At 37.1% G+C, this 72,089-nt stretch overlaps 1 protein-coding gene and 1 long non-coding RNA gene across 2 annotated transcripts; both read left to right on the forward strand.

Moving 5' to 3' along the window:
* Positions 1 to 9,367: 9,367 nt before the first annotated feature.
* LOC127137287 (uncharacterized) lies at positions 9,368 to 10,397 on the forward strand. The gene is made up of 2 exons (XM_051063756.1): positions 9,368 to 9,810; positions 9,881 to 10,397. Exons 1-2 carry the CDS (start codon positions 9,368 to 9,370, stop codon positions 10,395 to 10,397), a joined length of 960 nt encoding a protein of 319 aa, XP_050919713.1.
* Positions 10,398 to 44,616: 34,219 nt separating this feature from the next.
* LOC127075322 (uncharacterized) lies at positions 44,617 to 45,834 on the forward strand. Its single transcript, XR_007786377.1, has 2 exons — positions 44,617 to 45,140; positions 45,230 to 45,834. It is a non-coding gene; the product is annotated as an uncharacterized LOC127075322 (long non-coding RNA).
* The last annotated feature ends 26,255 nt before the right edge of the window (positions 45,835 to 72,089 follow it).

Here is a 72,089-nt window from a genome sequence, read left to right on the forward strand (position 1 = left end):
TCTTCCTAAATGACAAATGTACTCTCATTCTGTTGATTGTAATTTTTATTTACTTGTTTGTTATTATTTTATTGTCCTTAATTAGATTAAATGAGCTAATTAAATAATAGACTAAAAATAAATAAAATCAATCTTTCAAACAAGAACAAACACTTACAGCAAATCAGTCTTCATAATCTCACCAATTTAAACTATTTGCAAATCATATTCAAGCTTACACAAATTAAACCTCGATCAATATCGAGTGATTTTTCTAAGAATCAAACGCAATGTTAAAACCATTTTTTAAAAATAACTCGAAAGAAGAGGACCATTGGAATCTAGCATTCCCTTAGGAATCCTCAAATGATCGGTCCCGATTCTCGCATTTTCAGTTAGCCGTCCATTTTTTCTTTCGTCCCTAGAACACTTTAACTAACTTGGACAAAATAAGGGTCATTGGAATCAAGCATTCTGGTGCAACTCTTTGAGCAATTGATTCTTACTAGGCGTTCGTTGTCCATCAAATGATTTTCTCAATTAACCTTGAATGAAAAAGGACCATTGAAATCTAGTATTCTGGTGGAACCCCGAATGTTTGATCCCGAGGCTTAGGTCTTGTTCTCATCAAATGTTCGTCATTCACCTAAAATACATCAACATTCATCATTCACCTAAAATACATCCAACACGTCAAACTTCTTTTTCTCACCGTTGTGCGATTAATCTTCAAAACTTTTTCATAAATGAAAGAGATATTATCTTAATATGATGCAAAGCAATTCTTCATCCATAATTGTTGAGTTGAGGTAAGTGACGTTTTTCCGAATGTTGATTTGTAAATCCATTTGATGTGATGTATATGTCAGCTCCTCATCTATTTTGGGTAAAACAACATTTCTCATCGTAATACAAGATAACTTTCGTTAAAATCGACCAACAAACAAACATTTTCTACTCAGAACTACGTAAGCCTTGAATTCCCTATTGCACCCGGAGATACGTATGAGCAGGATTGCGAAATCTTGTCAGGCCAATTAATAAAATAATTAGCTTTAGTTTCTTTCAAGTCCCCTAATAATAAAACCTTAAGTCCTATCTCATTAATAAAATTCAAAAACAATACTTTTCTCTCTCTTTTTCTATCACAAAATAAGTAGAAGATTAGAAACTAACATCCCGCTAATATTCAAATTGAAAGTAACTAAACGGTTCTCGTTGAGTACAACGGACGTGAGGGGTGCTAATACGTTTCCCTTGCTTAATCGACTCTCGAACCCTGAAATTGGTTACGATGACCATATGTTATAATTTCTTTAAGGGGTTTTATTGATATTATCCCTTTCCCTCTTTGGGAATAAATAAAGTTCGGTGGTGACTCTATGAAGTCCATCCCGCGAGCGTGAAATTGCGCTTCGCGAGCGTCGTATTCTTATTTTTTTGAGGTATGACAATGACCAAAGATGAGGTACTTTAGATGACGGTAGAGTATCTGGGGGCTGATCCAAAGGAGGTGATGGATGGGTTGGATAAAGTCAGGGGTGCTCATGCTAGATTTTTATACCTGAAGAAGGTATATGAGGATGCGTTCCTGAATACACGTTAGGCTGATGGTGATGATGAGCAAGTGACGCTCCATATATCGCATGCATTGAGAGCATACCTGCTTTATTTGGTTGACACTGCGATTTTTATGGACAAGAGTTCCACCTATACAGACGTCATCTATCTATGTTACTTTGTGGATTTCGAGCATATCCATGAGTACAACTGGAGAGATTGCGCAGCCAGGCATTGACAGATGCAATTGATTGCCTAATAAAATTTGGAATTTGGTCTCCAAACTCTAGATGTTCTCCACTTTCAGCACCAATTTTTGCTAACGTGTATGCTCATCTGTTTTCTCCTCTATAAGAATCAGTTACATTTACTTCGTGCAGACTAAAACATTGTGGTTGTTTTTAGTTTATTCTCCGTAAATAAATATTTGGTTAAACTTATCTGTCATACCCTAATTTTGTCCGGGTAAGGAAAAATCTTCAACCAGCATTCACTACCCAATGTTATAAGACTTGAATTTTATCTTAAGACATAGGTTCCATTTTAGGGTTTCTCAGCCCTTGGTGACATCAAGTCTTCAATGACATTTTCATCTGTCGAGATCCTTAAGAGGACACTTGTTGCATTTGTCTATTATGGCTATTAACTGAAGCATGGGATAGTATGTGCACTTTGAGACTTTTTGGTTAACAAGTCCCATTTTGGTTTATCCATGAGAACTCTTGGTTTTAAAAAAGGTCCATTCACATAAACATGTCCATGATTAATATTGCAAAGTGTGGTTTGAATCTTTTTATATTACTAATCCAAAATCTATTTGATTATTAGTAAGTATTAAGAGTCATGGTTATTTTCTATGATCACTTGTTGTTAAGTTCATTTCCACATCCCAAATGTTTATGCTAAAGTCTTGATCCTTCATAAATATCTAGATTCAAATTACATTTTTTAAACAGGCATTTGTTTTAAGGTGGATTGTTGGAAAAGATTATGGTGATGGACAAGGTTTTAAAGCTCATTTTGGAATTGTTTTTTATTGCTTATGGTGGACATTTCATGTTGCTCATTTAAGCTAATAATAATTGGTATTCTATCATGGCACAATCCATTTTAATATGAGTAAGAGTTTAAGCATTTTAAATAACCAACACAAATGAGATATTGAGATAAAGCTTAGAATGTTTTAAAAAAAGATTAATTGCATGATTAATTTTTTTAATCCAAGTGTTACCAATAATTCCAAAAAGGCCAATGCATAATCAAAAAAAGATGTTATAAATAATCCAAAGGCTTACACGATTAATCCAAAATTCACATGGTAATCCAAAGTTCACATAAAAATCCAAAAGTTTACATGTTAATTTACACGTTACAAACAACTAATACATGATCCAAATATTACACTATCCAAAAAAGTTCTATTACATCAGAAATAACTTTAAAAAAAATCTTGAATAAGTTGTAAATACAGCAATTTGAAGCAGCAAAACTTTTAAGGACATTTCCAAAACCAACAGTTTCAAGTTGCAGCGCCCCCAATTCCAATCCCTAAAGCAAGCGCAGACCCCCTTTTCAAATCAACATCACTTCACTTAACCTGCAAAACCAACTCAAGAATTAAAAAAGAGCTTATCAAATAAGCACTTATAAAAAACTGAAAAATAATTGATAGAATAAACAGATTAATATTTTGCACGATGAATCAAGATGAACGCCCAAGAACACGTTTCATTATCCAAATCAAACAACCTTAAATCCATAGAATAATCATTCCATAAATTCTGGAAAAGAGATAATCCAACAAGTTATCTCAAAACCAACATTCACATATATAACAACAACAAATTAACAGTATGTTAGCTGGAGATTTCGACAATTAGGTAAAGTTCTTTGAAAGTGTTATGTTTTGGAGAACAAATAAAAATGGATGTGTCGAAGCTATTTATTAAATCCTTTTTTTGGGAGAAAAGACCTTTCTTGTCGAAGCTTGAGACTTAGAAGATTTTTCGGTCTCCACAAGTTCTCTTCGACGTAGGTGTTTGATAGATTCGAAGCTTCAAGCGGGAAAGATTTGAAATTCAAACGAAGCAATTTCGTCAGGCCAACGCGTGGAAGCATCTGAGACACGCAACACTTGAAAATGTCGAACGTGGCAGTCATCCGTGTAGAGACCATTAGGGTCGAATTGTTATAAATAGGAGTCTTAGTTTTTAGATTTCGTGTGTTCAAACTGATATACAAAATTCACTAAAATACTCAAAATACCGGAGCGAGAGAAACGAGTCTTTGCTGAAAATGTATGTATGAAGAACACCATGATTACGTTTCATGTTATTTATTTTATGCAAGTCATTTAAACTAAAACCATTTACAATCTTTTCTTCTGTCGAATTGCCCTTATTTTCAGTATTTCATCATTACTTTTCCCTTCACATTTACATTTCGCCAAACATTCATTTCCAGCACTTTTCAAACTTAAAGCCTTTTACTTCAAGTTATTTATTTTCACTTTCGCCGATTACTTTTGTTATCTTAAAAAACCCTTTTTACAAGAATTACTGCCATTTACTCTTTATCTATAAAGTCATAAATTTCGTTTAGAATTATTGTCGAAACACCTTTCACCATTCATAAACCAGAAACAAACTTAATCATGAGTCAAACCACCATAACAATAGTTCTTAAGACACATGTCCTAGGATCAATCTAGTTGATCCTGTAAGTTACCAAGATTTATAATATTGGAGGACTAGCGGTTGTTTGTCAGAAATTACTGGTAAACAAATTGGCACGCCCAGTGGGACAATGTCAAAAGAACTGTTAATTATAATAATTTGCTTTACTTTTACAATACAAAATCGTTGTTATTCTTTTGGGTTAAAAAAGCATAGTGTTGTATGAACCTTATAAGTGGTAAGATAGCCAACAATTCGCAACGTATAACCAAAAGAAAAAACACAAAAAAGATGGTTTATACAACCAGTCAAGGGGAACAATTTCCTCTCCAGGGAACAGGCACAATCGGAGCAAATTCGATTGATGCATCCATTGAGATCCCTAGTGCATAGGCCATACCAACATCTGGATCCATGGCCTTGCATAATTCGACAACAATGCCTGTTATGTCAAGCGTAGCAGACATTTCTGCAATTTCAACCCCTAGGCCACTAGGATCTGAGAATTTTAGGCCTTTGAGAGAATACCCATATGGAATGTCATATACTGCCATGGCAGGACTTCAAAACAATACTTCTATATACACTCAACCCCATAATACGGTTATTTCACCCAATCACAAGGAGTGTCCACCCTATTACCCACCCTTACAACGAATAACCAGGCAACCTTTAGACAACAAACGGATGCTAGTAACCATGATATGGTAGGATTCCTGGCCAGAGAAATGAATACCATTTTTTCTCCCCTAATACAAAATGTAAATAGGACTAACAATGATAATGCCCAAACATACCAACAACTGTCAGCGCAGATGGGACGCATAGCAGATTTCCTAGGCGCCCCACAGTCCTCTGTTCGACGCAAACCAAACCAGGTTATAATCCAAGAAGAAGAACCAACTATAAATCAGGTTCGACCACCTAGACAAGCGCCTGACGAAAGGGTCATGGGGGCAAGATTAGAACAACAACCAGTTCGACGGGAAGTCCCTGAAGAACAATCTAGGAGAGTAATAATGGTTAATAGAGACCAGGATGCAGACAAAGTAATTCATAGGGTTAGGCGAGAAAACATGATGGAAAATGACTTAACTACTATGATAGAGAGAATCATGGCCCAGAATGGTCTGAATACAGGACTTCGACGGCCAAACTATTCCTCTCCTTTATCAGAATACGTCCTACAAACTGAATTACCAAGGGATTGTAAAATCCCTAACTTCACCAAATTCTCAGGGGACACTAGTGAATCCACTATAGAACACATAGACAGATACATGACTGAGGCAGGGGATTTGGCGAACAGTGAGAAACTAAGAATGAAATATTTCCCCAGTTCTTTAACGAAAAATGCCTTCACGTGGTTTACAACTTTGCCACCAAATTCCATAGACACTTGGCCTCATTTGGAAAGATTGTTTCATGAACAATTCTACATGGGCCAAACTAAGATAAGTCTTAAGGAATTAGCCAGTATCAAAAGAAGATTCACTGAACCTATAGATGATTATCTGAATAGGTTCCGTTTGTTGAAATCTAGATGCTTTACAATAGTGCCTGAACATGAGTTGGTCGAAATGGCCGCTGGAGGTTTAGACTATTCCATCAGGAAAAAGTTAGATACCCAGTATCTAAGAGATATGGCCCAATTAGCAGACAGGGTTTGACAGGTCGAACGTTTAAAATCTGAAAAGGTCAGAGCGAATAAGAACTATAAGAAAGAAAGGGTTGCTTATGTCGAATTCGAAGATGGGGAGGCTGAAATCTCTAATGACCCTTATGGTCTCGAGGAATTCGAAGTAGATTTGGCTGAATTAAAAGAAGCGCCACCTTATGCCTGTAAATTACTTACACCTTCGAACGACAGGAACCCTGTCGAAACTGAAAAGAATGATAGATTTCCTAAAAAGACTTACACATTTGATGTGACAAAATGTGATAAAATCTTCGATTTATTAGTAAAGATGGCCAAATGATAGTGCCTCCTAATACCAAAATTCCTCCGTTAGAACAACGGAAGAAAAGAGGCTTCTGTAAATATCATAATTTTTTAGGCCATAAAACTTCACAATGCTTTCTTTTCAGGGATCTTATTCAGAATGCAATTAAGGATGGCCGCCTCAAGTTCGCTGACAAGGGGAAAAACCAGATGAAGGTTGACGCTGACCCCCTCAACATTGTTGACATGAATTATGTTGAACCTGTCGAAATCAACATGATTGACATAGGGGAAATGGGGCTGTGAAGGAAACAGGAACTAAAGGCTATGCGCTAGATGGAAAGCAGGCTACTAATGGCCTAAATAATGATGTTCCCTTTGGAATTTCTGTCAAAGGTGAACAGGTTGCTAATGTCGAACCAAGGGTCACTGAAGGTCTTAATGGGAAAGAAACTAAGGCTACTGAGGGCCTAAGGAAGAAATTTGAGGAAATTTCAATCACTGATGGCGCCAATCTAGGTGTCAACATGGTGGATCTGAACCACCACCCCCCCCAGAAATAGAGGAAGTGGAGAGATGTCTGAAGATGGAGTAAGAGGGGATGCAGTTTGGCTATCCCAAATCCAATGAAAGCCTACGTGAATACCTTTGGAGATGTCACAAAAGAAATTCTGACATGTTGTTGTGCCCAAGGTGTAGCATCAGGATATGTCGAAGGGTGGCTGAGGACTATGAAAGATGGCAACGAACAAAGACTGAGAGAAACTGGAGGAAGGAAAGCCAACTACAGAAGGTGTATCCCAAGCCTGGAGAAAGCCTTCTTGGTTTTATTGTGCGTTGCTACAAGTACGAAACAGAATGCTTGATGTGTCCCAGATGTGGGGCAGTGTACAACAGAGAATTAGCTGAAGCATTCAAGAGAATCCCATCTAACCAAGGTTGGGACGGACATGGAGGTAACCCGAATATGTACCTCTTCGACAAGAGGGGAGTTCCTAGGAGGCCAGACAACCCTCACCCAAGGACGAAAAGAGTTATGTTTAAACTTCCAGCAGAAGTACCTGAGGACAGATGTGGAACTAACAGAACAGAGGTTAGATGCCATCTATGACGAAGAGCCTCTGGGATTCTAAAAAGATCCAGTGACGTCAAGTGCGAAGATGTTAGCGCAAGATCCTCTTGAAGAAATTGATCTTGGAGATGGGAGTACAAAAAGAATCACCTACATCCGCACTAAACTGGACCCCAGGTTGAAAGTAAGAGTAATTGAACTGCTAAGAGAAAACAAAAATTGCTTTGCTTGGGACTACGACGAGATGCCTGGTTTGAAGAGGGACCTGGTCGAATTGAAGCTGCCTATCAAGGATGGCAAGAAGCCCATCAAGCAGACTCCAAGGAGATTCGCCCTAGAGGTCCTTTCAAAGATCAAAAAAGAGTTTGAAAGACTTCTTCGATGCAATTTCATTAGGACCACAAGGTATGTCGAATGGATTGCAAACATAGTTCCTGTTATCAAGAAAAATGGCTCTTTAAGAGTATGTATAGATTTTTCGTGATCTAAATGCAGCAACTCCTAAATATGAGTATCCAATGCTTGTGGCAGAGATGCTGGTTGACTCAACTGCAGGCTATGAATATCTTAGCATGCTTGATGGATATTCTGGCTATAACCAGATTTTTATTGCAGAAGAGGATGTTTCCAAAACAACCTTTCGATGTCCAGGGGCAATAGACACTTATGATTGGATAGTTATGCCCTTTGGTCTAAAAAATGCTAGGGCAACATACCAGCGAGCAATGAATTCTATATTCCATGATTATATAGAGACATTTATGCAAGTTTACATAGATGATATTGTGATAAAATCTATATCAGACGAAGATCATCTAACCCATCTCAGCCAATCATTCGAAAGAATGAGAAAACATGGCTTAAAGATGAATCATCTTAAATGTGAATTCTTTGTGCAGGCTGGAGATTTTCTGGGCTTTGTGGTCCATAAAAAGGGGATAGAAATCAATCATAATAAGACGAAGGCTATTATGGAGACCAAAGCACCATCAACTAAGAAAGAATTGCAATCATTATTAGGAAAGATAAACTTCCTGAGAAGATTCATCTCAAACTTAAGTGGTCGAACTCAAGCCTTCTCTCCCCTCTTAGGCCTGAAACAAGGGAAGTTCGAATGGAATGATGAACATCAAAAGGCATTCGACAAGATCAAGCATTATCTAACGAATCCTCCTATCTTGGCATCACCATGTGGAAAGAAGCCTATGAGACTGTATATATTAGCTTCCGACACTACTATAGGTAGCATGTTGGCACAAGAGAATGAAGATGGCGTCGAAAGAGCCATTTATTATCTTAGTAGGGTTTTAAATGATGCAGAAACTAGATACACTTCAATAGAAAAGTTGTGTCTTTGTTCGCATTTCTCTTGTACTAAACTCAAGTATTATATAAAACCTATTGATTTATATGTCTCTTCACATTTTGATGTCATTAAGTATATGTTATCAAAGCCAATAATGCACAGTCGAATTGGCAAATGGCCATTAGCGCTCACTGAATACTCTTTAGCCTTTATGCCTTTAAGGGCAATGAAGGGACAAATAGTATCAGACTTTATTGTAGACCATGCAGTGGTCGAAAGTCCTCAACTTCAAGTTGAGTTGAAACCTTGGAGATTATTCTTCGACGGTTCCACTCATAAGGATGGAAGTGGAGTTGGGATCATGATAATTTCTCCTGATGGAATTCTAACAAAACTCAAATATAGAATTGAAGGTCCCCTTTATTCTAACAACGAAGCAAAACATGAAGCCCTTATTGTAGGACTTAAGGCTTTGTTGGAATTGGGGGCAACTAGGGTTGAAATTAAAGGAGACTCAGAATTAGTAATCAAGCAACTAATGAAGGAGTACAAATGTATAAAAGAAAATTTGATTATGTACTTCGTCATTGCAAATAGGTTTCTCAAAAAATTTGAATATATAGACATAAAACATGTCCCTAGAATAAAAAACCAAGAAGCTAATGACTTATCACAAATAGCTTCAGGGTATAAAATTTCAAAAGAGAAGCTAGAGGAACTTGTCGAAGTAAGAGGAAAAGCAATGGCTGCCATTGTCTCCGATAGACTTGGAAAGCACTCAGTTAGGATATGCTAACAAAGAAGAGTTTGAAGTACTGACCATTGATACCTTAATGGATACAGATTGGAGGAATCCAATTATTAATTATCTCAAGGACCCTTCGATAGATACAGAAAGAAAACCCAAGTACATGGCTTTATCTTATGTTTTGATGGGGAATGAATTATTCAAGAAAACCCCTGAAGGGATCCTCTTGAAATGTTTAGGAGAAAACGAGGAATACTTGGCATTATCTAGTGTACATAGTGGAGCCTGTGGAGCACACCAGGCAGGCCATAAGATGAAATGGTTGCTTTTCAGATATGGAATGTATTGGCCCACCATGTTAAAAGATTGTATAGAGTTTGCTAAGGGTTTCCAAGAATGTCAAATACATGCAGGAATTCAACATGCTCCTGCAAGTGAGCTTCATGCAATTATCAAGCCTTGGCCTTTCAGAGGTTGGGCATTAGATTTAATTGGGGAAATTCGACCTAATTCATCCAAGGGTCAAAGGTACATACTTGTAGGAATATGTGGATCAAAAAACTGTCATTGAATTCATTCAAAGGTAAATATTATATAGATTTGGGATCCCAGAAAGTATAACAACAGATCAAGGATCAGTGTTTACTGGTCGAAAGATTCAAGAGTTTGCAAAGGAAATATGTTTCAAATTATTAACATCCACACCCTATTATGCTCAAGCCAATAGGCAAGTCGAAGCAGCCAATAAAGTAATAATTGGTTTAATCAAAAAGCATGTAGGGAAGAAGCCAAAAAATTGGCACAAAACTTTAGATCAAGCACTTTGGGCTTGTCGAACCTCCCCTAAAGAAGCTACTAACACTACACCTTTCCAACTTACATTTGGACATGATGCAGTATTACCTGTCGAAATCTACTTGCAATCAGTGAGAATCCAAAGACAAGGAGAAATTCCATCTGACCTATACTGGGAAATGATGATGAATGAACTGGTTGAATTGGACGAAGAAAGGTTGCATACGTTAGAAGTATTAAGAAGACAGGAGGAGATGGTAGCAAGGGCATACAATAAGAGGGTCAAAGGTAAAACTTTCACTATGAATGATTTAGTTTAGAAAGTTATATTACATATGGATCGAAAGAATAAAACATTAGGAAAATGGTCTCCACATTGGGAAGGACCTTTTCGAATTTTAAAAGCATTTTCAAATAATGCATACGAAATAGAAGAACTAACAGAGGATCGAAGAATCCTAAAAGTAAATGGGAAATACTTAAAGAAGTATAAACCATTTGTGCATGAAGTTAAAATCATAACAACATAGTAAGCAAAGAACTATCATAGCCAAAATGGTGAAGATATTTAAACTCCAAATTTTTCCAAAATGGCTTTCGTCTTAATCAAATTACAAATGAACAAGAGTCGAATAGAACAAATACAAGTGGAAATCAGAAAGGAATAGTGGCCCTCATTCGATCATACTTTATCTTCGCCAAGGCAATCTTGTACTGAACAGCAGCTTGAACCCCTTTGAGGCGTGCAATATCTTCATTCATAGCAGTAGCCTTTTCGACGTGATCTACACTCTGCTTCACCAGATTATCAGCTTCAGTACTATCAAAGCCTTGGATAGCAGCCTGCTTCGCCTTAGCATCAAAAATCTTCTTCTGTAATTCTGCAATGTGAGATTCCTAGAGTCGTATCGAAGCAGTATAAGTGTCGAATTCTGCTTAGGCTGATTTTCTGGAAGCGGCTAACTCCTCAGAGGCTTTTGAAGTTCGAAGGGCATTATCCAACTCAGTGGCTTGAGCTTGTTCATTTGATTGAAGCTTTGCTTTGGCATCCACCTCCCTACGGTATTAAGCACAGACTTGGTCAATGGGGTTCTGGATGTCGATAAGGGCTTCACCTATATCAGTGGGGCAAGCAGTGATGTTGATCTTGCTTATCAGCTTCTTTATGCCAAAGCTTTCTCCCACATCCTTCTTTAATTATTCAAAGAGATCTACATCAAAAACTGCCTTCTTTACCTGCTTAAGGAGTTCGTCATGTGATGCTTCGTTTGCACAAGCACTAGAATGGGTCGAAGCTCCAGAAATGCTTTGCTCTGAAGAAGATTCTCTTTGAGCCATCATCAACCTTACATACTTGAGGGGATCATTTTGTTTCAAAGCTTTTTTCTCCTCCTCAGTAAGTGATATAGGCAAAGTCTGGATGATGGATGGTCGAACATTAGTTGGATTTGGGACCGTTTCGACATTAGCATCACCAGTTCCAGTCTGATTTCCTTCAGGATCAGCTTCTCCGTCACTCATGTCTTCATCTTCCTGAAAGTACCCCTCATTTTCATCATAATCCTGATCATCCTTGTCAGCATAATCTGAAGGGAACGCAACTCTTGTAGGAGATTTACTGGGAGTATCCTCAAAATCTTCTTTCTCTTCTGATTCCTTCTCTTCAGCTTGCTTCAAAACTCTTTTACCATCTTCACCAGGAGAAGAGGTTTCTTGTTCGTTTTGGGCATTATCTGCTTCGAGATTTTGGGCTCCAGTCGAAGATCCTTTGTTTTGGACAGCACCGCTGATTGTCGGAGGAGGAGATGGATTCATGCCGCTCGAAGGATCACTCTGATTTCCAGTAGAAATGAGGGGAGTGGTAGGTTTTTCCTGAAAATAAAGTGTTAGAATAAAATAGGAGTTTATCGAAAGATAAAACACTCAAGATAGAAGTTTGCCTGTTGAGCCTCAGGGTCAGAAGCATTGCTCCCAATGTGCTCCAATGCTGCGCCACCAGAGGGCTGGGATTGAGTTTCCTTTGAAGGAGGAGGGAGAATGTTGATTTCGACACCTTGTTGTTTGTTTATTTGGTAAGGGGAAACTGTTGCCTTATTCTTTTTCTGTTTTTTCTTAAGTGGAGTTGGAGGAGTTTCTTCTTCATCATCTTCGACAAGAATTACATTTTCAGTGGGGACTTTTCTTTTCTTGGGCGTCAAAGGAGGCTTGCCACTACCCTGAAAAAGGAAAATTATAAACAGTTAGAAAAATACGAAAGAGACAAAGAAGTTATTTGATGTAATACCTTTGAACTCTTCTTCATTTTTTCTGGAGCAGTATCCTTGGCAGAAGGAGCTCCCTGGCTTGAAGAGGTAGTTGGCTTAGAAGCAGTATTCGAACTAGATTTCGCCATAGGCTTCTCTTTCTTCACCACCTTCCTTTCGACAGCTAAAGAAGAATGTGAGTTAGTCGAAACGTGCAAATATTTAAAAGATTGGCAAAATACGAAAGGGAGTTATAAAACCAAGAAATCCAAACATTCCACACCTTCACATCTCGGAGAGGTAATTCTCATTGCATCCAAGTCAAAGTGAAGAAAGCCTTTGAAACTGTCTAAGGTATATTTGGTTGCAACTACTCTTTTAGCAGGTCTTTGTTGGTCATTTTTCAGTATGTTAAAAATGTTCCCACATGTGAACCAATTTGGGTAAGGGGAAAAAATGACAAAGCAAAATCTGCACTGGGTAAATTTGGAAATTTGGATGGTTCGTACTCAAAGGCCAAATCATATTTAAATTCAAGTTTTACAGCTTTGGGAAATTTCTTTTTGGCAATTTGTTTTTCAAATTTCTCTTTTAAAATTGGCGCTGCGTAACAGACGGTTTGAACAAGTTTCATTGGGTTATAGACAGTTTCAAAGTACTTTTGGAATGCTTGGATTTCTTCAGAATGAGTAAGCTTACCCTTGTAGACATTTTCCTGCAAAGATGAGAAGGCCTTCGTTAGACATTCCTTGATTTCAGCAGTAGTAAACATATTCTTGGAATAGAAATCTGTCCACCAAGTGGCTAACCCATTGGTGGAATATAATGACGGTTGGTATGCTATTAATTGGAATTCAACAAAGTTTGTATGTAATTATTTGTGGGTTGCAATGTCTCGAGCGCTCCAGTCAGTCCCTAAACAACATACCTCTCGCGCTTTCGATTGAATAAAGAGACAGGAATAAGTTAACACAAACCAAATTATCGAGAGACAAAATTAGGTTGATAAGCCAACAAGAAAACATGGCTCTTTACTGGCAAGATCCTTGAAACAAGCAGCCTTGGGAAGAGAAAGGCACGCCATATATCTTTGATCTCTGTGCTGGCATCCTTAACAGCATCTTCGAGCGAAGCAGTGAACCAGGAATGACCATGGGTTCGACTAGCAAAAGGAGCCATCGAAGGAGAGAAATGGTGACGCTTCGAGAACATCAGGGTGTATTTGGCGAGGGAAGTTTGAAGATTGTCAACATCATCAACTGGAGTCAACTGAAGGAGTTTGGTGCCTTCAATGCTTCGATTTACTATCTCTGGGGCATTTTCATCAACATTTCCATGTGTTGGCAAAAAGGATTCGAAGGTGGCATTGAGCCACAATTGAAGAAGCCAATAAGGCTCATATAGTAATAAGTTGGTACCAGCTTTATACTCCTTTAACTAGGCACTAGCAGATCCTAGACTTTCATACAAACTAGCCAATAAGAGTTCACTTAAACACACTCTTCGACCAACATGCAATTGGTTAGCAAGTGTGAGAAACCTCTTTGCAACTTGCAGAGATTTACAGCAGAAGAAGAACTTGGATAACCATAGACCCAGGAATGCTATATGTTCTATGTCGGAAACTTCTTCCCCATCAGCATGATACAAATTAATATAAGTACTGAACGAAGCATTCTTGACATTAAAGTCAATTAAGTTTTCGCAGTCTTGATAGGGGTCGAAGGTTTCTCCTGTTGGAGGAAGTCCAGAAATGGCAGCTATGTCGAAGAGCGTAGGAGTCATCATTCCACAAGGGAGATGAAAGGTGTTATATGTACTATCCCAGAAATACAGGTTGAATAATAATAAAGGTTGGCAATAGCTAAACCCTAGCTTCGACATTTGAATCAGGTCGAAAATGCCCAATTCTTTCCAAAATGAAGCTTTCTTTTTCTCAACTTTCGTCAACCAAGCTAAATAGGATTTGTCTAGAGTTGGACAAGAACGAAAGGGTCTGAAACTATCAGTAATAAAATCCAGTTGAAAAGCCTCTCTTTGGACTGAATCTTCAGCATTTCTGGAGGAAACAATTTTGTTGGCTATGGGTTTTGTAGTGTGATAACAAGGAAAAAACTTTACACATTTCTCTAAATGACCTTTAGGAACTAATGGGCCTAAAAACCCTAAAGTATTTCCAGAAAGTAAGGAAGGAATCATTACCTGGGAAGCAAATATTGCTTTCTGTTCTTTGATGAGTTTGGGAGAAGTAATGTACTCCCGATCCCCAACAGTTATGATTTTTCTAGTTGGAATGTTTTGAGAAGCGGAACTTTTTGAGGATCCAGCGCCTTTAATGTTCTTTGATTGCTTTTTCTGTTTATCATAAGACATTGTTATGGGTTTTTTTGGAGGTTTTGAAGGATTAGGGTTTTAAGGAAGAAGAAACGTTTTCAGAGAAGTTTTAGAGATGAACTCAGGTTGAAGATGAAGATTTTCATAAAAAGGGAAGAAAGAAGTGACAATGAGCTTTTATAGTATTAACCTACGAACCTGATTGGTTACACCTTGCAAAGGTAGTGGGCCACGTGGTAGTTTTTTTGTGAAAAGGGTACAGGGATTACTGTTCATTATTCTTGGAAGTTGAAATTCATGATGATAATAAATGCGTACACGTCTTGATGAGACGTTTTGAAAAAGTAAATCATGATTAACTGACAGATATGGACTTTTAGGTCTATGAAAGGTCTCTGGTCGAAATCTGGTGATTACAAAAAATGCCCATTTCTACATTGATTCGAAATAGACATTTATTGGGGGCAATTTATTAGCTGGAGATTTCGACAATTAGGTGAAGTTCTTTGAAAGTGTTATGTTTTGGAGAACAAATAAAAATGGTTGTGTCGAAGCTATTTATTAAATCCTTTTTTTGGGAGAAAGGACCTTTCTTGTTGAAGCTTGAGACTTAGAAGATTTTTGGGTCTCCACAAGTTCTCTTCGATGTAGGCGTTTGACAGATTCGAAGCTTCAAGCGGGAAATATTTGAAATTCAAACGAAGCAGTTTCGTCAGGCCAACGCGTGGAAGCATCTGAGACACGCAATGCTTGAAAATGTCGAACGTGGTAGTCATCTGTGTAAAGACCGTTAGGGTCGAATTGTTATAAATAGGAGTCTTAGTTTTTAGATTTCGTGTGTTCAAACTGATATACAAAATTCACTAAAATACTCAAAGTACAGGAGCGAGAGAAATGAGTCTTTGCTGAAAATGTATGTATGAAGAACACCATGATTACGTTTCATGTTATTTATTTTATGCAAGTCATTTAAACTAAAACCATTTACTGTCTTTTCTTCTGTCGAATTGCCCTTATTTTCAGTATTTCATCATTACTTTTCCCTTCACATTTACATTTCGCCAAACATTCATTTCCAGCACTTTTCAAACTTAAAGCCTTTTACTTCAAGTTATTTATTTTCACTTTCGCCAATTACTTTTTTATCTTAAAAAAACCTTTTTACAAGAATTACTGCCATTTACTCTTTGTCTATAAAGTCATAAATTTCGGCTAGAATTATTGTCGAAACACCTTTCACCATTCATAAACCAGAAACAAACTTAATCATGAGTCAAACCACCATAATAATAGTTCTTGAGACACATGTACTAGGATCAATCTAGTCGATTCTGTAAGTTACCAAGATTAATAATATTGGAGGACTAGCGGTTGTTTGTCAAAAATTACTAGTAAACACAGTAATAGGGACGTTTTGAAAAAATCCAAGAGAAAACAATCAAATTATTTTTCTCTGTTAACCTCAAACCAAACAAAGAACACGTTCTGGAAAATAAAAAGAGAAGTTATCAAAAATATTTTTTAACATCAAACCCTAACATTCAAACCAAACAACAAACAACATTCAAAAATCCAAAAAGAAGAAGGAAGAACAGAGGGAGGCGAAGAGCATAAAGAATGGGAGAGAAACTTATTTGAAGCACGGTGGAGGAGCTCGTCATCACCGGCGATGCAGGCCAAGTAATCTTTTTCTTTCCTTTCCTTGCTCGAATCCATATGCTTGTGGTTCGTCACTACAAAACAGACAAAACCCCTATGTTAATTTCTCATAATTACGATTATTGAAGGGTAGATCATAAATTTAGGTTTAGGGTTTTCTTATTTTCTTACCGCCGATCCAGTTGATTAAAGAGGTTTTTGGAAGAACCAATGTTGGATTTGAAATCACCGACCAAAATAAGGTGGGGTATGTGTTTGGATATTTAGGGTTAGGGTTAAGGGTCGCCGAAGAAGAGGGCGGCGCCGCCGCGGTTGGCCGGTCGCCGCCGTCTTCTCTGGTAGGTTTGGCCGTGAGGGGTGGTAACGGAGGAGAAGAGGAAGCTCTTTCTCAAGAGTGAAGAGAGAGAACGAGAGGAGCAAATGGCTCTCTCTCTCTCTCTCTCTCTCTCTCTCTCTCTCAATTTTTTTGTTTTTATATACAGATGGGAGTGGCTGCATGGGCGCCACATGGCCCCTTCTGCTAGCGCCACATGGTTGGTTGACTCCTAAGTCAACCAGGGGATCCTGTATGGATCCCCCACCATATGGTGGTGCACCCTCATGCGCATCCATTTGATCTATTGACCAGGTCAAGGTCTTCCAATCCAACGGTCCAGACACCTCCATAGGAGGTCAATGTTTGACCAAGCTATTTAGGGCTTTGGTGATTCCGTTTTGGGCCAACCCAGGTTGGGCCCAAAGACCATTTTTGCTAACAAACCCTCTTTTTATTATTCAGTAGCGCCCAGAATTGGGCCTTCCTCTTGATGTAGCCCATTTTCCTCATTTTTTTATTTGTTCTTTCTTTTCTTATTTTATTTTTCATAACCACTTATAAAATATATACTAGATAATTATTAATCCCTAAATGATAATTATTTAATTACTTTAAAATATTTAAATATTTTATTTACTTTCATTTCATTTATTTCATTTACTTTTCTTTCAAAATTATGTATAAATATTGTTAATATTATTATTAATACCTAATAAACTATTTGTCTATATTATTATTATTACTATTATTATTTAATTGCTTATTATTTAATAAAATAATCTATTAAATATTTAATTAATTAATTATATTATTATTAGTATCACTTATAATTTAGATAATTGTTTATTTTGTGGGGTGTATGTGCATGATTATTTTATATTTATTTATACCGAGCCTTGAGTGCATATGGATGACATGTTATAATTGTGAGAAGATTATGTCGATTTCACCAATTTAAAATCATTCAAACCAATTTCAAAAATAAATCACATATTTCTCGATTCAAAGTCGAGCCCATTTTCAAAACACTTTTGTAAGTCGATTACTTGTAAAAGTATCGCCATCAACCTCATATGGCTTACTCTTGAGCCTTCTTACAATGAGACCTATTCGGTTTTTATTAATCGATTAGATGAATTATTCACTAAGTAAATCCAATTCATTCACAAAATACAAATTTAAAACCTAGATCCGACATCGAGTATTCTTTATTAAGAATTAAAAATACCTAATCACAATCAAATGCTATTTCACTTAAGAATAAAAGAGGAAATGGTTTTGAGTTTTCAACTCCTCTCCTCGATTATTTAAACACTAACTTTTGTACTCAAATTAATCGAACAATCTTCATTTCTAATCCACCTAAGCACAGATAAATCAAATTCTTTCACAATAAGGAATAAAAGGGGAGATGACTTTGAGTCTTCAATTTTTCTCCTTGACTATTTGAATACAAGTTCTCTTACTTGGTTAGTCAAATAATTGTCGTTCCTCTACAAATCTCCAAACCCCGATTAAATCAAAATATTTTCACAATAAACTGAATGAAAAGGGAGTTGACTTTGAGTTTTCAACTTCACTTCTCAATTGGTCGAATACGAGTTCTCATACTCGGTCAGTCAAACAATTGTCATTCTTCCGCAAACATACATCTTAACCAAATCATTTTCTTGACAAACTATACGAAAAAGGAGATGATTTTGAGCTTTCGACTCCTCTTCTCAAATGCTTGGATATGAGTTGTTTTACTCAGTCATTCAAGTACTTGCCGTTCATTATAAAATACGTCAACCATATACATCCTTATTTTCATAAATATTCAGATGAAACAGAAAGCGGTCTAGAGTCTTCTATTCCTTTTCTGATTATTAGGATGCGAGTTGTCTTACTCGATTATCCGAGTATTCGTCATCCGTTCAAAACATCTTAACTATTATCAAATCTTTCCTATAATTAAGGATGAAAAAGAAAATGGTCTAGAGTCTTCTACTCCCTTTCCTGACTGTTAGGATACGAGTTGTCTTACTCGACTATCCAAATGATCGTCATCTAACTAGAAAACATCTCAACCAATCAAAACATCCAACATATTAATCCAACTTGCCACCTCTGTGTGACCTAAAATCTTTTCAAAAAGAACACCATTTAATCCTTTCTAACGCGCACAACAAACCAATGCTTAAGCCTCCGCCGAGAGTAGATAAGCCAACGTTTAACCTTTAGGATGTGATCTAAATAGTTGTTCATTAAAAAACACTAACTAACCGTAGTCCCCCGAACTACGAATGCTCTGACTTCCTTATTACACCATAAGGATACGTAGGCAAGAGATTGTTGTATCTTCGCGAGCACACTAATAAAAAACCTCCCCTTTCCCTTTCTGAGATTCTCATCTATTTCTATTTTTAATAATTTTATAATCCAAAGATAACAAACAAACAAACATAAATTAACACTCGAAACGCACATTAGAACTAAAAGGTTCTCGTTGAGTACAACAGACGTAAGGGGTGCTAATACCTTCCCCTTACGTAATCCACTCCCGAACGCGAATATGGTTGCGACGACCATTATTCCATTTCCTAAAGGTTTTATCGATATTTTCCTATCCCTTTATTGGGATAAATAAAGTTCGGTGGCGACTCTGTTCGAACACTAAATTTTTCCGCGACCATCGCGAGGAATCGTATTTTTCGAGATGCGAAATTATCTTTGTTTAGTGAATGCATTTGCTAAATAGATTTTGAAAATGAAAAAAAAAAGACAATTAAACAACAAAAGCAAAATTAATCCAAAAATGAAACATTACCAATATATGTTTAGTAATGTGGTGGTACAAAAATAATTATAATTAAAATTAAATTAAAAATAAAATAATTTATATTTAGAACAAAAGTCAATTCGTTCAAAATTTTAAAAGTACTTTTAAATAGTTCTCGTGTGTCATTACTAAAATAGATTTAAATGAAAGATTTATATTTTATCTATTGATTTTATATATGATATGCATTTTCTTTTGTACAAAGAGGTATGTGCTTAAAAATATGCCTTATTGTAAGACCCCAATTTTGACCCTAAGATCCCTCATGGCATCATAATATTGCATTTGCATAGCCTCAAGGATCATGAGCATCTTGGTTCCCTTTGCCTTTGGGTGGGACTCCTTGTGATTGGTTTGAGATCACCAAGCATGCTTGAATTATACATCATTGTTTCTCTTACTTTTGTTTACTAAATAAATAAATAAATAAATAAATAAATAAATAAAATATAACAAATTTTTTTTGGACTTGGGCCTCTCTCATTTGAGCCCACAGGTCCACAAAAACCAGGTTATAAATTCAGAGTTTTAGTGAAACAAAAGGACATGCCATTCCTATTACCCTGGCAGGAAAAAGAAAGTGAGAGAAAAGCTAACAGAGTTCAGAGCAACCTCCAGAGGCTGAAGGGAACTCATCGGTAAAGAACCAATTCCCTCTCATATAAACCCTCAGATTGCTCTGCAAACCTCACGGGTGCAACTCAATTTCAATCGATCCTCCCCAATCAGGTATGCCCTATTTCCACTACTTTATATTTTCAACCTGAAATTTTTTGATACCCTTTTAATGTATGTGTTTGACAAGAGGTTTAGGCCTCATACCCTTGGTTGCTTTTTGTGAGCTTTTTTGTGAATTTTAATGGCATGATTCATGTGATTACATTTTGATTTGGGGGCAACTCTTGATTATCCTATCTTGTTTCTCTAACCTGTTTGTTGAGTTTTTTTTGTGAGGGCTCACATGACTCTTGCAGAGATGGCCTGGTGTTCCACTTTATTTGTGGGATACCCCCTTTATTCCGATTACATGTGCCTAATGGCTTGAGATATTTGTTTGTGACTGCTTATTCCAAAGGATGGGAGCTACTTGGATCATCAATATGATCTCAAGAGGGGAACTCCTAATGTGGTTTTATTTTCTTTTCCCTTATCTCTTGTATGTTTAGGAATTTAACCCTTCTTTTTTTTCCCCATTCTAACCCAAGCCAAAACTTTTTGTGTAAACAATAACTTTTGTTTTCAACATTAGAAACCTAAGCCTTATGCTTTTGATTTTCAAACTTATTTTTCATAACACTTATTCTGAATTGAACCTTTTAATCCACTTTAACCATATTTTTGTAAATACTTTTAATTGGTAAATATAACTCATTCAAATACTTTTTGTGGTTTCAATGGCCACCTTCTTAATCAAAACTTTTTTTATAACCATTAGCTATTAGGTTTGAGTTATCCTTGAGGTAGATATTGTAGGAGAATTGCCATCCAAGGCGCAGCGGAATATAAAAAATTCTCTATTTAGTGATCCTTACGATGGGTATGATCAGTGATAGAATCGTTACCTCTTGTGGAGATTCAAACCTTTGGTGCAGATCTCTGATAATGATCAAAACCTTTGATACAGATCCACGGGGCGATCATGAACGTTGAACGATGACAACGTCTCTACTCAGTCCACACGAACAGATTCCTTCAATCGCAGTGCTAGCTGTTATGAATGAAGGCTTTGAGTGAGAGAAAGAGGGAAACAAAATTCCAAGTCTCTACTTGAATTTCTATCTGAGTGGATTGGAGTAACAATGCTTCTACCCAAGGGGTTCTATTTATAGAACCACTTGTGTGGGCTTCAAGCTAAAAAGCCCACTTAAGTGTATTTTGGCCCATATCTTATAATATGCCCAAAATCACTTAAGTATTTGGTACCTTACCATATTTCGTCTCCCACTTAAGTGCATCGTACCTTACGGTGTTCCTTAGTTACTCTATCTCTTATCAATCCGTCCTTTGTGTGTGACCCTATAGGTTTTCGCGACGTTGACAATTATATTAAATCACGCATTTAACATAATAAACAGTGAGCGGTATCTAGCAACACATCACTGCTACCCAAGTCACGAAAATGTCATGTGATCTGACAAAACCTCCTGTGATAATAATTATGTGTATAATTACCCCTTTGCCCTTATGTCTATATTGAACACAAGGTATAGACTGTGTCACCCTTGTCCAGTTCAATATTGGGCCCATAGACATTTATCCTGTTACGCAGGATTGGCAAATTCCATCTAGGACACTCATGTCCCTCAGCATGCTTCGTGGAGTACCCATCAACTGTCTTTATGGTTATCCAATTACGGACAACGTTGGATCAACAATAAAGCATTGGACTCTACATCTAGGATCCATAGTGGTTTCAGGTCGAAGAGTGGTATACACTATTATCACCATGAGAATAACTTATGACACATTGCATAACTTTCTATATAGTATTCTCATAGTGGGTCAATCCGGTATAAATATTACTCCTAATATTCATACTTATGTTTAAGACTTGATAACTCTTTATCCATGATCCATGAGATGTGATCATCAGTCTACAAACATAATAGTCTTAATGCTTTAATGTTATCCCACTTCACACTAAAACTCGACTACGAATACTTTAAGAATAGTGTCCTTATGTTTAATGTGTTCTCATGATTAAGTCACACTTAATACATTAAACGGACTATCTATTCTAGGGACTTTATTAATCAACCATAATAAAGAAAATGCCTTTTATTATTAATAAATAATTCGATACAAGTACCAAAAGTATTGGCCTCTAGGGCTTACACCAACAGATATAATACTCACCTTTATCCTTAGTGATGGACAATGAGTCTTCCATGCTTATTATAGGGTTAACACCTCACTAGCATGTTGAAGTTATCCTCACATGGTGGATTTGTGGTTTTAGGTTGAGTTTTCTCCCTTTGATAACAAAAGACCTTAAGGTTTTTGGACCAATCAATTCACCAACTTTTTTTGAATTTTTTTAGCCCGAACTACGAGGTTTTGATCCTAATCTTTTTTTAAGATGGTACGTAGGCAATGGGTTCATCCATTCAAACACAAAATGTAAATAAATTTGTATATTCTTTTCTCATCCCTTCAATCCTGTTTGCACAAATAAAATTTTCACAAAAAAAAAACAATAACAACCTTACAACAAATGTGAAAAGGGCTCCCTAGGAGTACCTAGGATGCTTTGGGTGCCTAACACCTTCCCATTGCATAACCAACCCCCTTACCCAGATCTCTGACATTTTTACTAGTTTTTGATTCGATAAAACTTTTAGGTTTTTGTTCGCTTTCTAACCATTCCTTTGGATAAATAGAAGTGCGGTGGCGACTCGACTTGTATGATTTACCTTGGATTTAGTCAATATCTCTAATGGTAACGAATACCCCGCTACAGAAAAGTGGCGACTCTGCTGGGGATAAATAATTTGCCTAGTGGGTTTTGCCTACTTTTCATATTTGTTGTATTGTATTGTATATTTTTTTTTGTGACATATTTTTGTGCAATTTGGGATTACTGTATTGTATGTAATGATTGAATTGTTTGAATATTAATTCCTTGTATGCTTGGTGATCTTCGTGAGATGAGTTCTATACCCGAACTCGAGTGCACTTAGGATAGGAGAATGGCATAGTCTTGTCGACTTGTATGGAGTTATTCCTTAGCAAGTTGACTTGCAAGTCCATTCACTTGGTGGAGGTTATGTTGGGATCAATAATGTCACACAAGTAAGTTGTGGTTAGACATTACTTTTCCAATATAGACCTTAGAAGCCAAGGACCTTAGTTTACCAAACCCATCTTGACCTATGCTTAGGATGTAGTGTGAAGGTCGTTCAAGTGTAAGATTTGATACGATTGTTACGCGATACTACACTCATAAGAGTCTCTCTTGAGAATATTTTTGGAATACGAGTAGTCGTTTCTCCGATAATATCCAAAAGATGGGATGATGACTATGGGAACCTCTTGTAGAACATGTTTGGTAGGTTTAAACCTTAGTACACTCCCTTTTGGGTGGTTCTTAACCTAAACTCCATGCTCGTGACTTGCAACAAACCCTTGATTCATGGTTGATCCGTTCAGGTATCCTTAATACCAATGGAACTTGGGTGTTGGTAAGGTGTAAACCATAATCCACCAAAATGGATGATTGATATTAAGGATAACATGATCCATCCCATGACCTTTGTTTGGTGTGCTTTGCTTGATCCTTGAGTGTGATTGTTGCATTCATGCATTCATGCACCCATTTGCATTCATATCATCAAAATAATAAGAAATTTTTCAAGGAACTTAAGGGGGTTTATTTGCAAAATTATCAGACATGGAAAGACAAAGAAGGAATACAAAGAAGTACAGTTTCAGACAACCAGATTTGAAAGAGTTAAGGAATTTGACATCTTATGTATTAGATCCATTGGGTTTCAAGGCTCGTTTCGGGAAGCTTCTTCCTCTTATGACTACTCAGGTGGATGAAGGATTGATGAGTGTATTAGTGCAGTTTTATGATCCCTTGTACCGTTGCTTCACGTTTCCGGATTTCCAGCTTTTGCCTACCCTTGAGGAGTATGCTTATCTTGTGGGTATACCTATTCTGGATTAGGTGTCGTTCAGTGGCTTGGAGAGTATTCCTACTTCATAAGAGATAGCAGACATGTTGCACATAGATGAACCTCTGGTTGGTGCTCATATGACTACCAAAGGTGGAATTCAAGGTCTCCCTTCTGAGTTCCTCATTGCTCAAGCTACTATGTATGGGAAGGCCATGAGTGAGGATGCCTTTGAGGCCATATTTGTACTTCTCATCTATGGGCTAGTATTATTCCCCAACATCGACAAGTTTGTGGATGTGAACGCTATTAGGATTTTCTCTACTCTTAATCCCGTTCCGACTCTGTTGGGAGATACCTACTTCTCTTTGCATATGAGGAATGCAAAGGGTGGTGGCGCCATTGTGTGTTGTTTTCCTCTGTTGTATAAGTGGTTTATTTCTCACTTACCTCAGACAGTCGCTTTCAAGGAGAATAAGGGATGTCTACGGTGGTCCACGAGACTCATGTCTCTCACTAATGATGATATCTCTTGGTATAACCGTGTGTATGATGGTGTGCAGATTATTGACTCTTGTGGCGAATTCTCCAATGTACCTCTTCTTGGTACATGTGGTGGGATTAACTACAATCCTATTTTGGCACGTCGGCATCTTGGGTTCCCCCTAAAGGATAAACCCAATAACATTCTGTTAGAGAGTGTATTCTTTCAGGATGGTAAAGATCCCCAAGGCTTGAAAGCTAGGATGGTCCGCGCTTGGCGCAAGATTCATAGGAAAGGAAGGAAAGAGTTGGGTCCTAAGAATTGTGTTGCTATGGAGCCTTACACTGTTTGGGTTAGGAAGAGGGCGTCTGAGTATCTCATGCCTTACGAGTATCCGAGACCTACACCTATGATTATGGCTGGGCCTTCAACCCTCCCTAATCAAGGAGTAGAGGAGTTGAGAGACGAAGACCGTTCACGTGCCTGGATCCATGAACGTGAAGAGTTGCTTCAGCAGATTAAGGAGAAGGATGCGTTGATTGAGTTTCTTGAGCATCAGGTTATTGATGACCCTGATGATGTATGGACTTCTCTACTTCCTCAGTCTTCTAAGTTCTGGAAGAGGAAGTATGATCGACTCGCCAAAGAGAAGGCCGATATGGAGGCAGCCTACGAGAGGGAGGTGAAGAGGCTTCGCGCATCTTATCTTCCTATGTCCCGAGCTTTAGATGATTGTTTCTAAGGATCCATAGGACGATTATTTTCCTTTTCTCTTGTATATGATTGACGATGCTGCACTTCTTTTCCCTGATATTATTTGATGAGATATTTCCATATGTGATCAAATGTTTAATATTTCCAAAATTTGCAAATAAAACTCTAAAGTTCCTTTGAAATAAAAAAACAAATCATATGCACAAACATTGCATGCATCATACGCATAAGTAGGTTTTGTTTCCGGTCCCTTGCCCTGTGGTCTAACTCTGTGTCCTTCATTTATTTTGAAGAAAAGCTGACTCACCGGTACTACACTAGAGCCAATATTTCAAGACTGATGGATCACTTAGACCATGGATTCACGAGGCAGACGCCGTGACGTCCACCCTACACCAGAAATTGAAATTCGTGAAAAATAAGAAGCTGGTGGTGGTAGGGGGAGAAAGGGATCTCCTGGTTAGCCATTTGTCTTCCTTCTCTTATATAGATGCTGAGGTTGAAATTGGAACTCCTTTCTAAGCTTTATCTATAGCTGAGCCTATTGAGAAGAGAACTCCTTCATTTGCTTCCTACAAAGATGCAAAGTTGACCATTGAGCGTGGTGCAACCACTGGTTTAGGAAAAATGATTGAGTTAGAAGACAACGAATCCCGGGCTGGCATAGGTTTTTCTTCTGGTACTTTCAACAAGAAAGGTTTATTCAAGAGTGGAGGTTTTATCCACACTGGTCTAGATGAGGAGGTTGTTGCCGTTTTAGAAGAAGATGCAGAGGATTCTGGCAATTTCATCATCCCTGGACGGGTCTGCAACAATTGGGTCGCTGTGGATATTCCAACAGTTGTCCATAAGTCAACGTAATGATCACTTTGTTTAAAAACCCTTCTCCCATGCCAAAAGGAGGAGTGATAACATGGTTGGCAACATAAATACAATGATATTTTCATTCAATAAATTCATGTTAAATGTTTGTTTTTCCCATTTATTTTCCCTTTTTGCTTTTTGCATGAAATTGGTGATCACATAAAACCTTAAAAATAGAATAAAATCGATATTTTCATCTACATAATGATTTGCCTTGTTTGAATTATAAATCTTTTCATATCCAAAAATCATTAAGCAGGTTGTTTTCTAAACCCATTGAACATAATGATCCAACATCATCTCCCATTTTTGAATTCCCTGTATTTGAGGCAGAAGAAGATGATGTTGTAGAGATTCCTGATGAGATTACCCGGCTACTTGAGCATGAAGAGAAGATCATTCAGCTGCATCTTGAGAATCTGGAAACAGTCAACTTGGGGTCTGAAGATTGTGTGTGAGAGGTAAAGATTGGGGCACTTCTGGAAGAATCTGTTAAGAAGGGGTTGATTAAGTTGTTACGAGAATATGTTGACGTCTTCGCTTGGTCATATGAAGACATGCCGGGTCTAGATACTGATATTGTGCAACATTTCCTACCTCTAAAGCCTGAGTGCATGCCTGTAAAGCAGAAGCTCAGAAGAACTCATCCTGATATGGTAGTGAAGATCAAAGAGGAAGTTCAGAAGCAAATTGATGCAGGGTTTCTGGTGACTTCTATATATCCTCAATGGGTGGCCAATATTGTGCCCGTGCCTAAGAAAGATGGAAAAGTCCGGATGTGTGTGGACTATAGAGACTTGAATAAAGCTAGTCCGAAAGATGATTTTCCTCTACCACACATTGATATGTTGGTAGATAATACAGCTAAATTCAAGGTCTTCTCGTTTATGGATGGATTTTCCGGATATAATCAGATTAAAATGGCACCCGAGGATATGGAGAAGACAACATTCATCACACCTTGGGGAACATTCTGTTATCGAGTGATGCCCTTCGGTTTGAAGAACGTCGGAGCCACGTATCAACGAGCTATGACTACCTTGTTCCATGACATGATGCATAAGGAGATTGAGGCGTATGTTGACGATATGATTGCTAAGTCAAGATCGGAGGATGTACTCCCAGTAGAGGTGGATATCCCATCAATGAGAGTCTTGATGGAGGCCAAGTTGACTGATGCTGAATGGGTTCAGAGTCGTTATGACCAGCTGAACTTGATAGAAGAAAAGAGATTGACTGCCAGGTGCCACGGTTAGTTATATCAGCAGAGGATGAAGAAAGTTTTTGATAAGAAGGTCAAGCCTCGTGTGTTCCGAGAAGGTGACCTTGTGCTCAAGAAAGTTTTGTCTTTCGCGCCCGATTCCAGGGGCAAGTGGACTCCGAACTATGAGGGTCTGTATGTTGTTAATAGAGCCTTTTCATGAGGTGCTTTGATACTTACAACTATGGATGGGGAGGATTTCACTCGTCCTGTGAATTCAGATGCAGTCAAGAAATACTTCGCCTAAAAAAATATATAAAAAAATAAAAATAAAAACTAAATAGCTCGCTAAGTTGAAAACCCGAAAGGGCGGCTTAGGCAAAAATGAGCGTCTCGGTGGATTGAAAACCCGAAAGGGCGGTCCAGGCAAAAGTTAGAGACACAAAAAATATATAATAATGATATATGTATCCCGCTAGATTGAGTACCTCATCCTGGGGCAATCTAGGCAAAAATTAGGGATTTGGCAAGTAACTGCATCCTGACAAGACTTTGTTCTACAACTGTCGTCCGTCAGAGATTCTTGCTCATTATCAACCAAAGCTTCAAATACATCAGATTCAGAATTGGTGGAGAAATGGTGATTATGTTCAATGTAGCCCTTTTCTAATATATATCACCAATTTCAAATTTGTAAAGATCTATGTAGTCTTGCCATTCGCAGACTACCATTCCATCAAATAATTTTGAGCCTTTATCCAATTATTTGCACTCTTATTTGTTTTTATTCAATAAATGTTTTGCATGTTTTGATTAAGAAAATATCATTGTTTTAAACGATCAAATTTTTAATAATTTGTTTTTAAACAAAGTGAACATTCACAATGACGAAAGGATACTTAGGAGATCCTCAGTGCTCTCCCAAGGGTGGTACGATCCCCAACAGGGTAAGATTTTTGTCCATATTCCTGGCATGACTGCATCTCCTCCCTCCGGAACCTCTTGTGGTTTATCCTACCAAGTGGATTGCTTGTTGAGAGTCACCTCTCTTCCCTTCAGCAGAGTAGCAATCTTTCTTCCTCAGCAACTTGGATCTCTTTGGGCAAGAGCGGTATTTGGTGGTTGATCCCGATAAATCCTTTATCTCCTCGGATAGATTCCCCAGTAGAGTTGTTGGTGTGGTAGACCTTGTCTGTGATAACTCTCGTCCCCAGTTGGAATGATTGATGATTCATCCCTTGCAGAGTTCTTTGCTTCCTGGTATCTCTGATCCCCAGCAGATTGGATACTCTCCGGTGAACTTGGCTTTCTCTCTTGAGATGTAGTATCGGGTGGTTAATTCCTGGACCTGGTTGTGTTAGATATGTCTGTCTGTCAGCATACATCATACATAAACCACGCATATTCATGCATAATTATAACATTCAGGTATTCATGTTGCATTCTTTGCCATATATCGTTGTTTGTTGTCTCCTGCTATTTGGTGATATACTTCCCCAAGCAGACGTGTGTGTCTGATCTCTCCATATAGAGTCAGCTCCATAAGCAGAAAGCGTCTATCCTTTCTTCCATATTCCCCACCGGGTTATATCCTCGTGGATGTTGATTATTTTTGTTCCTTCCCAACACATATACTGGGATGGTTTTCTCCATTAAGTTATATCCTCACCGGGACAAGTCTTGATTTGGTGTGCCTATCTAGTTTGATCCTAGATCGGTCTCTTGAGACTTTTTTCCTGTTTCCCCGTGGTAAATGAATAATCGCTCAATAATTAGTAATTATTATCCCGGCGGAGTCTGTGGTTCTCTACCCTCATACCGGTAGTTGTAAGTCATATTTTTGTGGTCTACTACCCAGTAACCGGTAGTTGTAAACCCCATTTTGTCCCCGTGCAGAGTTAAACCTTGATTGTTGTTCATCCTAACCGATGACGGGTACTCTCTTTTGTGGTTCTCTACCCTCATACCGGTAGATGTAATTCCCTCCTTGTTGGTTATCTTTATACAAAATTCGATATTGATATTCCTTAATTTTTTAGTATACCACCCAATAACCGGTGATATATCTCTTGGATAATTGCTCTAATTACGCAATTTATCCCCAGCGGGTCATCTTTCATCTATCTTGTTGTTGTTAGTAACGATTGTTCCTCCCCTGAATTGGTCATCATTATATACCTAGTTTCGGTATCCCGATGCCTTTTCTTTTCGGTCGATTTATCCTTTATTAACCCAGTAACCGGTTGTGGATAATCGTCCATGCGAGTATATTATCTACGTTCTGACGGTAATAGATAGTATATCTCATGCACTCTTTGGTCGAAGCCTTTTGTTCTTCCCCAATTGAGTAAGACTCGTACCCCCTTTTCAGAGTCGAATGTCCATCCCATAATCGAGTTTGCTTTTTGCCCTCTTTTTGGATGATGAGTGTTTTGGGAATATTCCCCAATTCACGCCTTGATTGGTCATCATTATATACCTAGTTCTGGTATCCCGATGCCTTTTCTTTTCGGTCGATTTATCCTTTATTAACCTAGTAATCGGTTATGGATAATCGTCCATGCGAGTATATTATCTATGTTCTGACGGTAATAGATAGTATATCTCATGCACTCTTTGGTCGAAGCTTTTGTTTTTCCCCAGTCGAGTAAGATTCGTACCCCCTTTACGGAGTCGAATATCCATCCTATCACCGAGTTTGCTTTTAGCCCTCTTTTGGATGATGAGTGTTTTGGGAATATTCCCCAATTCACGCCTTAGTTGGTCACCTATTATATGCCCAGTAACCGGCATCCCTGGTGTTCCCTCCTCTCTGCTCCCTATTATGACTTTTTGTCCTCAGTGGAGTCAGATTTTCTTGAGTTAAGATATACCTTTTTAGGTCTTCCTCAGATGATTTGGTTGATTGATATCTCTCACCCTTATACCGGTTTTAGATACTCATTCTTCCCGAGCATGTTGTATCTCACCCTCATACCGGCGATCAGATCACATGTCTCCTTGAGCTTATTACCCAGTAACCGGTAATACCTCGTCCCGCTGCTTCCCCAGGAGTGTCCTTTTAGGCATCCCCAGCGAAGTCCCTTAGTGGATTGTTTTCATCCGGATTTTTATCCGAAGTATCCGTTGTGGATAGTTTTTGCTGTATTGGCATATTCCCCAATACATGCACCTTTGAGTCAGCTCGGGTCTTTCCATTGGATATTTTCCCTTTGGAGTTCTGTTCCCCAAGCGTTGAGTCGTGACCTGCTCACGTATTTTATTCCCTCTCCTATCCCCATAAGAGTCTCCAGAGTCTCTGTCCCATTGAGTGTATTTCTCATATGGATTGTCAGTTTCTCCGGATGTCTTTTCTTCTTTGTGGACACATATCCCCACAAAGTTCGTACTATTTGCATACATACATCTGCATCATGAGGTCTCTTAGGGACCAAAATTTGTCTCTTTGTTATTATTTAAGCCCATTCTACCTCGTCGAGACGAAGATTTTAACCTTCACTTCTCCGGCTAGAATGACCTTAAATAGGGGCATCTGTAAGACCCCAATTTTGACCCTAAGATCCCTCATGGCATCATAACATTGCATTTTCATAGCCTCAAGGATCATGAGCATCTTGGTTCCCTTTGCCTTTGGGTGGGACTCCTTGTGATTGGTTTGAGATCACCAAGCATGCTTGAATTATACATCATTGTTTCTCTTACTTTTGTTTACTAAATAAATAAATAAATAAAATATAACAAAAAAATTTTGGACTTGGGCCTCTCTCATTTGAGCCCACAGGTCCACAAAAACCAGGTTATAAATTCAGAGTTTCAGTGAAACAAAAGGACATGCCATTCCTATTACCCTGGCAGGAAAAAGAAAGTGAGAGAAGAGCTAACAGAGTTCAGAGCAACCTCCAGATGCTGAAGGGAACTCATCGGCAAAGAACCAATTCCCTCTCATATAAACCCTCAGATTACTCTGCAAACCTCACGGGTGTAACTCAATTTCAACCGATCCTCCCCAATCAGGTATGTAACACCCCAATTAAAATAAGATAATTATTTAATTTAAATTAATATTTTATTTATTAATTTAAGTGAATAATTGGAAGTTGGATTATTATTATTATTTTGGAATTATTGAATTATTATTATTGGAATAATAATATAATTTGGAAAAAATATATAAGTTGGAATTTAGAAAAATCCCATTTTTTGGTAAAAAGGTTATTTTCACGTGAAAAGGGAAAAGAGGCAGAAAGGGCAAAAAGCCAAAGAACGAAGGTTGAAGGAAGGAGAAGCTTGGAGCTCGGAAGCTGCCGGATTAACTCAGGTAAGGGGGGTTTATCATCAATTAACGGGTATTATGGGATGATATGTACTGGGTAGTAATAAACTGTTGTTTACCTCTGATTAAATTGATGCATGATGAATCTGTTGAATTTTTGGATGAATGAAATTGGATGATCATTGAAAAGAATTCGTAGGAATTAGTAGGGATAATGTTAGAATTGGCGAAGATGAATAGGATATGATTCGTGTAGATGATATGGACGATTATTTTGTGTAATTTGGACTGTGGAAGGTTGGATCGGATAGGTTTCGTAACAGAGAAAGCCATAGCAGATCTGAGAGTTCTGGTCTCTGGTCATACGCGTATGGCACTAGGCAATACGCGTATGAGCTAGCTGGTACGCGTATGGGTAAGGCCTTACGCGTATGGGAGGAAAAGATGATATTTTGAACGTAAATTGGTCTCTGTTGGTACGCGTAATGGGAAGTTGTTACGCGTAGCATACGCGTACGAGACATGTGATACGCGTATGAGTTGGCGAGGAAATGCGCAATACGCGTATGAGAGTGGGCATTACGCGTATGGGTTTGGCCAGGTTTGGGCAATACGCGTATGGCAGAGGCAATACGCGTATGGGCAGAGTTGGGATTTTCCTGAACTGTCGCTGTGCAGATTTTGGTGGTTTAGGCTGAGTGATGCGACTTAGCTGAGATATGATGTGATAGGGATCATTTCCCGTTGTTTTGAGTGGTATAGGTATTAGTAGAGTGTGCTAATACTGTGTTTGATTATGTGGCATGATATGATATGCTTTTGTGATTAATTATGTTGATAATGTGTGATGGTATACATGATGATGTGAATGTATACATTTGTGAATAGACTGTATTATGGCTTAGAGTGTGAGCATGTGTCTATTCTTGATTATTGTTGATGTTGCATTGCTAGGTGATTAGCATGCCTATTGTGGCCTTCGGGTGGTAGCTAATTCCCATGGTGAGGAATTAGTGAGTAAATCATTTTGATTGTTGTTGATTGTTTGCATGCTAGGTGAGTAGCGTGCATTTCATGGCCCATTTGGGGTGGTAGCTAATTCCCATGGTGAGGAATTAGTGAGTGAGTCACTATGTCTCAAATGAGTGGGACTAGTGAGCTTGGTAGCCGTGCCTGGATTTGGACGGTGAGGTTGAACTATATGTTCACAACATAGTCGGTACCGCATGCATAGAGTCTCATTGCATAATGAATGTATGGCATATGATATGAATGGATGTATTCCAGTATCATATGTGTGTTGTGTGTTGTGGGTCGTGTTGTTGGTGTTGATTATGGTTGAGAATCTCCTGTTGAGTATGATGTTGAATTGTTGCTGAATGCGTAGTCTGATTAGGGTGAATTAATGTGTTAATTACTTGGCATTACATATTGTTCTATAATGCTTATTATATTGATTGAGGAACTCACCCTTACACCTATTTTTCAGGTAACAAGCAGTGAGTTGAGTAGGAGCTATTCTTTGGAGTCTAGTGTCGCCTTTAGTGGGTCATGCTCTGATAGATGTAACATCGGGATGGGATGTTTGAATATTTTATTGATTGGTTGTGAACTATTTTGCATGTAATATGTCACATGTTTGGAATAATTGAATTGATTTCTATCCGCTGCGTATTATGCAGATACTTTATATTTTGAATTAAATAAATGAGCATGACAGGATGAATTGATGAATATTGTGTGACACCCTTCGGGGCATAATTACTCTGATTGTCATATGTTGATATTTTAATTAAACATTTGGGGTATTTAGAAGGGTGTTACATTAGTGGTATCAGAGCATAGTCGGTCGTGTCGAGTCGTAATTATTATGTTTCCCCTGTACGGGATAGGTGTTGTTTAACCCTATCAGTACTTATTGTTTGGCTTGTTGGGTTTCAGAATAGAGATGGCTGGAAGAGGTAGAGATGATGCTGCAATTGCTGAGGCTCTGGGTATGCTGGCTGGAGTACTTGGAGGGAATCCGAATGTTGTGGGAATGGGAGCTGCTCGTCAACTGAGTGAGTTCCAGAAGAACAATCCTCCAATGTTCAAAGGAGCATACGATCCAGATGGTGCTCAGAAGTGGCTGAAGGAGATTGAGAGGATCTTCAGAGTAACTGAGTGTGCTGATAACCAGAAGGTCAGGTTCGGTACACATATGCTGTCAGAAGAAGCTGATGATTGGTGGGTTGCTACCCGCACTGAGTTGGAAACTGCTGGAAATGCTGAGATTACTTGGGCTGTGTTCAGAGAGAGATTTCTGAAGAAGTATTTTCCCGAGGATGTCAGAGGGAAGAAAGAAATAGAATTCTTGGAATTGAAGCAGGGTAACAGGTCTGTTACGGAGTATGCTGCTAAGTTCACAGAGCTGTCAAAGTACTATACTCCCTATGCAGAGGCTGCTGGGGAATTTTCAAAGTGTGTGAAGTTTGAGAACGGGTTGCGTCCCGAGATCAAGCAGGCAATTGGATATCAGCGAATCAGGGTGTTTTCTGATTTGGTTGACTGTTGCAGGATTTTTGAACAGGACTCCAAGGCCAGAGCTGAGAGCTATCAGCAGAGGGTTGATAGGAAAGGCAAGCATCAGCTTGATCGTGGAAAACCGTATGCAGCTGGCAAAGGTTTTCAGAGGCAGAGTGGGATGAAGAGGCCTAGTGGGGGAGACTCTAGTGCTCCTGCTAAGTGTTACAGATGTGGTCAGGCTGGACATCGTATCCATGAGTGTACCAGTAATGAGAAGAAGTGTTTCAAATGTGGGAAAGGTGGTCATTTGGCTGCAGATTGCCGGTTGAAGACGGTGACTTGCTTCAACTGTGGAGAGGTGGGTCATATCAGTCCACAGTGTCCTAAGCCAAAGAAAGAGAATCAGTCAGGAGGCAAGGTTTTTGCTTTATCAGGTTCTGAGACTTTTGCAGATGACCGTTTGATCCGAGGTACGTGTTATATTAATGGCTTTCCTCTTGTAGCTATTATTGACACCGGTGCGACTCATTCTTTTATATCTTTGGATTGTGCTGTGAAACTTAAGTTAGAGATATCTGAGATGTTGGGTAGTATGGTGATTGATACTCCTGCGAAGGGTTCAGTGACTACTACTTCTGTTTGTTTGAATTGTCCTTTGAGTATTTTTGGTAGGGACTTTGGAATAGACCTTGTGTGTCTTCCATTAGTGCAGATTGACGTTATCTTGGGTATGAACTGGTTGGTGTTTAACCGGGTTTCTATCAATTGTTTTGATAAGACTGTGATATTTCCTGAGATTGAGGAAGGCAAGAGTTTGTTTCTATCAGCCAGGCAGGTGAATGAGGAAGTGGCAGATGGGGCAGAGTTGTTTATGCTGTTAGCGACTTTGGAAGCTAAAGATAAACTAGTAATTGGCGATCTAGCAGTGGTGTGTGATTTTCCTGAGGTGTTTCCTGAAGAAGTGAATGAGTTACCGCCAGAGCGTGAAGTTGAGTTCTCGATTGATTTAGTACCTGGTACTAGACCGATATCGATGGCTCCTTATCGTATGTCTGCTGTTGAGCTAGCTGAATTGAAGAGTCAGCTGGAAGATTTGTTGGATAAGAAATTTATTCGTCCGAGTGTGTCACCGTGGGGTGCACCAGTGTTATTGGTTAAGAAGAAAGAAGGTACTATGAGGTTGTGTGTGGACTACAGGCAACTGAATAAAGTAACGATCAAGAATCGGTATCCTTTGCCGAGGATTGATGATTTGATGGATCAGCTGGTTGGTGCAAGTGTGTTCAGCAAGATAGATTTGAGATCTGGGTATCATCAGATACGTGTGAAAACTGAGGATATTCAGAAGACTGCTTTCAGAACAAGGTATGGACATTATGAGTATTCTGTAATGCCTTTTGGTGTGACTAATGCGCCTGGAGTATTCATGGAGTATATGAATAGGATTTTTCATCCGTATCTAGATCAGTTTGTTGTGGTATTTATTGACGACATTTTGGTGTATTCGAAATCTGAAGAAGAGCATGCTGAACATTTGAGAGTGGTGTTGGAAGTTCTACGAGAAAAGAAGCTATTTGCTAAACTATCTAAGTGTGAATTTTGGTTAGAAGAAGTTAGTTTTCTTGGTCATGTGATTTCAAGAGGTGGTGTTGCTGTTGATCCTTCTAAGATAGAAGCGGTGTCTAAGTGGGAAGCTCCGAAGTCAGTTTCTGAGATAAGAAGTTTTCTTGGACTTGCAGGTTACTATAGGAAATTTATTGAGGGATTCTCTAAGTTGGCGTTACCGTTGACGATGTTGACTAGAAAGGGGCAAGCGTTTGTTTGGGATTCAAATTGTGAAGAAGGTTTCCAAGAGTTAAAGAAAAGGTTGACTACTGCTCCTATTCTGATATTACCGAGTTCGTCGGAATTATTTGAGGTTTATTGTGATGCTTCATTGTTGGGTTTAGGTGGTGTGTTGATGCAGAATAAGCAGGTTATAGCTTATGCTTCGAGACAACTAAGGGTTCATGAGAGGAACTATCCGACACATGATTTAGAGTTGGCAGCCGTGGTATTTGTTCTGAAGTTGTGGAGGCATTATTTGTATGGATCAAGATTTGAAGTTTTCAGTGACCATAAGAGTTTAAAGTATTTGTTTGATCAGAAAGAGCTGAATATGAGACAGAGGAGATGGTTAGAATTTCTGAAGGATTATGATTTTGGTTTGAATTACCATCCGGGTAAAGCAAATGTAGTAGCTGATGCATTGAGTCGGAAATCATTACATATGTCTATGTTAATGGTTAAGGAATTGGATTTAATTGAGCAGTTTAGAGACTTGAGTTTGGTGTGTGAGAGTACTCACAATAGTGTCAAATTGGGAATGTTGAAGTTAACAAGTGGTATTTTGGATGAGATCAGAGAGGGTCAGAAATCCGATATGCTTTTGGTCGATAAGTTGACTTTAGTGAATCAAGGTCAAGGTGGTGAATTCAGAGTTGATGAGAATGGTATTTTGAAATTTGGTAGTCGGGTGTGTATTCCAGATGATACAGGACTTAAGAAGAGTATTCTTGAAGAAGGACATCGTAGTGGTTTGAGTATTCATCCTGGAGCTACGAAGATGTATCATGATTTGAAAAGGTTATTTTGGTGGCCGGGAATGAAAAGAGAAATTGCAAGTTTTGTGTATTCCTGTTTGACTTGTCAGAAGTCGAAGATTGAGCATCAGAAGCCGTCTGGGCTAATGCAACCGTTGGCTATTCCAGAGTGGAAGTGGGACAACATTAGTATGGATTTTGTTTCGGGTTTACCGAGGACGAGTAAGAATTTTGAGGCTATTTGGGTGATTGTTGATAGATTGACGAAGTCGGCTCATTTCATTCCGATCAGAATGGATTATCCGTTAGAGAGGCTAGCTGAGTTGTATATTGAGAGGATTGTAAGTTTGCATGGTATTCCGTCTAGTATTGTTTCGGACAGAGATCCTAGATTTACATCGAAGTTTTGGGAAGGTTTGCAGAGAGCTTTGGGAACTATACTGAGATTGAGTTCTGCATATCATCCGCAGACTGATGGTCAGACTGAGAGGACGATTCAGTCATTGGAGGATCTTTTGAGAGCTTGTGTTTTGGAAAAAGGAGGTGCTTGGGATTGTTATTTGCCTTTGATTGAGTTTACCTACAACAATAGTTTTCATTCGAGTATTGGTATGGCACCGTTTGAAGCTTTGTATGGTAGGAGATGTCGGACGCCTTTATGTTGGTATGAGTCCGGTGAGAGTGCTGTGGTTGGACCGGAGATTGTTCAACAGACTACAGAGAAGATTAAGATGATTCAGGATAAGATGAGAATTGCTCAGAGTCGTCAGAAGAGTTATCATGACAAGAGGAGGAAGTCACTTGAGTTCCAAGAGGGAGACCATGTGTTTCTTCGTGTTACTCCGATAACTGGTGTTGGTCGAGCTTTGAAGTCGAAGAAGTTGACACCTCGATTTATTGGTCCTTATCAGATTTTGGAGAGGATAGGGGAGGTAGCCTATCGTATCGCTTTACCGCCGTCGCTTGCGAACTTGCACGATGTTTTTCATGTGTCTCAGTTGAGGAGGTACATTCATGATCCGTCGCATGTAGTCCAAATAGATGATGTACAGGTGAGAGATAACCTGACTGTTGAAACATCACCTATGAGGATTGAGGATCGAGAGTTGAAGCAGTTGCGGGGTAAAGAGATTGCCTTAGTGAAGGTAGCTTGGGGAGGACCAGCAGGTGGCAGTGTGACTTGGGAACTGGAGAGCCAGATGAAGGAGTCTTATCCGGAGTTGTTCGATTGAGGTATGTTTTCGAGGACGAAAACTCTTTTAGTGGGGGAGAGTTGTAACACCCCAATTAAAATAAGATAATTATTTAATTTAAATTAATATTTTATTTATTAATTTAAGTGAATAATTGGAAGTTGGATTATTATTATTATTTTGGAATTATTGAATTATTATTATTGGAATAATAATATAATTTGGAAAAAATATATAAGTTGGAATTTAGAAAAATCCCATTTTTTGGTAAAAAGGTTATTTTCACGTGAAAAGGGAAAAGAGGCAGAAAGGGCAAAAAGCCAAAGAACGAAGGTTGAAGGAAGGAGAAGCTTGGAGCTCGGAAGCTGCCGGATTAACTCAGGTAAGGGGGGTTTATCATCAATTAACGGGTATTATGGGATGATATGTACTGGGTAGTAATAAACTGTTGTTTACCTCTGATTAAATTGATGCATGATGAATCTGTTGAATTTTTGGATGAATGAAATTGGATGATCATTGAAAAGAATTCGTAGGAATTAGTAGGGATAATGTTAGAATTGGCGAAGATGAATAGGATATGATTCGTGTAGATGATATGGACGATTATTTTGTGTAATTTGGACTGTGGAAGGTTGGATCGGATAGGTTTCGTAACAGAGAAAGCCATAGCAGATCTGAGAGTTCTGGTCTCTGGTCATACGCGTATGGCACTAGGCAATACGCGTATGAGCTAGCTGGTACGCGTATGGGTAAGGCCTTACGCGTATGGGAGGAAAAGATGATATTTTGAACGTAAATTGGTCTCTGTTGGTACGCGTAATGGGAAGTTGTTACGCGTAGCATACGCGTACGAGACATGTGATACGCGTATGAGTTGGCGAGGAAATGCGCAATACGCGTATGAGAGTGGGCATTACGCGTATGGGTTTGGCCAGGTTTGGGCAATACGCGTATGGCAGAGGCAATACGCGTATGGGCAGAGTTGGGATTTTCCTGAACTGTCGCTGTGCAGATTTTGGTGGTTTAGGCTGAGTGATGCGACTTAGCTGAGATATGATGTGATAGGGATCATTTCCCGTTGTTTTGAGTGGTATAGGTATTAGTAGAGTGTGCTAATACTGTGTTTGATTATGTGGCATGATATGATATGCTTTTGTGATTAATTATGTTGATAATGTGTGATGGTATACATGATGATGTGAATGTATACATTTGTGAATAGACTGTATTATGGCTTAGAGTGTGAGCATGTGTCTATTCTTGATTATTGTTGATGTTGCATTGCTAGGTGATTAGCATGCCTATTGTGGCCTTCGGGTGGTAGCTAATTCCCATGGTGAGGAATTAGTGAGTAAATCATTTTGATTGTTGTTGATTGTTTGCATGCTAGGTGAGTAGCGTGCATTTCATGGCCCATTTGGGGTGGTAGCTAATTCCCATGGTGAGGAATTAGTGAGTGAGTCACTATGTCTCAAATGAGTGGGACTAGTGAGCTTGGTAGCCGTGCCTGGATTTGGACGGTGAGGTTGAACTATATGTTCACAACATAGTCGGTACCGCATGCATAGAGTCTCATTGCATAATGAATGTATGGCATATGATATGAATGGATGTATTCCAGTATCATATGTGTGTTGTGTGTTGTGGGTCGTGTTGTTGGTGTTGATTATGGTTGAGAATCTCCTGTTGAGTATGATGTTGAATTGTTGCTGAATGCGTAGTCTGATTAGGGTGAATTAATGTGTTAATTACTTGGCATTACATATTGTTCTATAATGCTTATTATATTGATTGAGGAACTCACCCTTACACCTATTTTTCAGGTAACAAGCAGTGAGTTGAGTAGGAGCTATTCTTTGGAGTCTAGTGTCGCCTTTAGTGGGTCATGCTCTGATAGATGTAACATCGGGATGGGATGTTTGAATATTTTATTGATTGGTTGTGAACTATTTTGCATGTAATATGTCACATGTTTGGAATAATTGAATTGATTTCTATCCGCTGCGTATTATGCAGATACTTTATATTTTGAATTAAATAAATGAGCATGACAGGATGAATTGATGAATATTGTGTGACACCCTTCGGGGCATAATTACTCTGATTGTCATATGTTGATATTTTAATTAAACATTTGGGGTATTTAGAAGGGTGTTACAAGGTATGCCCTATTTCCACTACTTTATACTTTCAACCTGAAATTTTTTGATACCCTTTTAATGTATGTGTTTGACAAGAGGTTTAGGCCTCCTACCCTTGGTTGCTTTTTGTGAGCTTTTTTGTGAATTTTAATGGCATGATTCATGTGATTACATTTTGATTTGGGGGCAACTCTTGATTACCCTATCTTGTTTCTCTAACCTGTTTGTTGAGTTTTCTTTTGTGAGGGCTCACATGACTCTTGTAGAGATGGCCTGGTGTTCCACTTTATTTGTGGGATACCCCCTTTATTCCGATTACATGTGCTTAATGGCTTGGGATATTTGTCTGTGACTGCTTATTCCAAAGGATGGGAGCTACTTGGATCATCAATATGATCTCAAGAGGGGAACTCCTAATGTGGTTTTATTTTCTTTTCCCTTATCTCTTGTATGTTTAGGAATTTAACCCTTCTTTTTTTCCCCATTCTAACCCAAGCCAAAACTTTTTGTGCAAACAATAACTTTTGTTTTCAACGTTAGAAACCTAAGCCTTATGCTTTTGATTTTCAAACTTATTTTTCATAACACTTATTCTGAATTGAACCTTTTAATCCACTTTAACCATATTTTTGTAAATACTTTTAATTGGTAAATATAACCCATTCAAATACTTTTTGTGGTTTCAATGGCCACCTTCTTAATCAAACCTTTTTTTATAACCATTAGCTATTAGGTTTGAGTTATCCTTGAGGTAGATATAATACTCACCTTTATCCTTAGTGATGGACAATGAGTCTTCCATGCTTATTATAGGGTTAACCTCTCACTAGCATGTTGAAGCTATCCTCACATGGTGGATTTGTGGTTTTAGGTTGAGTTTTCTCCCTTTGATAACAAAAGACCTTAAGGTTTTTGGACCAATCAATTCACCAACTTTTTTTGAATTTTTTTACCCCGAACTACGAGGTTTTTATCCTAATCTTTTTTTAAGATGGTACGTAGGCAATGAGTTCATCCATTCAAACACAAAATGTAAATAAATTTGTATATTCTTTTCTCATCCCTTCAATCATGTTTGCACAAATAAAATTTTCACAAATAAAATTTTCACAAAAAAACAACAACAACAACCTTATAACAAATGTGAAAAGGGCTCCCTAGGAGTACCTAGGATGTTTTGGGTGCCTAACACCTTCCCATTGCATAACCAACCCCCTTACCCAGATCTCTGACATTTTTACTAGTTTTTGATTCGATAAAACTTTTAGGTTTTTGTTCGCTTTCTAACCATTCCTTTGGATAAATAGAAGTGCGGTGGCGACTCGAATTATATGATTTACCTTGGATTTAGTCAATATCTTTAATGGTAACGAATACCCCGCTACACTTATAAATGAAAGAATGTAAAAAAATGCTTTAAAATTGAATAATGAGATAGGTGATTAAGAGGGTTGAATTACGAAGATTGAAAGAATGTAAAAAATCCTTAAAATATGAATAATGAAAGAAGTAAAATTGTACTAAAATTGATTGCAATTGTGTTTTGAATAAAAAGAGGTAGGTGCATAGATTTATAGTCAAAATTATGATAGAGTTTTTATCTTTGAATGAGGTTTTAGTAAGTATTTTCATAAGAACTTTGAGCTAAGAAGAGTATTGTATGATTTAGATCTAGGCTAAGGCAAAATATAGATTAAAAGCGAGTACCGTACATGAATCCCTTCGAGTTTTCTTACGAGAAATATACTTAGTCCTAATTTTCTCTATCTTAGTACAAATTGCTTGCAAACAATGATTCAAGTGTGGGGGGATTTGTTAAATGTCATTTTGACTATTTTTCGTGGGTGTTTTTTATTTAATTTCTAGTAGTTTGATCATCATTTTTGTACGTTTTACTCCTATTTCTTTGTTTTCCTTTGTGGTTTAGGTGTTTCAAAAGAAAGAAGATAAGACAGATCAAATTGAAAGCAAAATCGAGGCAAAATACACAAAGATTACATGAATAAGAGGTGCGTAAGTACACAGACCAATGCCCAACGCTATTGGCCGTAATGGCTACACATCCTCCCCCTTTATATATTTTCTATAAGCTATAGTCTACAGAACTTAGGCCTGTGAAAATGGGTACTGAACTTTTAACCTCAATTTACACTATAGTTTGCAGAACTTAGGCATGTGAAAATTTATACATGATAATGAAGTTTTTTTATATGGTATGTTCGTATTAAAATAATTGATTCACACTGAAGCTAGCGGAAATATACCCGAAAGTATCGCACGCTCAAACATACAACAGAGTCACCATCGAACTTTATTTATCCTCAAAGGGAAGGGAAAATATCGATAAAACCCGGGGGAAAGAGATATACTGGGTAAGGTATTAGCACCCCAAACATCCATGGTACTCCATAGGAACCGTTTTGATTGTTCTCGCTCGAATGAGTGTTATATCTAAGATTACTCGCAAAAGAATGGGAAAGGAAGAGAAATAGATAAAGTGCTCGATGAGGATTAGGGTCCTCTTGCCAATGTATCCTCATAGTGCAATGAAGAATTCAGAGCTTCGTAGTTCAAGGAACTAGAGGCGGGAGGTGAAAAGAATGGTGATCAAAGTATGGTCTGAACCAAGGAATTGTATGATTTGAGGTCCGAAAGAGGGTGAAAAGATGAACCCAAGAGTAAACAGGTATGAACCAACAAGTGAGGACCTACAACGCAGTATCACTGTATTGAAACAACCGAAAAAAAGAGGAATTAAGTGTTTAGGATACGAGCCAAACAACTCTTGGTTCACAATGAGGTACAAGATGGAGCTCAGAGGTATAACGTATTTGGCTCAAAGAAAACTGATATATCACATGAAATGAATGAAGGGAGAATACGGGTGAATCATGAAGATGGATGGAAGAATGCCCTAAGGCAGGAGTAATAAATAAGTATGCTCATGGAGGATTCGAACCCTCGTGCCTACGTATTCTGATCGTGCAATGAGAAAATCACAGCAATCGTAGTTCAGCCTACTGCGACTGAAAGTAAAGAGAGATAGATGATAGAGTTGCCAGAGGCAAGGTAGATTGCTTAACAAGCAAGGATGTGGTACTAACCTAAGATGGTGATCAACCACAAGGACAAACGAGATATTACCAAAGCCTGAACTCCACAGAGCGAGATAGATGAATGCCATAGCCTGAACTGAATGCAAGGTAAGGAATGGATTCCCAATATATGAATTTAAAGGGGCAAAAGAGATATAATGTCAAGGTTTGAACTTGGAGTCAATGTCAAAGGCTGCCAGAGTCTGAACTCCATGGGCAAGGTGCTTAAGCATGTCATAGTCTGAACTATAAGGCAAAGGAACTGATTTGAATGCCAGAGTCTGAACTCCATCAGGGCGGAAGAGTATGGTTCCAAAGTACGAATTGTATGTGCAACACAAGAGGATAGTATGTCAAAGTCTGAACTGTATAGACAAAATCAAGATATCTAGAGTCTGAACTCAAGAGGGCGAGGATACCAAGATCTGTATCTTATGGGCAAAGAACAAATCTAGAGTCTGAACTCCATGGGCGAAAAGGGTTTGCCAAGGTCTGCACCTTGAGGGCAAGAAACAAATCTAGAGTCTGAACTCCATGGGCTAAAAGAAGTCACCAAGGTCTGTTAAACTGATATACAACTTTCATATTATTTCAATCATATATTACAAGGAGGGAATATGTTATATTTATATACACAGAAAACCTATTTCTAATTATAACTAAATCAGAATAATTATAGCCAAATCATGGTAATTAACAATTAATAACTATATTCCTATTATAGTTCCTAAAATCTTGTTGACAGATAACGCCAACACTCCCCCTCAAGTTGGTGCATAGAGATCTCGAATGGCCAACTTGTCAAGTGCGTTGTAGAAGTCTCTGCTACATACAGTTTTTGTGAGTATATCTGCTAATTGATCTTCAGATTTAACAAACAGGAATTGAATTATCTTGGTCTCCAAATTTTGCTTAATGAAGTGTCGATCTATTTCCACGTGTTTTGTCCGATCATGTTGAATCGGATTATGAGCAATTTCAATTGCAGACTTGTTGTCACAAAAAAGGTTCATCGCATTGCTCGGAGCAAAGCCAATTTCTATTAACAATCTTCGAAGCCAAAGAAGCTCACAAAGACCTTAGGAATTTCTAATTAAAATCCCTAAGCTAAGGGAGCATGTACAAAAATCAAGATTCTAAGCTTTAAGGGCAAAAATGTCATATTCTAAAAATTGATTAATATAGAAAATAGTTCTAAAATCAATATTTAGTTAATCAAGCCTAATTATCTAATTATGTTACATGATAATCAATAATTTGAGTCAATCTACGTTAACCTATTTAGAAATCTAATTCTAAAATTAAATTAATTCTACAATTTAATCTCAAAGAGCCTAGGATTCTAATGAACCAAAAATCCTAATTAATTCTAAAATCTTAATTAACCTTAAATCCTTGAAATTCTAAGTAAATTCTAATGCTTACTAATCTTAGAATCTAACCAAAATTAAGTAAGAAATAGCTAATTAAACAAAAAATAAAGCAAACTGGTGGACCTTGAATTGTTGGAATGAACATAAGCCCATGGAGAAAAATTGAACTAGAGAGGGGTGATCTGGCCTGGACAGGGATGTGATTAGCAAGTTTGGGCCTTAGGCCCAAACAGAATCCAACGTACAAGCTGCAAGAAGCTAGACGGAATGGCCAAAAGCGCTTATGCTCAAAGGTCAACACAATTCGCTTAAGCTATAAACCGCAAAGGTTCAAAATCGCTTTCTTCACCATGATCTATGCTCGCATCTTGCCGACGTCCTCATCGTGAATTACCGGCGTCATCATCGCGTCTCAAGGATTGTGTTCGCCTAGTTCTTCATGGAGTTCGTATTTTGGATTCGGTCCTACAGAGTCTGTCCTCTTCGTACGCTCCTCGCATTCAGGAATTCAAAGGATTATCTGATTCAGCGGCGTCGTGCTCCCGATGAATAGGTCGAAGATTCGGTTCGAGTGGTTCAAGTTTAACTAAAATCGAATTGAAGCAAGAATGGAGGCTTACCATTTTTGACGCGGTGGCGCAAACAGGTACAAACCTCTCGTACACTTCCTTTCTTCCCTCCCGCTTCTCTTCTTCTTCTGTTGCGATTCTGATGCGCGGTGTTGTTGTGTTGCAGAGTTATTCTTCAAATCTTGATGATAAACCGTATGCAAGGTTGTACGATTCAGATTCGCAACCTTGCTTACGACCCGGTAAATACTGATTATTAATTCACCTTCTCACTCTCCCTCTGAAAATTTGAGATTTGATATGTGACTTGCAGAGATCGCTTTGCTTTTGACGCTTCTAGCTGCGAGCTCGAGATGATGATGATTGTTGCAGACCAATGATGATTGAGATTGGAGAGCGGAACAGAATGATTGAAGAAGGAGAAGAAGAGTGAAGAAGAGGATTGAGAAAATGGAGAAAAAGAAGATTGAAGAAGTCAGTTCTGTTAGAGATTCACATGAAATTCAGTCTGAAATTCATTCTAAATTCAGTTGGGATAACAAAAACAGTTAGGGATTAGTGGAGTTTGTTATTAGTTAGATGGGAATCGAAGTGAAAATGAAAATGCTAAATGAAAATGAAACTTGAAATTCGGTTTAATTTCTGTTTGAGTTTGGTAATTCTGTTAGGCCTTTCGCAGTTGGTTGAAGTTAGATTTTCAGTTGAAAATTCTGTTAAAAGAAAAGGTTAAGTGTTATTACTGTTGAAATACCAATTCTGTTATTATGTTGAGCTCTCTGTTAATCAAGATGCCTGGTCACAGTTAAACAAAATTGAGTGGTTGTATTAGTTCTCCAACTTTACTATGGCCTTCTTTCACAAAACTGATTTCCTAGACTTCTGAATTGCACAGGATTTTGCATATTTTCACTTTTGAAACCCCAGCTAGTAGGTTCTGCGTTATTGTAAAGATATTGATTTTCTTCCTTATAATTTATTTTCAAGGCCGTAGCTTCCAAAGGATGACCATGAGAACTCTCCATGTTTGATGGATATGATTCATGTTGAATGCTTGCAATGTGACTATGAGCTTTTTAGGACTATGCTAGATCCTATGACTATGCTTGATATGGATGAATGCTAATGTATGCATTGCTTATGGATTGAATGCATGTTGTAGGGAAAGCCAATCCTGTTGGTTGTCAGTTCAAGTGTTAATGCTCTATCCTATCCAGTAAGGACTTCAAAATTCGTGGGAAAAAGGGTTAGATTATAGGATGTAATATTGGAATTGATTATATGGACTTGATTGTTTGTTAATTACCGTATTTAAACAGAATGATCATGTATTAAGTTACACATGGAAAGTCGTATGAGTTTTGTAGCCTTGAATATTATTGAATGTAATGTGTAAATGCAAAATTAATTGTGAATGAACTTTGAATTTGTTATGGAAAGGTTTTGAAATTGTCTTGAATTGAAGAGTTATTATCATTAAAATGGCTTAATGTAGAAGTTTATTATGGATGTTAATTAACTTTGCATTTTAGTTGGAAAGATTGCAATTTTAAAATAAAGGATTGGTTTGGGCCGTTTGTTTTGTGAAAGGTTAAATTGAAAAGGGTTTAAATGTTAATAAAAATTAATTTGAAATGGTCATAAATGGATTGAAATATTGCTCACAATGGTTTTGAAGTTTATTTGTATTGGATTTGAATGTGGGAAGTTAATGAAAAATAAATGGTGTATTAAATTGAAATGTATTATAATAAATTGATGGATTAATTTTAAATGTAGAAATAATCCTGACTAAATGTGGAATGTATGTGATTTAATTTCAACATGGACCTTAGCTTAGAAATGGAAGGTTTAGGCTATGATAAGAAAAAAAAATTATGTACTCAATGGTATATGGAAAGTTTGAATGTGGATTGATGGAGAATTATGAATTTGAATGTAATGAAGGGATTTGTAAATGGAATGTAATGGTTTTGATAATGGATTTTGATGGACAAATGGATATTGATGAATATAGTTATTAAATGGTAAATTGGTTATTTAAAATAATCTAAAACTAATCTAAAAATTGGAATAATCAATTTAAAGATCAAAATCCAAAAAATAAAAATCAATCAATTGTTCCGAAATTAACTAAATCACTTTGAAAAAAACAGAAATTAATTAATTTAAATCTTGAATCATTTTTAAATCAATTTAAAAACTAATTAAGAATTAAATCAAAACTCCACAATTGATTTGAAATTAAAAATTAATTAAAATCAACTTGAAAATAAAAAGTCAATTAACATGAAATTAAAAATCCAAAATCCAATTAAAATCATTTAAACTTCATTTAAAATTAGAACCAATGTTGAAACTAAAATCAATTTAAAAATCAGTTAAAAATTAAGTTGAAGTTCCATAATTAATTTGAAATTAGACATAATTAGAAATTAATCAATTCGAAATTAAAACTGAATTGAAAATAAAAAGTCAATTAAATTAGAAATCCAAAATCCAATTAAAATCAATTAAAAATTAATTTAAAATTAAAATCAAATTTAAAATTAAAATCAATTTAAAAAATAGTTAAAAATTAAATTGAAGTTCCATAATTAATTTGAAATTAGACTTAATTTGAAATTAATCAATTTGAAATTAAAAATCAATTAAAATCGAATTGAAAATAAAAATTCAATTAAATTAGAAATCCAAAATCCAATTAAAATCAATTAAAAATTAATTTAAAATTAAAATCAAATTTAAAATTAAAATCAATTTAAAAATCTGTTAAAAATTAAATTGAAGTTCCATAATTAATTTGAAATTAGACTTAATTTGGAATTAATCAATTTGAAATTAAAAATCCAAAATCCAATTAAAATTAATTTAAAATTAGAATCAATTTTGAAATTAAAAGTACTAGTACCAAGAAAAGGCATAGATAATGATCGACGTTACTAAAGTCGAGACAAAGTGGACTTAGGGATGGATGGTTGAATTTGGTCAACTGGTTGACCAAAATGTCAAGAGTTGACTAAAGTCAACTACAAGCTAGAAACTAGTGGTTCCTGGTATAAATTGGGCTCGTAACTGATGCACTAAAAGCCCGAATTAAAGACCAAAGACTAATGATTTTAAACCCATAACCAAATAACATCCCTATGTAAGTCAAGTGCCCCTTCCCCCATGAATTAGGGTTTCATATATGCTCAAGGCTGAATAAATACCCAAAGTCAAGAACTAGGGTTTTGAAACCATATAATGAGTGATCCTCAATTGGCAGCTTTGAATCTATAGATTAACAAATGCCAGTATGGACGCATATGAATGAAGCATGAATATGTGCAGATGAAATCTCAAGTCATAGGTCGGATGAAAAGTGAAAAGGGGAGGGCAAATTTTGGGGTACGACACACACTAATTTAAAACATTTTTATTTCGATTTTTTTTTTGAATTAAAGAGGGCTAAGGCCCAAAAAGGAAAAAAAATAGAATAGAACAAAAAAATTTACAACAAAATCAATCTCGAGATAAAGAATTTTGTAGCATTAATTGATTGCCTAGAACTTGGTCTCCAAACTCGAGTTGTTCTCCACTCAGCACCAACTTTCGCTAAGGCGTCCTCTTAATTGTTTTCTTCCCTATAGAAATGAGTTACCTTCACTTCATCGTGCAAAATATGCTGTTTCACGATTTTGAAAATTAGCCACACAAAAAGTTACCTGGTCGAGTCACTGATTAAGTCGCTCTCTTTAAGACGTTTCACGGAACTACCCAAAGTTATGTAAAGCAGCCGAACTACCGTGCCGTCTCTAGGATAAAACAACTCAGTTCTATATTGTACGGTTACTACTTGCACGATAGATAATCAGTCTAGAAATACGCCCTCTGATGGTACAAAGATCATTTAAATATGGTAAATATTACTCATAGTATCTAGTATAATGACCAATCGTAATAATCTCTCAAACCAAGAGAAATTCCAATAATTCTCCAAAGAGAATTCAATAATGGTCATTTTACCACTCAAAATAATTTCTCAAACAAAGAGAAATTCGAATAAAACTCTAAAGAGAATCCAAAAAATTATACTTGATAATTTCTCAACTCAAACGAGGAGAAACTAACATAATTCTCTAAAGAGAATTCAAGAAAATACTCAGAAAATTCAATGAGTAGAAAGAAAGGGGAAGAGGTTGGCGCTTTGACAATTCAAAAGATGCTGAGTTATGAGAGTGAGGAAGGAAAAACTCAAAATAAATTTTTGGTGTGTTTTGGAATGAAATAAGGAATTCCCTTATATAATGAAGTGAGGAAGGAAATATATCTCACATAAGCAATGTGGGACTAAGAATTTTTTTCAACTAACAAACAATGTGGGACTTGACTTAAGGAACTTTTTCAAATCATCTCCCTATATTTGAATATTGACATAAAGTTCCAACAATCCCCCACTTGAATTTAAAAAAGTATTACATAAGTATCGTCAAACGTTTCTAAGACTTTGCATAAACAAAGGTGTCTACGACTTGAACCTTTGCGTAGCAAGTAGGATTCCAATTCAACAAGAGTGACACAATTGTCTTGAACTCTATCTCAGACATTAGACCTACACACAACCTTTTCTTAAGGTGTATTCTAATAGCCCGTGCTTTAATGGCTTTGCACGTGTATCCCAGTTTAGTGAAGACTTTAGAAATTTTGCCTCGTAATTCCATTAGAATCGGCCTAAGTACAACAATCACATAGGTGAATCTATCAAGATTACTCATGTAGCATAGGTACTCCCTCATACAAAGTATAGATCTCACTAAGAGTTTCTATTATCTAATCCTCTTATTGCTTCAGGGTTCACACTTCTCTTATTTACTCTATCATGATCACCTCATATTACTCACAATTTCTTATTACCCATTGAACCTATTTCTTGGCTCCAGTTATTTAGGTCGGGTTACCAACATGAGCAACTCATTTCTCTATAGGCATTAGTCTCATCTTCTTTGATGTATTATAGACTTTCTCTCTAGCTAATCCTTTCGTTAAAGGACCTGCTTAATTTACACCAGTGCGTACATGATCCACTCTTAAAACTCCTTTAGAGATACCATATCTGACAATGTCGTGATTCCTTCTCATTTGACGTCTTTTATCATTATAATAATGATTCTTAATTTTTGAAATAGCTGAGGTACTATCACAATGGATCAACACTGCTGGCATAGGCTTTTCCTATAAAGGGGTCTTAGCTAGCAACCATCTTAACTAACTTGCTTCTTCATTAGCAGTCGCTAATACTATCATCTCAGACTCCATCATCAACTGAGTCAGGATAGTTTATTTCTTTGATTTCCAAGATACAACTCCTCCAACTATATTGAATACATAGCCACTAGTTGCTTTGGAATCATTTGATAAGGTATTCCAATTTGCATCACTGTATCCTTCAAGTACAACATGAAATCTCTGATCATCCAAATAGAGATTCACAATCTTTCTAAATACCACATGACCCGCTCAATAGGTTGCCAATTCTCGTTACTCGGCCTACTAGTAAACATGCACAACAATCCTACGTCATATGAAATATCAGGTCTAGTACAATCAGTGGCATACCTAAGACTGCCAATGATGCTCGCATATTCTGTTTTTTTGGCACTTCCAGTATTCTTAAATAGTTTCACACTTGGATCATATGGTGTGCTCGTAGGTTTACAGTCAAACTAATTATATTTCTTTAAGATCTTTTCCACATTGTGTGATTGAACCAAAGAAATTCCTAGCTTGGATCTCGTGATCTTGATACGAAGAATCACGCTCGCTTCTCAGAGGTCTATCATATCAAAGTTATTGCATAACAATGATTTCACATCATTAACGACCTAAGTGTTTGATCTAAATATGAATAGATCGTCTACATAGAGACATATGATAGTGCAAACACTACGCCAAATAAGGGAAAAGAGGGCGCTTATTTTGGCCTATAACAGCGCTTTTAAGCGCCCTCTAAAGTGGCGCTGGCATAGGTAAAGACAGCGCTTTGTTTTCCTGGAGAAAGCGCTGTCTAAAGTGGCCCTTTAAGGGCCACATTATAGTGCGCTTTAAGAAAAAAGCGCCCTCTGGAGTGGTCCATAAAGAGACACCTTAGAGGGCGCTTTCAGGAAAAAGCGCCCTCTAAAGTTGTCAATGTAAAGTGTTTAGAGGGCGCTTTCAGGAATAAGCGCCCTCTAAAGTTGTCAATGTAAAGTGTTTAGAGGGCGCTTTCAAGAAAAAGCGCCCTCTAAAGTTGACAATGTAAAGTGTTTAGAGGGCGCTTTCAGGAAAAAGCGCCCTCTAAAGTTGTCAATGTAAAGTGTTTAGAGGGCGCTTTCTGGACAAAGCGCCCTCTAAAGTGTTAGTTATTTTAAAAAAAATTTGTTTGAAAAACAGTGGATATTTAATTGGTAACCTGTTCGCATGCTGCAAAAGTGTAAAATTCATATTGATTTCATCCTTTAATCCAATGTTATACACCATTAATCCATTGATATATACAACATGAATCAATTTATATACAACATTAATCCTCCATATATACAACATTAATATATGATTCTTTGATCAAAAATATACAACAACATATTCATGATTTAGTAAAATTACAACAACAATATACAACATATATACAACAACAGCATACAACAACAACATTCCATACATATATGTACAACAATATACAACCTAGATATATGATTCTTTGATCAACAATGAATTGACACAATTCATCCTTGATTTCATCCAAATGAGCTCTTGAGTAAGATTTGTATTCCTCAAAGTACTACAATTAAGAGAATAAAACATATTCATGATTTAGTAACAAATTAGATGAAATATCCGATAATATTAAAATAAACCCTAAGTTATTATTCCATACCATTTTTGGGATGTCTATACGATTCAACGCAATGATGTCTCTCATAAATCTCATTACAAAAAATCCGCAATCGACCGAATTATTTTGCTGAGGACACTACACAGAAAAACAAACAATATATATATAGTTAATTTCTTACAAACACTATTATAAGCAAAAAAACAAACACTATTATAAGCAAAAATAAGATACTTAATATATACCTGAACTCTGATCCAGGTAATGTCCTTCCTATTGCGGTATTTCTTTTTCAATCTAAATTTTATTATTGCCCTAACAAAATAAAAACGTATATTGAGATCAATCTGACAGACATAATTAAATATACAAATACACACGATTATTTAGGGGAATTTCACTTACGCGTCAACCGTCTTCTTCATACTCGGATATTTACTCCAATCACCCGATAAAGAATCGAGATAATACACTATTAGTCTCGAAAGATCCATAGCAACCAACACCCAGTGACCACTGTAAAATAAAACAAAAATTTAGATGAATGAAAATTTTCTACGTAAAAGATATACATAGATTAGAATGAAATTATTAGAAAGAAAATCTAACCCGTTGCCAGAATTAAACGGTAAAAAATACAAACTGGGTGTAGACTTATCGCCGGCCGCCATGAATATATCGACTAGATCATTCTTTACGGATGTTGAATTATTCGTTATTAACGTTACGTTGATACGGGAAGCAGCAATAAAATTGAAACGGTTACACAATTCAGTTCCCCGCATCAATGTTACATACATATACCTTAAATAGAAACATAATAAACATTAGACTACTCATTGAAATGTGTAAATAAATTGTTCAACTAAGTAAATTATAGATTGATCGGAGTACTATATGTATGTATGAATGACAGCGATGCCCAATTCGGTGTGTTCAAAAAGTTGTTGGAAGTCCTCCTTTCCAATTATTTCGAAATGAGCAGCTCCGAAAACACCTTCATCAAAATTTATAGTACGAATGGCCCCCCCATGCATAATATCGGACTCCTCCACCATTTTCTCAAGACGCATCAAAATTTGAGATTTTGTCCCGGACGTCGTTGGAATATCCTTAGCAGCGCTTTTCAACTCTCGACCGGGAACCTAAAAATTCATATAAAATAAATCATGACTTTTTGTGATGCAACAGAATCGTTGCGTATATAATTCAATGGGTATATATATTTGTACCTCTTTTTGAGATGCAACCGACTCGATGCGTCTTGAAATCCCTTTACCAACTTTATGTGTGGGTCTTGTAGGAGTCTAACATTACCATATAATTGATTAAATATCATAATTGTAGCTGAATTGAAATGTGAATACTAAATATTCATAATCATTTAGAACATATATACCTCGGCATCAGGGAAAATTAGCTCTGACGGCCAACCAACAAAGGATCCGACTGCATCTCGCATCAACGTTGTCTCTGAAACAACGTCAGGTAATGGTAGACGGACGTCCGTATCGAATACGAGGTCAACCGAAACTTTCATAAATCCCACCGGGAGGGGATTATGGTGAAGTAATTCACCCGAAGTATTGTGCACTTTTCCCTTGCCAACCATGCGATAAGTTGGTGACGATAGATACAGCTGACAAGGTGAAATGCCCTAAACCAATAATAAATGTTATTGTTAACTTGTATATGTGTCAAGTAAAAAAGTGCTATTTTAATTTCATAATAACATATATAATTACCTCGGGAAATTTCGGTTGATGATTGATACTAGCTCGGTCACTAGTATCTTTTGCCTCGGAAGCGCACCTTTCCTCTCTATACCTTGCATTCTCGTTTTGCAGTTGGAGTACTTGTGCCCTTAACTCCGCCAAGGTCTCCATCACCTCTTTGTTGGTAGGATTTTTTGTTTTTGTTTTTTTATAAAATGACGACGGAGTCACACCAAAACCCTTACCCCTCACACGACCGGAATACTCAGGAACATTTAGTACTCGACTAAGTACGCTCCTGCAATCCTGGACCTCGATTGAAGGTACGGTTTGGGATAAAGTCTCCTGAAATATTATTAGAGGAGATTAAAAATGAATTATATGTCTAACAAAATTTTCGATATAATTAAAGAAATAATGTTACATATACTTACACATTCGTCATAAACATTTTGGACCGCTTCAACGACAGCCCCATCCTTCCCAACCCGAGCAGCCTTCCATAATACGTGATCCGGAAGAGATGTTGCGTCACTTTTCTCCTCGGCTAGCTACACATTGAATTAGATTATAAGATCATCAATTATAACATATTGTGACAATGTATAAGCTCATAGTATTTGAATATACTCACAATTCTTTGTTGTAACCGTGCATAACCCATACGCCCTTTTTTGTACGGATACGCGGGTTTTGATGCCCTTTTCCTATTTATGTCGCTTACTTCCTGGATAAAAATGTTTAAGGCATATTAGAACTTAGTAACTTAACAATTGTATAATAGCATAATTAATAGACATTACATGGAATTTTTCGTTTCTTCGTTTGGCGACAAAGTTATTCCATTCATCGGCTGAAATAATCTCGGCATACTTCATTGGCCGTTCTCCTTCAACAAATTTTCCTTCCTCATCCTTGAGAAATTTGTTGCACAAAAAGGATCGAAATCCTCGGAGTCTTTTTCCGGCCAATTGAATACAATATTTTTGCCGGCTTTCATCGATGTGAAAGGATCTCTAAAAAACATACAAATGGAGTGTGTTATTATAAAGTAATATTATAACAATATATGGTTAACAAATAGTCAACAAAAAAACATATAACAATATATGGTAAGTACCTTTATCTCCGACCATATTTTTTCCTTGCCAACCTTCAAGTCCGGACTTCTCCAATTATCACATGTAATCGGAATATGTTGGCGAACAAGGAAACCAATGTAACTTGCCAACATTGAACCGTTAGGCTCAATTAGTTGGTCTTCAGCACTCCAATGTACTTCAAATTTTACACCCTTGTCTCTTGCACGAATGATTGACTTCATAACAGTCAATCCTCGTTTGATTTCTTTTTCAACATTATTACGTGATTCATTCGCGGCATTGGTATCGTCTTGGTTAGCCATTTTATCTGTAATATAGAAATGATTCAATAAGACCCAAGTAAGACAATGATTCAATACGTGAACACATTCATATACCTTCAATTTCTCTCATGTTACAACAATCTAAACTCTTTTTTTTTTATCATTATTGAATACAAACTCACACACACCTACTGCATGCAAAAGACCAATGCAAACTTATGGTGTTTGGAACATGAACAAACTTGTATCCATAATCATCAAACTTCCAAAAACAAGCTCAAACACACTTCAAATATATCAGTTTTCAATCAGAAATAAAAAACTCAGTTTGCCCTAAACAACATTAATCAACATAATGCACAAAATGAAAAACTAAGTTTAGAAAATGCCATAATCAAACACATGAAGAAAGTGAACGGTAACGATGGAGAAGAGAAATACCTTAAAGGTGACGGTAACGATGGAGAAGAAAGTGAACAGTGACGGTGGAAGAGGATAACGCAGTGAACGTGAACGGTGAGGGAGGGAGAACGAACGGCGACGATGACGGTGAGGGAGGGAGAACGAACGATGAACGGTGAGGGAGTAATCGCAGTAGAGAGTAATCGCAGTTAAGAGAAAACGAAATAGCTTATAGAGAGGGAAAATAAAGAGACATGCAGTATATGTTATATTTTTAATGTTTACTAAAGGGGACCTTAGAGGGCGCTTTTTTAAAAAAAGCGCCCTCTAAAGGGGGCCTAAGAGGGCGCTTCTGAAAGCGCTCTCTAAGGCTTTCCAAAAGCGCCTTCTAAACTGGAAATGTACATGGACTTAGAGAGCGATTTTTCAAAAGCGCCCTCTAAGGGTAACCTTAGAGGGCGCTTTCACAAAAGCGCCCTCTATTGTTGTCCCTCCATTTTTTTTTTGGCTTCACTTTAGAGGGCGCTTTGTTACAAAAGCGCCCTCTAAAGGGGGTCTTAGAGAGCGCTTTAAGCGCTCTCTAAGGCTTTCCAAAAGCGCCTTATAAACTGGAAATGTACATGGACATAGAGAGCGCTTTTTTAGAAGCGCCCTCTAAGGTTACCCTTAGAGGGCGCTTTCAATAAAGCGTCCTCTATTGGTGTCCCTTCATTTCCTCATTATAACAGCGCTTTATTAAAAGCGCCCTCTAAGGGTAACCTTAGAGGGCGCTTTCTAAAAAGCTCCATGTATTGTTGTCCCTCTATCTCCTCCTTATTTTTTCGTTTCACCTTAGAGGGCGCTTGTGGAAACAAAGCGCCCTCTAAAGGGGGCCTAAGAGGGCGCTTATGAAAGCGCTCTCTAAGGCTTTCCAGAAGCGCTTTATAAGCTGGAAATGCACATGGACTTATAACAGCGCTTTATTAAAAGCGCCCTCTAAGGGTAACCTTAGAGGGCGCTTTCTAAAAAGCGCCATGTATTGTTGTCCCTCTATCTCCTCCTTATTTTTTCGCTTCACCTTAGAGGGCGCTTTGTTACAAAAGCGCTCTCTAAAGTGCGCTGTCTATTGCTCCTTATTTTTCGCTTCACTTTAAAGAGCGCTTTTGTAGTAAAGCGCCCTCTAAGGTGCGCTGTCTATTCCAGTTTTTGGCGTAGTGAAATGTGATTCTCAGATTTGTAATAAATGTATTTGTCACTTTCATTCACTTTGTACCCATTCAATATCATTAAGTTATCAAACTTCTCATGTCATTGTGTTGGACCTTGTTTTAGACCATAATGAGACTTATCTAACTTATAAACCTTGTTTTCTTGCCCATGAATTACAAACCCTTCCAGTTGGTCCATATAGATTTCTTCTTCTAAGTTACCATTTAAAAAAAGTTGTTTTAACATCCATTTAATATACTATTAAGTTATAAATAACATCCATTGAAATAAGTACCCTAATGGATGTTATTCTATATTTTCTGTTTGCCTAAAACCTTTGACTACAAGGCGAGCCTTGTACTTATCAATTGTTCCATCAGGTTTTAATTTCTTTTTCAAAACACGTTTACAAACTATTGATTTACAACTATGAGGCAAGTCTACTAAGTGAAATGTCATGTTAGATTCCAGAGAGTCTATCTTATCATAAATAGCTTCTTGCCACAAATCTGAATCCAGAGATGACAAGGCTTCTTGAAGATTTATTGGATATTCTTCTACATTATATGCCGCATAATCGGGCCCATAGTCTTTAGCAACTCTTACTTTTTTACTTTATCGAAGTTCTATTTCTACTTCATTTTTGCTTTTAGTGCTTTTTATTACATGAATATGATTTGATCCAGTGCCCCCACTATTTCTCAATTTGAAAGGAAATTTGTCTTCATAGAACTTAATCTCATTTGATTCTATGATCACTTCAGCATTTAGGTCATAACACCTATATGCTTTACTGTTTGTTGCATACCCAATGAATAAACATTCATAGGTTCTATTAACGAGTTTGACTCCCTTCGGATCCAGAATTCTGACATAAGTCAGACAATCTCAACTTTGTAAATAAGACAAGGTTGGTTGTCTTTTTTTAATATCTCATAAGGAGAGATCTTACTTTTTGACTTGGGAACTCTATTCAGGACATAGCAAACAGTTAACAAAAATTTTCTCCACTAGTGAGATGCAACACTAGAATTCAACGTAATAGCAACAACTAATTCAATAAGAGTTCCATTCTTTCTATATGTTTTACCATTCATTTCACAAGAATATGGTGCAGTCGTTTCATGTACAATTCAATATTTTTTATAAAATTCATTAAATAAACTAAAATAATATTCAGTTCCCATATCATTACGAATTCTCTTAATCTTACTAAATTAAATTTCAATTTCATTTGCAAAAGTCTTAAACGTAGCAGTTTTAGAAAAATAAATTACAAGTGAACAAATCTTGAGATAAAGAATTCCGTAGCATCAATTGATTGCCTAATGAAATCTAGAATTTGGTCTCCGAACTCTAGTTGTTCTCCACTCAGCACCAATTTTCGCTAACGCGGCCTCACAACTGTTTTCTTCCCTATAGAAATGAGTTACCTTCATTTCATCGTGTAGAAAATATTATGGTTGTTTTTTAGTTTGTTTTCTGTAAATAGATATTTGGTTAAACTTATCTTTGTTTAGTGAATGCATTTGCTAAATAGATTTTGAAAATGGAAAAATGACAATCGAAGAGCAAAAAGAAAATTAATCCAAATGTCATGTTTGGCAAAACAAATTTTCAAATCGCCACCCTTTAAAATTGTATTCCCAATATACCACCTTCCATCATCTGAGATGGCCGAAGCCTTCATGGGCCTTACACCATCCACCATCTCAAGTCACCCATATTTATTAATTTTTTAAATTTTTAGATAACAATGAAATAAAAATGATTTTAAATTAATATATAAATATAGTAATTAATAAAAAATAATTTTATTTTTTTACATTTTAAAAATAATAATTTTAATTGTTTAAAAAACAATTATTTAATTTATGAAAACAATAATAAAAATTGAAATATAATATTAAATATTACAATATAAAAAATTAAAAATTAAAAATTAAAAAAACAAATATTTGCGTCTTGTTGTTATTGTTGTTCCTCACCTTCGTTATAAAAGTGACAGTCGGTTCCAATCGAGTATAAATTGGAACACGAAAATCACGACCATATGTTGTGTCAGAGTAAATGGAGAATGGGATGAAGTTGTAGGTTGATAGGAGGATGTATTAAAAACTGAGAATTGGTTAGAATCAAATGCGAATGGATCGAAATTCTCAAAATTCATATTCGTAGGAAAGTCGATATGCACTTGCACGAATGAGTTTGGGTCAGAATGTTCTACAAATGCGACGTAAAATCCTGACACGTCGAAGGTTTATGGTTGTTAAAGGTTTGATGTGTTTTGATAATTATGGCGGAGGTTGGAATAATCAAAGTTAGGACGAGGGATTAATTTATAGTATAGGGATGGATGAAAATATGGTTGTTGTTGTAGAGTTTGATAAGTGTAATGTGTTGGTTGTTAGGGTGTTTGATATGTGAAATTTATTGGTTCTTGTTGTTGGGTTTGGCATGGATATTTGGTTTGTTGGGATGGAGTTTATTGTTGGAATTGACGGGTGTATGACAAATGTTGTTGTTCTATGGGTTGGTTATATTGGTATGACTGTTAGTAATTGTTGGATGTAGATGATTGCATATATGGTTGGTTGTGATGAGGTTAAAATGTTTGATGTAGAACCATGAAAATGGGGGCCACAATTGACTTCTTTATGTGTATGTATGTGGAAATGATTAAAACGAGGAATGTATGTGTCATTTCTTCCACCCGCGTTGCTGTTTTTTGAATAAATTGGTATAAGTGTAATCCCATTACTCCTGCACAGTCATTTTATGATGTCCGATTAGGCATGTGGGGGTTGAGTATATCTTGTTGGTACCCAAATTTCAGTTTCATCCTATCTGACTGATGCATTTCAATGATCCACCTACATATGATATGTGTTATTGCATTCCAAACCAAGCTATCCTCCTAGTTTTCTAGTGAGAAATTAATACATGGCCTCCATATAAACTGTTACAGTATATATTAAAGATATATATATATATATATATATATATATATATATATATATATATATATATATATATATATATATATATATATATATATATATATATATATATATATATATATATATATATATATATATATATATATATATATATATATATTACGTTGTTTGACTCAATATGATCAATCATATCCCGATAGCTAACAAGATAATAAAGATGGTTATTAATGTAGTTCATATTTGTGGAACCTTATCTATAATCAATTGAAAATAAAATTAATGTAAGTACTTTTTAAAAACAAAGTTTATATAATTTAGTAAAAATAACAAATAAAAATCACCTTGTAGCATAAGAATGAGTTGGTATCATTGGATTGATTATGGATATTGTTTACCTTGGATTTTGGTAAACAAACGTTGGTCTTTCTTAATTGAGACTTTGATTACTTACATGATCGACTAGATTGATCCTAGGACATATGCATATAGTTTTTGTTTAAAGTTTTTCCTACTAGTAAGTTCTTCGGTGATAATGTTGAATTTAAAAGTAATGTAAAGAAGATTTATGAAAAATATAAAGAAGAAAAATAATTTCGACATGAATGTAAATGGAATGAAAATGACTTTAATGTAAATAGATTGATATTGAATGAAAATATGGTGTTTCATACGTACATGTCATACCCCAAAATTTGCCATATTTTATTTTTATTTTTCCTGACTTATGGTTTTGTTCATTTGCATACTTTTTCTACTTTGATCATGCACTCATCGACATTTCCATATAGTAACAAATTTAGGCCAAAGGTTAGATGATAATGGATTTAATCAGTTTAAATGGATTTTCGAGGTGGATATTATTTGGTAATTATTCGGGTTTATTTGCTGTATTACTTATGGTGGGGATCATCTCTTTATTTGAGATTCATGGTTATCAGGAGAGATTGAAACGGTCATCAATTAATTCGGAGGTTTGCTTGGATTCAAAGGAAAGAGCAAAGTTGAAATAAAAGAGAAATTTCATTCATTTAGTGGAAAATATCACTTCTCAAAAGTACTAAAAGTCATGGGTTAAGCCACTCAAAATTCAAGCCAAAAGTGGTAGAAAATCAAGGCAAATGCATGAAAATTCAAGTTCAATTACTAGTGACTCTTTGTCTTACATCCTAACTTGGTACCTTTTCTAAACTCCAACATCATTGGTCTTTAACTACCCTTAAATACCTATTTCTCAACAAGCCATCAATTTACGTAATTACCCTTAACTACCATAACTTCCAAACTAACACAAAACTTCCAAACAAATACAAATCTCAACTTCCATTTTTTTCCACTCAATCCTAGCCACTCTTAACAATTAATCATATGGTTGAAATTGGTGATCCGCAACTAATGATTAAATTAACTTCTAACCATTGATAAACCAATTACTTGGATCACAATCCAATGGTGATCATTTACCTATCAAGTATATATAAACATGTTATTTCTCATAATTTTGGTTGTTTTTGGGGGAGCTAAGATCACTAACCTAACTTAGAAAATTCATAATTAACCATTATTTTTCCACCATTTTTCTTATATTCTCTCTCAATATTCATCTTCTCCCTCAGCCTCACTAAAGTTCATCTTTATCACCATTTAGAACTTCATATTGAAGTTCTAAAATGGTGGAACTTAGCCATCAACAATTTCTATATTATCATCGACAATTATCAATCAATAATTCAAGCATTATCTTCATCAATAATTTCTACAACAATCATCATCTAAAGTTTATCAAGATTTATCAACAATCATCATCCAAGATTCATTAACTCAAGCTTATTTATCAATATTCTATATTCACGATTCATCTTCTACTTTCATCCATCATCAAGAATAATTATCAAAACTTGGAAGTTAATTGGATTAATGGAGCTTATCCTTGAAGTATTCTGGTTTCTTTTTGGGCGCTTCGTTTTCCAACGCTAACCAGAGCAAATCTATGCTCCGTCGGTAATCCTTTATCTCTTCCACACTCTTGTCGTGAATTATTGGATGTTTATTGGTTGATTGATTTAAGCTACTATTTTGAATTTGCTTATTAGATAATCACTTATTTTTATATGGAACACATAAACTTGAAAATAGTGATTCTTTAATTCTTAACTATTATTAACCTGTGAATATACAATTTGAATCGATTTTCCACGCTGTTCGTGAATATATATATATATATATTTTTCGTTGTGATGCATGTTTTAGCCGAACTGACGCTCTTTAATTGAATCTTTCGCCCATTTTTTACTTTTTTCGGTATAAATCGTAGCTTGTTTCATAATTCGCAGTATATATTTGATTTCTTTGCGAAATTCCGATTTCAACAATATATTAATTCGTCAAATTCGATTTCGTTGACCGATATCGAAAGTTTGTTCAAAACTTGCATTTGCATTTATTCCAAATTACTACTATTATACTGCTATATAGCTTCTTTTTTCTTTTATTCTTATTTAATTTTTATTTTAATTATTCTTGCTTTTGTTTTACTTAATTTATATATTCATGTTTATGGTACATTAGTTATTTTAAAACGGTGGTATTTGTTTATATGCTGATAATGCATGAACAGTAGATGTCGCGTTTGCCAAAGACGCGTTTGCCTAAGAACAGTTGCTTCCAAAAATCAATTGAAAGAATTCATGAAAATAGAGAATGTTAGCTTTATTTAACATGAGCTTAGAAAATGTTAGCATTAACTTAGAAAATGTTAGCATTAGCTTAGAAAATGTTAGCATTAGCTTAATACTAGTTTAGAAAATGTTAGTTTTATGACATTTAATATTAGTTTAGAAAATTCTGGATATAAGTAATATTACATCATATTAGTTTTATCTAGTTTTATTTACAATTCTAGCCACCTATCACTATTTGATTAGTAATTAGATTAGGATTTTAATTAAAATAAAATTTTGTTAGAATTTAATTATTTTTCTGATTTCAGTTAGTGATATATTAGAGATTTTCATAATAATTCCATCTTTTAATATTTTATTTCTTTTCCATAATTTCATGTGCTTAATATGTATTTAGCATGGCCTTTGTCTCCTATGTCTTAGAAAAATCAAGTAATTTCATGCTCCCTTAGATTAAGGGTTTTGATTTGGATTTAATTGGTCCTTTTAATCAAACTTTTTTCTTGGGATAGTTGGTAATTTGATTAAGTATGACCTTAATTGTAGCATGCTCCCTTAGGAATAACTTGTGAATAATTTTAATCCTTAGATTAGGTTAATCATATTTTCAAAATTAATTCAAACCCTTGATTCAAGTTGATCAAAAGCAATTTTGATTAACTAAATCATTTGATCATGCATAATCCCACAGTCTACTCAAGTGATCAAAAGTCCCTTGATCACATGATAAGACTATTTCTAATGTTGTAGATCTCAAAGCTTCAAGTCCAGACTTTCATGTGAGGCATCCCAGTCAAACCAAGCAGCGGATTATACAAGCACATCAAATGTATCAACACTTGACAAGTGCGATTCAAATTGTAAGCCATAAGCCTTAAGAAACGAGGAATAATGAGACGAAGTTTCTCCTCAAAGCATTCGCCCTCATTCATACATAGACTTTAGCATAATTCGTATCAAACAATTGTCAAGTCTTCTCAATACAACAAACAACATGGCATCATCAAGATTAATAATCAGAAACCTCTAACAACACTTGTCAATCATGATGAGGGTTATACGCTATGAGCCTTAAGTAATGAGGAATGATGAGACGGAGTTTCTCCTACCATTGTCTATAGTGACTTTGCGTATGGGGCGTAGGCCCTATCTATTCAAAGCACTTGTCCTTGTTCATAGAATTTAGTGAAATTTGAATCATGCAATTGACAAGTCTTTTTCAATCAAGCATCAATCGTTCAACACTCCAATAATGGATCACTTTTGCTATTAGCACATTGTGGTTGTACACCCTCTTTCATTCAATTATTTTCCTTGTGAGGTGATAAACCTTAACATTTCAATTCTTTGTCTTGTGAGGTGGTAAGCTTTGCAAATTCAGTTCTTTGCCTTGTGAGGTGGTAATCCTTGGCACTTGTTCTTTGCTTTGTGAGGTGGTAAACCTTGGCGATTCAATTTTGTTTGCCTTGAGAGGTGGTAAACCTTGGCAGTCCAATTCTTTGCCTTGTGAGGTGGTAAACCTTGGCACTTGTTCTTTGCCTTGTGAGGTGGTAAACCTTGACACTTGTTCTTTGCCTTAAGAGGTGGTAAACATTGGCAATTCAATTCTTTGCCTTGTAAGGATGCCTTATGGACTCTGGCATCCTTTATCTTTGCCTTTTAGGTTATAGACCTTGGCAGTTCAGTTATTTTCCTTGAGAGTTACGGACTTTGGTAGTGCTTCCTTGCCTAGAAGGTTGTGAACCTTGGTACTCCTTTTTCTGCCTAGAAGGATTGTGTACCCTGGAAATCAAGTTATCTTCCTTTGTTTCAGTCGTAGTAGGCTGAACTACGAAAGCTCTGACTTTCTCATTGCACAATGAGAATACGTAGGCAGGAGAACCAGATTCTGCGCGAGCTACCTTATTTAATAATCCTTCATCATTCTTTCATCAATCAATACCATCTTTTTGAGATCGAATACTTTTCTCCTTGGATTCCATAATCAATGCTATTCTGTGAACCAAGAGTTATTTGACTTGTACCCAAACACTTAATTCTCTTTATTTCTGGTTATTACAGGAGTGGGTATACGTAGGTCCCTCCACATCCTAGTCTATACCTTTTTTCTCTTCGGTTCAAGATTTATTCCTTCATGGATCCAAGACAATATTTCTATTTAAATCTCAAATTGTTTGTTCCCCAACAAGTGGTATATTGTTCCTTGTATCCAAACAACACTTTCTTATGGGTCCCATACTCATCCTTTTAGGATATTTGTCCATCTTGTGAACCAAGATATGTTTGGCTTATACCCAAACACTTAATTCATTATTTTTGGTAAGACAATACAGTGGGTATGCCTTTGTCCCTCCACATCTTAGTCTGTACCTTTTTACTCTTAGATTCAAACCCAGTTTGCCTTATGGGTTCCCATGTTACCTTTCTGTTGGTACAAGTTATACTATTCATCACTTCAATCATATTCTTGAAGTTGTTTGTCTTGTTAGTCCTAATTGCTTAGGCAAACACTTCCTTATCTTTCCTTTGTCTTCGTAGTTTCACGAACTACGATTGCTCTGATTTTCTCATTGCACATTGACAATACGTAGGCACGAGGAGCGAGCATAATCCTAATTATTCCTTCCTATGCCTTAGGGCACCATCCATATCTTTCATAATCCATTACCTACCTTCACTCATTACCCGTCACCCCAATGACATACTATTTCTTTGAAATCAGATACACCTTCTTTGGAATTCCATATACACCCTTTTAGGACATCTGTCCACCTTTGTGCCAAGAGATGTTTGGCTTGTACCCAAACACCTAATTCATCCTTTTTTTTTGTCATGACAATACAGTGGATATGCCTTTGTCCCTCCACATCTTAGTCGTGCCACCTTTATTCTTGATTTACAAATACCATTTATCATATGGATTCCAATATACCATTACCTCTGGTTTCATATTATACCTTTTCGGTCACTTGTTACCAAAACCCCGATTCTTTGACTTTGTTCATTCATCCATTCTTCCCCATGATGCATCCATGATTCTACCTTCATTCGCTTCATGTGATACACCATATCTTTGAGCCAAATACACTACCCTTTGTGCTCCATCTTGTGCCATCTTGTGAGGCAAAAGATGTTTGACTTGTACCCAAACACTTAATTCATTCTTTTTTGGTTATGGTAGGAGTGGGTATGCCTAGTTTCCTCCACGCCTTAGTCTATATCAGTTTACTCTTGGGTTCATATTTCACCCTTTTTGGAGTTCAAACAACTTTGTCCTTTGGTTTAAACCATACTTGTTATCACAATTCTTTTCATCTCCCACCGCTAGTTCTATGAACTACGGAGCTCTGAATTCCTTATTGCACTATGAGGATACGTAGGCATGAGGGCCCCAATCCACACCGAGCACTTTATCTATTTCTGATTCTTTTACCTCATTCTTTTGTGAGTAATCTTTAGATATAACATCCATTTGAGCAAGAACAATCAAAACGGTTCCCATGGAGTACCAAGGATGTTAGGGATGCTAATACTTTCCCCTTGTATAAACGACTTCCTTACCCAACATATCTCTTTCCCCCAGTTTTTATCGATGTTTTCCCTTTCCTTCGGAAATAAATAAAGTTCGATGGCGACTCTGTTGTATGTTCGAGCGAGCGATACGTTCAGGTATATTTCCGCTATCTTTAGTACATATTTTTAGAAACTCTTTTCTCAGTAACACTAGATACTTTAAGTGATTTTGAGTTTAGTACAATGTTTAACACCCCGAATCCTAATACTAAGACTCCTATTTATACTACTTCGACAGTAAGGGTAATAAACGGTCTTTTCTCCAGAAAATGGCACATTCTCGCTTGCATGTGTTTCGCCTCTCATAGGCCTCCATGCGTCCTTTTAATTGAACGGATAAGGCCAAAATATGGTTATTAGTCTCGTTTTGAATTATCTTCGTCGAACTTATCTTCGAATCATTTCAAAAATTTCTAAGTCCTTTAATGTTATTTCGATAGTATGTGGTTCTTTGCCAAGTTCCTGTCAAAAAGGCTTTGCCTAACTTCCTGTCGAAGTCAACTTGGATTTTCCAAATATTTCCTTAAGTTTTATACTTGACTTCTTATATCCTTTTGAGCATCAAAATTATAGCTAACAAAGGAAATGCGAACGTCTTTTTCTCCCTCTATAAATATTCTTCATCTTCCTCATTGAAACTTTTCCATTCTTGAACCCATAACCTCATATTCTCTTTCTATTCTTTCCCAGAAACAACTCACACAAGCATTTCCTCTTCCAAAGTTAAAATCTTCAACAATGGTGTCTTCAAAAACCAAAAATAACAAAGCTGGAAAGCAACAAAAAAATTTCTTATCACCTGTAACCCAGATTGCAAAACCATCACAGGTAGAAAATCAGGAATACGTTCCTGAACCTCCTCTCCTTGAAGAAAAGCGAAAAATCTATCAATTCCAAGTATTGATTGCTCTCACTATTGATTGTAAAACTCATGAGTATACGGGTCCTTTGACTGACCCTAATGATGACGATGTAGATGATAATCAGTCAAAGTCTTTAACTGAAGCCTTAAAAACAAAAAAGCATATCAATCTAAACTATATGAGTGGCGCTCTTAGAGCGTTCCGCTCTTTCCCCTTATCAAAAGACCCTGAACCCTATCTTACTTGGCTTACCAAGATTAAGAAAGAGAAAGCCCAATTTTGGAAAGAAATGGGTAATTATGACATAATTCAACTGTCGAAAGTAGGACCAGGATATGGTCAAAACATGTTAATAGCTTCTTTATATTTTTGGGATAGTATTCACAATACTTTCCATTTCCCCTGTGGAATGTTGACTCTTACCCTTTTCGACATTGCTGCTATCGTTGGTCTTCAACCAACTGGAGAAGTCTTTGATCCAAGCGATATGAATGAAAACACCATCAACTTCGATACCAACGAGGATACCTTTACTCACTATATATCTGACCATCACAACACTAACAATGATGAATTTTATGACGAAGAGCATATTGCGTTCCTGGCACTTTGGTTATCACACTATATTTTCTGCTCAAAGTCTCTTCAAGTGGAGAAAAGGTTTTTAACCCTTGCGAATCAACTACATGTTGGATGCAACATCTGCCCGAGTCAACTTATCCTGGGTTCGCTTTATGAGTCTTTGGGAGAAGCTGTCAAAATTCTGAACATTTATCAACCAAGGACAAACCTACTACTAGCTAGCCCATACTGGTTACTCGAATTGTGGTTAAATGTTACTTTTGGGTCTTCACTCCCAGCCCGCAACACCATTAATGAAGAAGACGAAGAGATTAAGAATAGACAAGTCTAAGGGGCATACCTGGCGCATCTAACCCCAAATGACAAAGGATCAAGCTAACAAGCTTCTTTTTTTAGATATGTGATGATGTTCGTAAAACGCTACAACTTCACTCCTTTTATGGATCCCTTCGTCGACCGAACCCATGGCCCTGAGTGGTTCGCTAGAGAATCCCTTCCCCTTCGACTAATCAGGAAGCATAATCCTTAGCCATATGGGAGGCGTTTCTCACCCCTAGGTTGATTGCCTCCAGACTCAGACCGTCGAAGAACCAGATAACCTTGGTTAGCTATCAGCTGTCGCAACCTAAAAAATATAGTATGCGAAAAAACACCCGGCGAGAAAGAAATGACAGAAGAGTCGCCACCGTGCGTTATTTATCCCAAAGGAGGGAAAGGAAACGCTCGAAGTAAACCTGGGAGAAAGGAAAGGAAAAGATAAGGTCTCGCAACCAAATCTTGGGTTCGGGAGCCGATTATGCGAAGGGAAGGTATTAGCACCCCTACGCATCCATAGTACTCTACGGGATCCACTTTTGTTGTTCTTGTCTGAAGGGTGCGTGTATATCTAATGTACTACTTACTAAAAGGGGGGTCAAAAGAAAATGACTCGCACGGATGTCGCATCCACTACATACGTATCTCATCTGAATATGAGAATCAGAGTCTTCGTAGCTCGGCTATCTAGGGGTTAAAGAGGAGTGTGCTGCTAAGACATTGCGTCTTATGCCTACGTATCTCATCTGGAATGAGAATCAGAGCAAGCCGTAGTTCGGCTACCTACGGGTTAAGGGTTTGGATGAACGACGTTACTACGCAATCTACCGGATGCTCGACCTTTGGAGACTTACTCGCCTGTAGTAGATGGAGTAAACGTGTTCTTAGGAGAAGAAAAATCAATGATTTTGTTTGTGTTTTAGGAATGCTCATGCAAAAAGGAAGTCCTAGACGAAGGAACAATGCTACCTTAATTGACATGCAAACGAGAGACTGTACGAAGCCTAGCAATCTTATGGGGAAACGATCACACCATACAAAACATGTATCTTAAAGTAAACGCGCCAACAGGGGGGCTCAAACATACATGGGTAACGCTTTAGTCAAGAGGGGTCGTATCAACCTCGACAAACAAGCCATGGAATAGGTAATCAAATGGGATATTAACCACTGACATTGAATGTCAGGGTGAGCAGATCAAAAAGGTAATGAGGATAAGACCTCATAGCTCTTAACCCTGGATAGGGTGAGCTCATGACAAAAAGTGGGGATTTAGAAAGGTGGAACTTTCTCCACTGACTGACCAGACAAAAGATCTTGGGTTTTTGTTCTGAAGCATCAACACGTAGTGCGAGCATAAAGAACGACACACTGAATAACGGGGGATTGATTACTAATCCCTTTTATCCGTCAATTGCCTCTGCATGGAAGTCTTTGGGCACAAAAGTAAACAAACAAAAGAAAACATTGCCTCCTATTGAGGTCTTCCAGCTAAGAAAGCGGTAAAATGCGGGAAAGATGTAAAAGTACCACACGGATAAAGATCCGAAGTAATAGCAACTAATGACACAAGAAACCCAGAGATCTCTCAAGCTGGCACCACCAAAGAAAGAAAGCCAGCATAGTAATCGAAATAAATCTCCAAATGGTGTCCCACAAATAAAGTGGAATGCCAAGCAAGCTATCCCTGCAAGAGTATGTGAGCCCTCACAAAAAACTCAACAAACAGGTTAGAGTGACAAGATGGGGTGCAATCAAGAGTTGCCCCCAAATCAAAATGTAACCACATGAATCATGCCATTAAAATTCACAAAAAGAGCTCACAAAAAGCAACCAAGTGTGGGAGGCCTAAACCTCTTGTTAAACACATGCATCAAAAGGGTATCAAAATTCAAAGTCAGGGGCAAGGATCCACACATCAAGACATGACATACATACTAAAACATGTGCCCACATGCAAAACCTAATGATAATACCTCATACATTCAAAGCATTCAAATTGAAAGCATAGAGTAATGGAAATAGGGCAAACCTGATTGGAGAGATCGAATGAAATTGAATTGCCCGGTTGGGTTTGCAAAGCAATCTGAGGGTTTATATGAGATGGAATTGACTCTTTGCAGATGAGTTCCTTTCAGTCTCTGGAGGTTTCTCTGAACTCTGTTAGCTCTTCTCTCACTATCTTTTTCCCAGGGTTTTTTTAGGAGATGGAAGTCTAGAATTTATAACCTGATTTTTGTGACTTTGTGGGCTCAAAAGAGAGAGGTCCAAGTTCAAGATTTTTCTTTTATTTATTTATTTATTTATTATTATTATTATTTTATTTTTTTCGTTTTTCGTTTTTCGTTTTTCGTTTGTTTTTTCAAAACGCGTGGGCTTCGCCTAGCGAGCATGACAGTTCAAGAAATTCCTCTGAGCGTAGGTGATTCTGGTGGCTTTTCTTGGGACTCGCTAGGCAACCCATTCTGCTCGCCTAGCGAGCATGACAGCTCATGAACAAACTTTTGCTCATTCAAGATTAACGTTTTGAGTGATGAATAACCCCCATTTGAACATGTTGGAAGTATCTCAAGCCATTCCCTTGTGTTGACTGATCACCCAGATAGGACCCACAAAGTGTGTTGGATGATATTCAAGCTTCTTGGATCTAATTCCGATTGACATGATGAATTGCAATATGAAATGTTAAATGACCTAAAAATGAATGCATGAATGAGGGGGGCAAATTTTGAGGTATTACAGCTGCCCCTATTCAATCTATTGGAGACCCGAAAAGAAGATAGCAGCGGCTTTCGCACTTTCGAGGTATCAAGGGATTGAATACAATAAAAGCCCGAAAATTTGCACTGAAGTGAAGTGAAGTAACAATGCATGTCAGAATCGGCAAAGAGGTGGTCTTGAAAGAAGAATCTGTCTGGTACGGTGAGAGTCAGTCTGAATACAGAAAAACAATGTTAACCTGGATACCAAAATAAATGGTAACACAGAAATAACCATGGCCTGAATGCCGCTCATCAGTTTGAATACTAGAAATGACTTCGATCTGAACATCGGAAGGTATGAGATTATTAATATCGGTCTGAACACCGAAAGGCTGGCCTGAATGCCACAAGTTGCGTCGACCTGAATGTCGGAAACTTCTTCGATCTGAACATCGGAAAACTGGCCTGAAAGCCACTTCGATCTGAATATCGAAAAATTGGCCTGAATGCCACTTCGATCTGAATATCGGAAAATTGGCCTGAATGCCACAAGTTGCATCGACCTGAACGTCAGAAACTTCTTCGATCTGAACATCGGAAAACTGGCTTGAACGCTACTTCGGTCTGAATACCGGAAACTGGCCTGAATGCCACTTTGGTCTGAATACCGGAAACTGGCCTGAATGCCACTTCGGTCTGAATACCGGAAACTGGCCTGAATGCCACAAGTTGCATCGACCTGAATGTCGGAAACTTCTTCGATCTGAACATCAGAAAACTGGCCTGAATGCCACTTCGATCTGAATATCGGAAAATTGGTCTGAATGCCACAAGTTGCATCGACCTGAACGTCGGAAAACTGGCTTGAACGCCACTTCGGTCTGAATACCGGAAACTGGCCTGAATGCCACAAGTTGCGTCGACCTGAATGTTGGAAACTTCTTCGATCTGAACATCGAAAAATTGGCCTGAATGCCACTTCGGTTTGAATATCGGAAAAACTTCATGCCTGTCAGCACCGGCAGAAATAGGGAAAGATAATAGAGGCGGCGCATGGGCCAATGACACTTGCTGGGGATAATAAAGGTAAGTCATGAACAATCTTCAGTCTGAGTACTGGAAACAACTTTTGACTTATCACTTGGGATACCGAGAATGTTTTATGCTTACATGCGTATGTTTGAAATTTTCAATGGCGTAATTCTCCATGAAAATGGAAATGCTACGCGATTTGGGAGGATGCAATGCAATATGATTCTACATGCAGGGATGCGAAATGCTGGGTAGAATGCCAAGCCGAGGCAAGGGAATCTGCTGGGGAAATGATCACCATCTTCTGGATCCTGACAAGGCTGTTGGAGATGCACAGCGCAAAGAACTCTGTAGGGAAATGACCCGCCACACGGTGTTCTAGCAATGACGAAATACCGAGACTCTGACTGGGGAGAGAACGACACTGAAAACCTACTATTGGGGAAAGCGATAGTGGTTCTGGCAACCATAACCTGCGAGAGAGACGACTTAGCAGGGGAAGCAAACACCGATACGGTACCGAGATTCTGCTTCAAGGAAAGAGACCATGGATCTGGCGTCGAGATCATCGATCTGGCATCGAACCCTGAGGAGCAGCCGCTTCTGCTGGGAAGATACAGTCTGTCACTGTCAACTCCGCTGGGGATATATAGTCTGGCACTGTCAACTCTACTGGGGAGTGTATATTCTGAAACAACCGCTTGGGGGAGGTACAACAATGAGAGCCTGTTGGGGATCGAAGAATCCAATGCTCTGATCAGCTCTGCAGGGATAAGATACCAACTTCGACTGTTGGGGGA

This window comes from Lathyrus oleraceus, chromosome 4 (assembly GCF_024323335.1).
Source record: "Lathyrus oleraceus cultivar Zhongwan6 chromosome 4, CAAS_Psat_ZW6_1.0, whole genome shotgun sequence".
Lineage (NCBI taxonomy): Eukaryota > Viridiplantae > Streptophyta > Magnoliopsida > Fabales > Fabaceae > Lathyrus > Lathyrus oleraceus.

Bases quoted from the DNA above. Each gene is read 5' to 3' on its own strand.
- LOC127137287 (XM_051063756.1), top strand. From the start codon at position 9,368: ATGGATACAGATTGGAGGAATCCAATTATTAATTATCTCAAGGACCCT. The intron at 9,811-9,880 runs GTACATACTTGT...AATATTATATAG, and splicing joins AATTCATCCAAGGGTCAAAG to ATTTGGGATCCCAGAAAGTA.